This window comes from Urocitellus parryii, chromosome 9 (genome assembly GCF_045843805.1).
Source record: "Urocitellus parryii isolate mUroPar1 chromosome 9, mUroPar1.hap1, whole genome shotgun sequence".
Lineage (NCBI taxonomy): Eukaryota > Metazoa > Chordata > Mammalia > Rodentia > Sciuridae > Urocitellus > Urocitellus parryii.
Genome location: NC_135539.1, coordinates 6,586,654 through 6,652,267, shown reverse-complemented (window position 1 = coordinate 6,652,267; position 65,614 = coordinate 6,586,654). Strand labels below are relative to the sequence as shown.

At 54.7% G+C, this 65,614-nt stretch overlaps 8 protein-coding genes across 10 annotated transcripts in view; 4 read left to right on the top strand and 4 right to left on the bottom strand.

Annotated features, from left to right (window-relative positions):
* Nucleotides 1-2,099, bottom strand: part of Pkmyt1 (protein kinase, membrane associated tyrosine/threonine 1) — a 4,113-nt gene extending 2,014 nt beyond the window's left edge. The window contains exons 1-3 of one of the 2 annotated variants that reach the window (XM_077802750.1): nucleotides 1,734-1,880; nucleotides 674-766; nucleotides 273-566 (exon numbers count right to left, since the gene is read on the bottom strand). In XM_077802750.1, coding sequence (XP_077658876.1) covers nucleotides 273-566; nucleotides 674-766; nucleotides 1,734-1,855 — 509 coding nt within the window. In that variant the 5' untranslated portion in view covers nucleotides 1,856-1,880. Of the gene's footprint in view, nucleotides 1-272; nucleotides 767-1,733 lie in introns of both variants that reach the window. The other variant, XM_026385596.2, reaches the window with a different exon arrangement.
* A 35,289-nt stretch (nucleotides 2,100-37,388) lies between these two features.
* Cldn9 (claudin 9) lies at nucleotides 37,389-38,042 on the top strand. The gene has a single exon (XM_026385643.1). It carries the CDS (start codon nucleotides 37,389-37,391, stop codon nucleotides 38,040-38,042), a length of 654 nt encoding a protein of 217 aa, XP_026241428.1.
* Nucleotides 38,043-39,298: 1,256 nt separating this feature from the next.
* On the bottom strand, nucleotides 39,299-39,964 carry Cldn6 (claudin 6). The gene has a single exon (XM_026385636.1). The coding sequence runs from the start codon at nucleotides 39,962-39,964 to the stop codon at nucleotides 39,299-39,301; it is 666 nt and encodes a 221-aa protein (XP_026241421.1).
* A 2,268-nt stretch (nucleotides 39,965-42,232) lies between these two features.
* On the top strand, nucleotides 42,233-44,181 carry Tnfrsf12a (TNF receptor superfamily member 12A). The gene is made up of 4 exons (XM_026385516.2): nucleotides 42,233-42,380; nucleotides 43,075-43,179; nucleotides 43,377-43,511; nucleotides 43,591-44,181. The coding sequence occupies exons 1-4, from the start codon at nucleotides 42,287-42,289 to the stop codon at nucleotides 43,644-43,646; spliced, it is 390 nt and encodes a 129-aa protein (XP_026241301.1). The 5' UTR covers nucleotides 42,233-42,286; the 3' UTR covers nucleotides 43,647-44,181.
* Nucleotides 44,182-44,423: 242 nt separating this feature from the next.
* Nucleotides 44,424-46,017, bottom strand: Hcfc1r1 (host cell factor C1 regulator 1). Of its 2 annotated transcripts, XM_026385344.2 has the most exons (4): nucleotides 45,585-46,017; nucleotides 45,229-45,285; nucleotides 44,993-45,121; nucleotides 44,424-44,792 (listed from the first exon to the last, which is right to left on the bottom strand). In XM_026385344.2, the coding sequence occupies exons 1-4, from the start codon at nucleotides 45,677-45,679 to the stop codon at nucleotides 44,657-44,659; spliced, it is 417 nt and encodes a 138-aa protein (XP_026241129.2). In that variant the 5' UTR covers nucleotides 45,680-46,017; the 3' UTR covers nucleotides 44,424-44,656. The 2 variants fall into 2 exon arrangements, with proteins under 2 accessions (XP_026241129.2, XP_026241130.2); XM_026385345.2 differs by lacking the exon at nucleotides 45,229-45,285 and having other exon boundaries at nucleotides 45,585-46,013.
* Nucleotides 46,018-46,034: 17 nt separating this feature from the next.
* Thoc6 (THO complex subunit 6) lies at nucleotides 46,035-49,250 on the top strand. Its single transcript, XM_026385343.2, has 13 exons — nucleotides 46,035-46,118; nucleotides 47,222-47,337; nucleotides 47,424-47,488; nucleotides 47,573-47,676; nucleotides 47,763-47,800; nucleotides 47,884-47,932; nucleotides 48,023-48,094; nucleotides 48,186-48,288; nucleotides 48,378-48,427; nucleotides 48,507-48,569; nucleotides 48,673-48,783; nucleotides 48,863-48,997; nucleotides 49,079-49,250. Exons 1-13 carry the CDS (start codon nucleotides 46,080-46,082, stop codon nucleotides 49,157-49,159), a joined length of 1,026 nt encoding a protein of 341 aa, XP_026241128.1. The 5' UTR covers nucleotides 46,035-46,079; the 3' UTR covers nucleotides 49,160-49,250.
* A 376-nt stretch (nucleotides 49,251-49,626) lies between these two features.
* Nucleotides 49,627-55,270, bottom strand: Bicdl2 (BICD family like cargo adaptor 2). Its single transcript, XM_026385654.1, has 9 exons — nucleotides 54,989-55,270; nucleotides 52,508-52,723; nucleotides 52,296-52,412; nucleotides 52,029-52,175; nucleotides 51,083-51,280; nucleotides 50,836-50,985; nucleotides 50,247-50,377; nucleotides 49,885-50,005; nucleotides 49,627-49,788 (listed from the first exon to the last, which is right to left on the bottom strand). The coding sequence occupies exons 1-9, from the start codon at nucleotides 55,268-55,270 to the stop codon at nucleotides 49,627-49,629; spliced, it is 1,524 nt and encodes a 507-aa protein (XP_026241439.1).
* A 9,301-nt stretch (nucleotides 55,271-64,571) lies between these two features.
* The window catches only part of Mmp25 (matrix metallopeptidase 25), a 9,895-nt gene continuing 8,852 nt past the window's right edge, over nucleotides 64,572-65,614 (top strand). Inside the window, exons 1-2 of the mRNA XM_026385311.2 lie at nucleotides 64,572-64,676; nucleotides 65,055-65,187. Of these exons, the coding sequence (XP_026241096.2) occupies nucleotides 64,572-64,676; nucleotides 65,055-65,187 (238 nt within the window). The remainder of the gene's footprint in view (nucleotides 64,677-65,054; nucleotides 65,188-65,614) is intronic.

Sequence of the window (65,614 nt, the reverse complement as noted above, 5' to 3'; positions counted from 1 at the left end):
GTTCCCTCCTGTACCAGAGTAATAGTCATTCTTCACTTAGAAATGTAAGGATATGGCAAGGCTAAGTGAAGCTACTCCAAAGGGCTTGCTGGTTTTAAGAAGCATGCCAAGGAGATCTCTTGGCTATAAGGCAGACACAGCATCTCTGAGGCCTGAGGCTAAATGTCTTCCTGACCTAGGGCCAGGATGGAGGTCCTCTTCTAGGGAGTCCCTTTCTCTGCTGACCACCGCCATACAAGGGCCACACAACCCCTCCATGTCCTAGCCCTCACCTGAACACATCTGCCGCTGTCCCGTAGGAGCCCTGCAGCAGCTCAGGGGCCATGTAGCGGGGGTCTCCCTCCTGGGCCTCACTGGCTCCAGTGGCACCCAGCTCCACCAGCAGGCCAAAGTCACCCAGCTTACAGCGGCCCCGAGGCCCCAGGAAGATGTTGGCAGGCTTGACATCAAGGTGAACCAGGCCTTGGCCATGCAGGTGGGCCAGAGCAAGCAGAGTGTCTCGAAGGTAGCCCCAGACTTGGGTCTCGGGCAGGCTGGCACCCCAGGTTTCACAGTGTTGCTGAAGGCTGGGCCCGCACAACTCCGTCTGCAGGTACAGGATGCCGCCCTCCTCCCAGGCTCTCTCCAACCGCACGCAGCGCGGATGCTGCCCCACCTTCTCGTGGCCGCCTACCTCAGCCAGCTTGCGGGCCCGGTCCTTGGGACCCCGGAATGGGGACATAGAACGTTTGACCGCATAGAGACGGCCATCTTCCTTGGAGCGCACCTGCAAGAGAAATAGTGCCTGCAGGTGGGGTGGGGGCACAACTGATAGATGCTATTAAGATATCACACATGTGGAGGGGCAACACATCTGTCTTAGAGAGATGCCTGCACATGGTGATATGCTGGAGACCCAGCCATGGAGGAGGCAGGGCAGACCCATGGACTCTGGCCCAGGAGATTCTCTAGAGCACAGTGCTAAGTAGAAACCATGGCTCCAGAACAGGGGCAGCCTGCTCTGCTATGCACAGCTTTCCTCTGGGTAAGATATCTGGTCCAGGGGACTATTTTCCTTGCATTTAATAAAGATAACAAAATTATCTTCAAATAGTATTTGTGCAAGGGAAAGCTACCATTTTTTAATTTTGCAGGGGGTGGGGTACTAGGGATTGAACTCAGGGTTATCCAACCACTAAGCCACATCCGCAGCCCTATTTTGTATTTTATTTAGAGACAAGGTCTCACTGACTTGCTTAGTGTCTCGCTGTTGCTGAGGCTGGCTTTGAACTCATGATCTCCTGCCTCAGCCTCCCGAGCTGCTGGGATGACAGGCGTGTGCCCCTGTGCCCAGCTTCAGAAAGCTACCATTTTAGAGAAAATATAAATGATTAGAAAATGTATTTTAAGGGAAAAAAAAAAAAGTGGCAGGCAGGGGGTAGCCTTCAAGCCTGCCAGAGGGAAGGGTGGCACTGTACTTGGGCTAGCCCTGGGAGCTGTGTAGTGCTTGCCAAGGAACTCAGCACAGCTGAATCCAGCAGAGATGGCAACCAGGGGCACTGCAGATTGTGCCAGACTCTGGACAAGGAGCCAGTGTGCACAGGCAACCCTCAAAGGGCCCTGCATAGAGGTTATGAGAAAGCAGTCAAAACAAAAGCAGAGAAGAGGACAGTGGAGCAGGCTGCCCAGGAGAGGAGAGGGAAGCAAAGTGTCCCACAGATGGACTTAGGGAACTGTCCCGTCTCTTTCCTCACCTTGAAGACTTCTCCATAGGATCCATGGCCCAGGCGGCTGAGCCTCTGGAAGCTCTGCTGAAAAAAGGATTCTGGCCTGCTCGGGTCATACCCAGGGCTCTGCAGGGTTTCTGAAGCCTCATTCCGGAATGACACCCTCCTGGGGTGGGGCTGATGCCAACCCGGGGTCCGAGGAGGAAAGAGACGACTAATTGGGATGCTACCCTTGGCAGGGGGCCGGGGTGGGAGGCTTCGACTGAGCCCCCCAGGCCTCTTGAGGGAGAAGCCAGGCTCTGCATGGCGGAAGTAGGCTGGGACTGGGACAGGGGTGCCACTTAGAGGTGGTGGGGTACCCTCAGCAGGCACAGGCATGGCCAGCACAGGAGGCCCTGGGGGCAGAGAGACGGAGGTCAAGCAGTGTGTCCACTCAAAAAACACCTGGTGCTGTGGCCCCCAAGAGAGCCCAGTCTACACTGCACGCACGTTCTGCTTTCCACATGAAGGCTTCGGGGACTACAAGCACCTGTAGGAAAAGGCAGAGGACAGGCCGTCACACATCTGCATGACATGCTGTCTGCATCTCAGACATGACAGAAAGATGAAATGGAGACCAGAGGCCTATGTCCCTGAGAGTGTCAAGCCCAATGGGGATGTTAAAACCAACGTGTTCTGGAGTCAGAACCTATACAGCCACCACATTGGGGTGGGAGTGGGAGGTCCAGCCTTCCTTTCTTTTAAGACATGAGACAAAAATATCAACACTATCCCTCCCCTCCTCTCCAGTTCTAATACCATCCTTCCTCTCTATCTCCAGGGTAAAAGGCAGAGTTCTTTATTCCTTTCTTTCATTTTCATAGCTGTATTGCCTGAACTGCTCGGTGGAGCTCCACTTCCTGAACAGCAGCTTGAGGCGCTCTGGGGGCCTATCTCCAGAAACACAGGTGGAGCTGGCAAACATTATTCACAAGCAAGTATTGCAAACCTCTGGACATGGTTCTAAGTGCACATAGTAAATGAAGAAACATTTATATAAGACAATCCACCAAATCTTGGTAAGAACATCCAGAATGTATGGCACCTAGATGCCTATCAGCACTATGAGCAGGTATCTCCAAGAAGATGGAGCTCCTGCAACCCTATCAAAGTTAAGGTATCCACCCAGAGGAGGCAGGCTTTCATATTTATCAGATCCCAGCTCCACAGCATGACTCAAATATTTTGCCCAGGGATAGAAGCAGGTTGTGAAATAGAAGCCCTAAGGGGACTGAGGGGGAAGTTGAGGGGAAGAGAGGAGAGAAGGAGAAGGGGAGGGAATGTGGAATGAAATTGACCAAATTATGCTATGCACATGTTACCACAGTGAATACTATAAATACATTTTTTAAATTGGTGATATATACATATATATCCTAGCAGTTTGGGATTTAATTAAAGTAAACAAAAACGAACAAAAAAATAACCAGCCCTGAAGTTGCTCCCCTAAAAAAACTGAAACACTGTTGTGAAGTTGATGCTGTCAAAGTCCATGGAGGCTTTGGTGGTGAGTTATTAAGAGGAGGCTGGGGGAGGCAATGTAGCTCAATGGTGGAAGGTATACATGGTATGTGATGATGACGATGATGATGATGATGGTGGTGGTGATTCAAGAGCCAGAAGAGAGGTGGTGGGGGGTGGGATTAAGGTCTAAATAAATGGAAAGATGTCACATGTTCATAGATCCAAAGATTTGATAAAATGGCAATACTCTTCAAATTATGGGTTAGTGATATGACTCAGTGGTAGGGTGCTTGCCTAGCATAGGCAAGGCCCTGGGATTGGTCCCTAGCACAGAATCCCAAGTGATTTCCTTAGAGGAAATGACAAACCGATCCTAACATTCATATGAAAGTTCATCAAAATAATCAAAAAGAGAAAAATGTTGGAAGACTCACACCCCAATTCCAAAACCTACTACACAGCCATAGTAATCAAAACAGTGTGGTACTCACCTAAGGACAAATAGATAAAGAGAGAGATAATGAGAATAGAATTGAGGGTTCAAAAATAAACCCTCCCAGGTATAGTGGCACACACCTACAATCCAGAGGCTAAGGAGGCTGAGACTAGAGAATGGAAAGTTCAAAGCCAGCCTCAGCAACTTAGTGAGGCCCTAAACAACTCAGCAAGACTCTATCTCAAAATAAAAAAAACAAAAAGGACTGGGGATATACCTCAGTGGTAAAGTGCCCCTGAATTAAATCCCTGATATGGCAACAAATAAAGAAAACCAGCCTTAGCAACAGCAAGGTGCTAAGCAACTCAGTGAGACCCTGTCTCTAAATAAAAATATAAAATAGTGCTGGGGATGGGCTCAGCGGTTGAGTGCCCCTGAGTTCAATCCCAGGAAGGAAGGAAAGAGGAAAGGAAAGAAGGAAGGAAAAAAGGAAGGAAAGAAGGAAGGAAGGAAGGAAGGAAGGAAGGAAGGAAGGAAGGAAGGAAGGAAGGAAAGGGCTGAGGATATGGTACTTGCCTGGCACTTTCTAGGCCCTAGGTTCAATCTCCAGTACCACAAAAATCATCATCGTCAGGATCATCATCATCATTATCATCATCATCTCTCAGTGAAAATATTCATATATTTCTTGGCAGAAATATTAATGTTTGATCTTGGAATGATGTCCCATACCCATCAGTGGTGAATATGCACCCATATTAGCTTTCTAAATCTCAGTTTAATTACTGAAATGCATCTAGCCTCAGGGATTTGTGGACTCATACGGTACTGAATTTATGGAGGGCTTAGCCCTAAGTCCAGCATAAAGGCAAACTACTATCAAGCAAATGATGCCATAAATGCTATCATAAACTCTGGGTAGTAACTGAAACAACACACAAAGTACAGTCGTCCCACAAGTATCAGTGCCTTGTGTGTTGGGCAGAGGGCTGTTGTGTTCCTATAATGCTGTAATTGACACACAAAAAGAGAGAGAAAGAGAGAGAGAGAGAGAGAGAGAGAGGAAGAGTCAAATTTGAGAGAAAGCCACAATGGACCAATGGACCACAAGATGCCATACCTAGCAGAGAGTGTGCTGGTGATTGCTCAGGATCAGTCACCTAAAGAAGGGCCTCCCACTGTGTGGGGAGGGATCTAGGGGCTTGGCTGAAAGCCTCACCCTACATTCTGTGGGGACCCTTCCTCTGCCTCTGTTTACCCAAGAATCCCATCCCACCAATGGGCCTGGTGGTGCACACCTGTAATCCTAGCAGCTCAGGTGGCCGAGGCAGGAGGATCACAAGTTCGAGGCCGCTCAGAATTTGGCGAGGCCCTAAGCAACTTAGGGAGATCCTTTCTCAAAAAAAGTAAAACATAAAAAATAAAATCCCACCCCAGGAACCATGAAGAAGTACGTGAACAAACAGCCTTAGGGGCGCGAAGGATTGACAGGGAAGCCGGCTCGGGGATACAGCCAGGGTGGCCGGGAGCCTCAGCCCCAGCCAGAGTGACCGCCACAATTTCCAGGGGCCTCGGGCCTCACCCTCTCACTGAGCCGGACACGTCTGCTGACCACCGTCTACCGCTAGACTGTGAGTTCCTCCGGGGCAGGGCGGCGGCGGAATTCTCTCCGTGGGCGTGGGAATACCCTGGAGAACAACTGAGGAGATGGGCTGTCACCGGGAGGCCCGCGGAGAGACCCGCCTGAAGGCCCTGAGAGCGAAGGGCTTCTCCCAGGAAAGGTCAAATAAAGGAGGGCAGCCGCTGGGGAAGGGACCCCCACAGGAAAGGGGACCAGCCGGCGGGGTGGGGAACGGCGAGAGGAGGGAAGGGCGGCCACCCGGGCGGGCCTAGTGGCGTGGGCGGGGCCGTCGAGGACGGCGCTGGCCCGGAGCTGGTCACCTGAGGGCAGGGCCAGCCTCCGAGGGACTGGAGAGGTGTGGCTGTCGCAGAGGGCGGGCTGGCCATTGAGGGAGGGGGCTGCAGGGTACGCGAGTGGAAGCTGGCCGGGAAGAGGTAGTCCGTGGACCAGAAGCCGCCCGGGAGCGCGGGGAAGCGGGCGGAAAGGCTGCGCTCCCGGGAGCCCTGGGCCGGGGGCCGGGCTTACCTGGGCGGCTGGGCGGGGCGCAGCAACGAGGTCCCAAATTCCAGGTCGGCAGAGGCGGCGGGAGGCCTCGGGGCGGTCAAGTGGGCCAGGGTCTGGGGTCGACGGCTCCCGACGTCCGGGCGGAAGGCTCTCCCAGATGAGGAACGGCCCGTGAACGCGCGCGGAGCCGCCTCGCGCCAAAAATTCCAAACCGGCCACGAGGCCCCGCCCCGGCCCGCCAGGCCCGGCCCGTCAGAGGCGCCGGCCCGCTGGCCCCGCCCCGCGGCCTGCGTGCGCGCCCCGCCTGGCTGCGCGCTCCCGTGGCGCAGGCTCACAGTGTGCTTAGCGCCAGACACGGCGTGGCCGCGGTGAGGTTCTATCGGAGGCCGAGCTCAGAGTTGATCCCGCCCTCGGACCCTCCCTTCGGGTTTCCGGGACACCCACCAGCCCCTGACCCGGGTCCCGATACCGCTGCTCCGGGTGCGGCCTCAGTAACTTCGTTAAAAGTGCTGGCCGGCTGGCGCACACCTGTAATCCCAGCCACTAGGTTGTCTGAGAAGGATCACAAGTTTGGGGCCAGCCTGGGCAATTAACAAAAAATAAATAAGGGAAAAATAAGAAGAGGATATAGCTCAGTGGTGTTGAGAAGAGTTCAGTCCCCAGTGCCAAAAAAAAAAAAAAAAAACACGGGAGGGGTGGCCACGCAGCGCACCCTGGAGACAAATCTGCGGATCAGACGCCCTGGGCTGCTTTCCTCCGGCCCGGCGGTGCTGCTCTGGGGTTGCAGTGAGGAGGACGCACTCCCCACTCCACTAGTGAGTGACTTCAGAAGCCAGGAAATGCCACCTCTTTCAGGGAGCTCTTTAGACCTCGGCCTGTCTTGCCTGTTCTCAGCATTCCTGCCTGTTTCAGCCTCTTCTGAGGCATCTTTTTACTCATTCTTTGGGTTTGAACCTTGCGCTCAGCCGCTTCCCTGCTGAACGACCTTGGGAACATACTGGACTTTTCTGAGCCTCTGATTAGTCTCTCCTATAAATTGGAATCGATGATGCTGGGATGATCCCCTTAAAGCGCTTAGCAGAGGGCCTGTGCAGATTGCTTCTTCTTTCACTTAGGGGGACCTTTATCCTTTTAATGGGGTGGGGGGTAGTCATGCTTAAGGACAAGCCTCCTTCAAAGGCCTATTGTCTCACCTGTTTTCTCTATTTCATTTATCTCTATTTGAAACTTTATTTCTACTTGTTATAGCAAATAATAAGTAGAAATAAAGTTTGCTGGCCACCCATCTCTGCCACAGTCTGGCTGGGCACAAATAACTGAGCCGCCACAAAGCCTTGTAGGTTCAAACAGCAACTCTTTATTCCCCAACTCTCACGGGCACTGCACACATACTACACGGGAACACACACCTTCCACCGGGCTCTGCATGCCCAATCTCCCCAAAACCAAACTCCAAAGTAGTGGGGGCGCAAGGCAGATTCCCAGAGCCGCCCTATTCCCCTCGGAGCAGGGTCCATATTCAACTCAATCAATCCAGCATCACAGCAATTATATACAGCTTAACTCAAATCATCATCTCAATGGTTCACTGGCCTCACCTTTCAACCATTCCCTCTGGCAATATGCCAGGCGTCATTCTGACTCGGCTGTGGCTCTCAACACATCTCCTCTTAGTTCTTGTCACCAGAACCAGTCCTCCAACCTTCCCCTGCCCCAAGTCTGAAAAGTCATAAACTACAGGGCTGCCAGACCATTCAATGCCTGTGCTGTCAATGAACACTCCTGGGTATGAACAGCACTGGGAGAGGGCCTAGTACCTGGTGAGGCCCAACGCCCAGAGCTGGGGGTTGCAGCCCACTTCCATGCACCCAATCTTTGCCTTAGAATCTCTGGCAGCCATGGCTGTGATCAAACTGGAACTTTTGAGGTCCTTGGGTTTTCCCCAGGGGGCCTAGGAAGTAGGCCTTCAGCTGTGGAGGGCTACTTCTGCCAGCCCACTTTCAGGGTAGGCCCCCTTCTAACTGCCAGTTCCTCAAAGTTTGATTCACAATGATTTAAAAACAGAAAACAAACAGCCACGGTGATGCATGCCTGCAATCCCAATGACACTGGAAACTGCTGCCAGAGGATGGCTTGAGCCCAGACATTGGGGAGCCCAGGAACCTGGCAACATAGGGAGACTATCTTTAAAAATAAAATAAAATAATAAAAATAAGGCTGAGTGTCCGTGGTGCACGCCTGTCATCCTAGCCACTAGGGATACTGAAACAGGAGGATTGCAAGTTTCAGACCAGCCTGAGTAACTTAATGGGGACCCTGTCCCAAATTTTAAAAAATAAAAATAAAAAAGTCTGGATGTAGCTCAGTGGTATAGCACTTGCCTACAGCATGAGCCAGGCCCTGGATTTGATCACCGGCACTTTAAAAAATAAACAAGAAATATTTTGAATTCAACAGCATGTTTCTAATGGATATTTTACTGTGTGGAGAAGGGCAATAATATAAATGCAAAATAATATAAATAAGCACAGTTAGCAGAAAAACGGTCAGGCTGTGTTGTCAGGGAATTCAGGACTGCAATCCAATCCTACTCTGCCAGCCTCCGCCAATGTAAATTGGGATAATAATAACTGCTTCTGTCCTGGGGGAAATAAGCACTATCTGAGAAAATGCACGTGAAGTGATTAGCCCGCGGCCTACTCATTTTTTCATAGCTGCAAAACACACTCACACACACACACTCACACACACACACGGGGGGGGGGGGGGCACCTGCTCCTGTGTGGTGTTTGGCATTTTTCAAGGCTTCAAGGCAGCTCTCTAGGACAAAAGGAAGCCTCTGGAGGAAAAGGGCCAACACTCCCCACTCAGCCAGGGCTCACAGAGACGTAACAACCCACCGAGCTCTGAGCCAAAGCGCTGGGAGGGGCCTCTGTCGCGGAGGAAAAATTCATACTGGATTCCCGGGGTCGCGTTCGCACTTCCAGGAGAGTGCCGCGCTCGCCCCCGTGCGTCCGGCAGCCGCAACAACACCCAGAAGCGGGCCCCGCCCATACTCTCCCAGAAAGGCGAGCTCACTCTTACTGGGACGCTAGAAAGGTGAGGAAATGACGACCTCAAATGGAAACGTGGAGAACTTAACGAGGAAGAGATGGCTGTGATGGCGTTTCTGGGGAACTGCCACTTTGTGGTTGCATGGTGTTCGCCATATTGTGCATTTACATCTTCTGTGCTCTTCTCTATGAATGCCGTGTTTTACACTTGCATAAGGTTTTACCTCTGCGTAAGGCAGGTGGGTGGGGAGAAGGGGTTAATGAGGGTCAGCTTTGCACAGTGTGAGTGCCTGGGGACTGCTCCGAGGGCATCCTAGAAGCAACTGAAGCTGAAGCTCAGATTTGGGCTAAAGAGCTACCCAGAGCAGAGAAGCTGGTGATCCAAGGGGCCAACAACACAGCTGTGGGCGCAGAAGTGTCTGCCCACAGGCGCCTGGCTGCCCCCATCCCCAGCTGTCCTCCCAGATTCACATCCTCACAGGTGCTGCTGAGGTCAAGCAGCTGATTGGGAGTCCCTTAACACTGGCTGTGCCATTTTAGGGAATGCACTTCCAGAACCTTGATCCCGCACTTCCTGCAGCCCAGCTGTCTCTTTGCCCTTGGCTCCCACCCTAGCCCCTCAACATTGCTCCTCTGTTCAGAGGCTGGACTCTGTCCCCCTTAGGCCAGGATACTGGGTCACCCAGGCCAGGGCTAATTCAGGGATTCCCTGGCCCTCTAGTCCTTGTATTCTCAAGCTAGCTCTGCCAGGGTAGAGCTGGGAGTGAGCCAGGGCATTGACTGCAAGGGGGCGGGGGCAGGAATTGTAGTCATGCTGATCCTGGGCAGCCCTCAGGCTGGCCTATGGAGCCATGAGGCATTTTCCACAGGCCCATGCCAGCACCCAGGCAGCCTGGCAGTGGCCAAGAAGGAACTCAGTCTGCACCTCCTGCATGGCCCCTACCAGTTTTACTGCCTGCCTTCTCCTGGGCCAAGATTCCCTGCCACCCTGCGGGAGCCCTGGGTGTCTACATGTCTGGGTGTCTGGGTCTGCACAGGGGGTCCTTGGCTCTCCCAAGTTTGAAGCAGACTGGCACCCTGGACCTGTAGCCTGCCCAGAAGAGTGCGGAATGAGGGGCTGGGATTGTGGCTCAGCAAGTGTGGCAAGTTCGAGGCCCTGGGTTCGATCCTCAGCACCACATAAAAACAAATAAATAAAATAAAGGTATTATGTCCAACTACTTCTATAAAATAAATGTGTGTTTTTTTATTAAAAAAAGAGTGTGGAATGACAGAGAGCAGGGGAGCTGGACCTGGGGGCCCTTGGACTGCCCAGGTTCAGACTCCAGCCCCATCACTTAGGAGTTGTGCCATCTGAGCCCCTCTCTACCTGTTTCTCCATGTGTAAAACAAGGATTGATCCTAATAGCCCCCAATCCCTGGTGCATATCAGAGAGAGTGACAGCTTCAGAAAGGCCAGATTCCTACCCAAGGTCCCTGAATAGATCTTGTGGGTATTTGAACACCACCTGAACCCAGGGCCCAGCTTCCGCTAACCACCAGGCCATTCAGTTGCCTTTCATCGGGAGACTAGGGAACCAGTGCCTGTAGCCACAGCACAGTGGCCTAGCAGGAAAGTCTCCCCAGGGAGTTCTAGTACATCATTCCAACTGCCCTGGGCTCTTATGCAGTGATCCCTCCCCATAACTATGGAAGGTTCAGCCTCCTGGACAGCAAGCAGGACAGGAGGAGGGCATGTGGGGTACTGTGCTGAGGCTATGGCTGAGGTTGAGCCCACAGTGAGCAGGGGGCCTGGTACAAAGGTGGGTCTGTGGGCTGGGCCTATAGCTCAGTGGCAGAGCGCTTGCCTAGCAGGTGTGAGGCACTGGGATTCGCATGAGGCACTGGGTTCGATCCTCAGCACCACATAAAAATTAACAAATAAAATAAAGGCATTCTGTCCATCTTCAACTATAAAAAAAAATTTTTTTAAAGGTGGGTCTGTGAGGGGCACAAGCATGGCCACATGAACTCCCGTGGGTGTCAGCCCTAGGTGGGAGCCTCCTGGTCAGGGACAGAGCCACAGTCGGGTACAGCTCAGAGTGAGGGGCAGAGAGGAGGTGAAGGACCAGTTCAGTGCTGGGGCTAGTCTGTGGGTGAGGGGTGCCTGGCACTAGCTCTGCCATCTACCGGCAGCAGAATGAACCCTGTAGAGGAGGCAGGCTCAGGAGCCTCGTGCTTCAGGGCTCCCCCGAGGCCTTTCCTCACTGTAGCCATTCTCCAGACATCCTCCTGCCTGGCTGCCAGGTTGGGCACATGTATGTGCCTCCTCAGCCAATGTGCCAGGCGTGGCAGGCTGGCCCGGGGATGGGCTGAGCAGACAGGGTGTGGGGCCTCTGGACTTGGTCTACGGGCTGGGGGCTGAGCAATGCCATCCCCTGCCAGCTCAGTGGGGTCCACAGACTCCTTGGGGGCACCTCCACCCCAGCTCTTCCAGGGTTTGCCTCTGCTGTGTACTCCGTACTTCTCTCTCTGCCAGGCTTTCTATGTCAGCCTGGCTCTAGGCCCCTCTTTCCAACCTCCTCCAAGAATGAGGGCTGCAGCCAGTCCCCAGGCACTCTCTGCAGCCAGTGCTACGCATTCTAAGTAGTAGACTCTGAGTTTGTTCCCCAAGGTTAAAGTCAGGGCTGACAGCTGAGGTAAGACAGGAGGGAGGCCCACCTAGGGATGGACCTGGGCCTGAGGTCCAGAAACAGCAGGATTCGCCCAGCATGGTGGTACGCACCTGCAATCCTAGCCACTGAGAAGGCTGAAGCAGGAGGATTGGAAAATTTTAGTGGGGAAAAAAATTAAAAAGGACTGAGTCTGCAACTCAGTGGTAGAGTGCCCTGGGTTAAATCCCCAGAGTGAAAAAGAAAGAAAGAGAAGGAAGGCAGGGAAGGAAACAGCAGGACTCAGACAAGCTGAGCGTGGGGTAACCGGTGTCTGTGTGTCCTGGTCTCCGGAGGAGGTCCATGTAGTCTCAGGATCAGACCAGAGAGCAGCTGGACTCTTGTGGACACGGCTGCCCTTAGCTGGGCATCTGATACACTGTTGCCTCCCTGCAGAGTTTGAAATACTCTGTCACTGCCCCTTTCTCTGGGTAACACAGTAACTCTTTCAGCAGTTTCCCTGACAGATATGCCCACCCCACACTTCTGGTTCTGGCTCCCACCCTGTCCCCAGCTGTGTTTGGGCTGGGCCTAGGGTGTCACCCTGGCCCTCACCAGCTGCCAATGTGGGGCAGGTGGGGGAGACATCTGAGCCCTCCAGGCCTGGCGCCAGGACCCAAGTCACTGATAGGGTGGAGGAGCCTGGGGGGCCAGGTGGGAGGCCTCTCCTGTCAGCACCCATGATGGATGAGGGGTAGGGCCTGGAGGAGGGCCAGGGGGCTAGATGCTTGCTGAGGGGGAGAAGCAGGGGGACTGGCCTCCTGGAGTCTTCAGAGTCTCTGCCTCTCACAACAAGGGTGTTTAAAGCCCCAAAGGGTGCCAAGCCTTCTCACTCCCTGGCATCATGGGCACCTGGGCCTACCTCGCCGCCCTTTTCCTTCTCTGCCTGACTTCTGAGAGCCTACAAGGCGGTGAGGGCTAGGTGGCTGGGAGGGGAGGGGAGGGTATGGGCAGCTGCAATTGGGGCTGGGGGTCAGGTCAAGTAGGGCATGGGCTAGATGCTGGGGTTCCAGAGCCAGCAAGGGTCAGAGTGTGAGAAGCCTGGGTGACAGGGAGTTTGGATGGGAGATTCAAGGACTGAGGGACCGAAGCCTTGGTCTTGCTCCCCCTGGGCCAGGGGCCAGCCCTGAGCAGCAGCCCCCTCCTCCCCTAGGGCTGCTCCTACTCTCTCCTGGCCCACAGAAAGCTAAGAAGCCACTCTTAGTCGGGGGATAGGGCCCATCTCTCCCATTCCATGGGGTCTGGGAGGTCTCTGGGGATGGCCCCAGGTGCTAACCAGCTCTGGGACTCCAGATGTGGGGCCCAGGAAAGCATGGGGTCCCTCCCTGTCTTCCTGGCAGCAGTACTATCGACGGTCAGCTCAAGGGTAGAGAATACAGACACCGTGGGCTCTGAAGAGTTGGGATTTTTTTTTTTTTTCCTCTAAGAACATGGCAAAGTTATTTGAAGCTGATCTTGAGGGCAGGCTGTGACAGGAGAGGGGTGGAATGTCCCTGATAGCAAGAAGAGGCAAGTGGGACAGGAGGAAAGGGACTAGGTAAGCTTTAGAAGCTCAGGGGCTGGGGGAGTGGGGCTTAGTGTCATGGACAGGTCTTCACTTCTGGGGTGCTAAGGGTGGATGGGGGTGCTCCATGAGACATGGTGCATTCAAGGTGCCAAGGGAGAGGTGGAGGGGCTTGGGACAGGAGCGGGTGGTGAGAGTTCCAGGAATGGAGGAGAGTCCAAAGACCCTCCAAAGAACTGTAATGCACGGTGGCACATGCCTGTACTCCCAGCTACTCAGGAGGCTTATGCGGGAGGGTTTTAAATTCAAGGTCAGCCTCATCAACTTAGGACCTAAACAACTTAGTGAAATCCTGTCCCAAAATAAAAAATAAAAAGTGCTGGGGATGTGGCTCAATGGCAAAGTACTTCTGGATTCAATCCACAGTACCCCCCCCCGCCAAAAAAAAAAAAAAAAAGAAGGAAACTAAGATTGGAGGGGAGAAGTATACGAACTGATGAGGAAAAGGGCAAATGGGCTGTCCCCAGCCCCTCAGAGATACGGCTTAAACACCTTCCTCCATATCCAGGGACCCCAGCTTCAGCTCATCTGCCATCAGACTGCCTACCTGGCTCTCTGTCCTTACCCCTCCTGTGACCAGCAGGCAACTGAGCCCCAGAGAGGGAGGGTGGCGTGCACATTTGTCCCTCTTTGCCCCTTCCTAAGTTACCCACTTTCTCCCTGATCCCACAGGCTTTGGGAGCCCAAATGGCTACCGACAAGGTAACACAGACTGAGGGGTGGGCAGGGCAGGCTGCTCCCTGTCCTCCAGGAGGGTGCACTGCACCCCAGTTCCTGCCTCTCCTGCCAGGCTGGATTCAACCTCTCATTTCCCTCACAGGCTACAGCACCTCCAGTGGGCTGGGAGCAGGTGAGGACCAGGTCAAGAGATGGGGAGTCTGAGGAGCAGGGGCAGGATGCTTCCTCCCTCCCAGCTGGGAAAGAGGAGACAGGCAGGCAATCATCTTAGAAACCTAAGGGGACAGAACTGACCTCCTCTTGTCCCCAAGCTGAGAAGAAGGAAGGAAGGAAGGAGGGAGGGTTTGCTTAGAGGCCTCTGGCAAGTGACTCTCTACCTTTCTCTGATCTGAGCAGAGTCCCCAAGGCCTGTTGCTCAGAATGGCTATGGGCCCAGAGGTGGGGTTCTGGGGAGCCCCTGACTCAGGGGCTCCTGGGTTTCTCCCGCAGGCTTCGGAGGGGGCACTAGCTGATAATCCCAGCAGTATTCGAGACTAAGGATCACAAGTTCAAGGCCAGCCTCAGCAATTTATTTTTTTTTTTTATTTATTTTTTTTTTTTAAAGAGAGAGTGAGAGAGGAGAGAGAGAGAGAGAGAGAATTTCTTTAATATTTATTTTTTAGTTCTCGGCAGACACAACATCTTTGTTGGTATGTGGTGCTGAGGATCGAACCCGGGCCGCACGCATGCCAGGCGAGCGCGATACCGCTTGAGCCACATCCCCAGCCCAGCCTCAGCAATTTAGTGAGGCCCTAAGCAACTTAGTGAGACCTTATCTCAAAAAAGGGGGGGGGCTGGGTATGTGGCTCTATGGTAAAATGCCCCTGGATCCAATCCCTGGTATCAAAAATAAATAAAAGAGGGGGTGCTAAATGTGAGGATGCAGTTGAGCCCTGCCCTGGCTCAGCCCTCTTTCTCCCCATCTTTCTCTCATGCCCCACCTTAATCTGTCTCCTCAGGATTTGGGAAGGGGAACCAGCTAAGATCCCAGCCAGGTGAGAGTGGGGAGTCCAGGGGTCACCCCCAGGGTGTCCTCAGAAGAGAGGGACAGCACTGAATGGTTGTGGGGACAGGGAGCCTTTCAGGTGTGCTGGTTTCTGGCTTGGTCCAACCTCAGCTGGGGCCCCGCACATCTCCAGCTCATGTCCCCTTCTCACAGGCCCTCCAGCTCAGAATGGCTATGGAGCAGGTAGAGGTGGGACGGGGGCAGCCTGGAGCCAGAACTAAAGGGATGCTCCTGGGAGGGGGGCTTCTGAGACCATCAGCTGATCCTCATCCCTCTCAGGCACTGGAGGGAGTGTGAAACCTCAGAGGCCAGGTGAGTCTGCCTCAGACACTGCCTGTCCCTCCACACCTCTGTGAACCTCCCACATTCTTCCTGACTCCCCCTTGCCCTGTCTCCCTAGGGTATGGAAACAGATATAGGCTGGGAGCAGGACCCATTCCAGGTGCTGCAGCCCAGCCAGGTGAGGTGGTTCTGGGGGTGTGGCTGGTCCCAGGCCCCAAGGAAGGAAAAACTGGTGGTTCAGAGAAAGTGGGCAAGAGGGGACTCAGGGTTTCTGATGTCCAGTGGGGAGGGGAAAACAAGGTCCTCCGCAGGGACCCAGATACCCCCACTTCCTCCAGGCTCTTAGCTTAGAATGGCTATGGAACAGGGACTCTGGGAAGGAGGCTGGGTCTCTGGCCTCCCTTCATCTCTCATTTCTCTCCCCAGGCTTTGGAGCAGGTAGGAAGCCCCAGAAGCCAGGTAAGAGCCTGCTCCATGCCTGTCCTCTCTCAAGCTCTTGCCACCTTTGTCTCTCTCCCTTTGAAGCTCTAGACCCTTCCTTATTCTTCCCTCTGGCTCTGCCTCCCAGGATATGAAACTAGGATGGCAGCTGGAGCCTTCCCAGGGGTGGGCGCCCTGCCTGGTAAGGACATCTGGGACCCGGAGGGGAGAGAGTTGGGTGGTGGAGGGAGGGCAGGGGCTCAGCCTCTCCATTTATCCCAAGTCTGGGAGCAGTTGGGAAACCTGCAAATCCAGGTGCAGGGGAGCCCTGCCTTGCCCATGTCTTGCTCATTTCTGTCTGTGCCCCCCTCGTCAGCACACCCCAAGCCTTACAGCCCTCACTTTCTCTCCAAGCTTTGAGGGCACTCGTGCTTTTCCAGGAGTGGAAACCCTGCCAGTTGAGGGTAGCTGAGGCAGGGCTCAGGAAGGCACAGGGGAGGAGGGTGCAGGTCCCACCCTCACCTGGTGTGGTGGCACAGGCCTAATCCTAGTGACTCAGAAGGCTGAGGCAGGAGGATTGCAAATTACAAACAGCCTCAGCAATTGTGCAAGGTCCTGTCTCAAAATAAAAACTTTAAAAGGTCCAGAGATGTGGCTCAGTGGTAGAGCATCCTACCACTGAATACTGGGTATTCAGAATTTCTTCAAAAAAGAAAAGAAAAAGAAAAAAGAAAGAAATTCTCCATTTTTATTTTGGGGGGAGGGGCAGTTGGGGTCAATATCAATGTCAAACTCTTTCTGTCTCTCCCAGCCTGGGAGGTGAGAGGTTGGGCCTTGCCTGGCTTCTGGGGTATTAACCCTCCCACAGGTCTGGGGAAAAGGAGACTGTCATGCCTCTGCATGACAAGACCTCAGAAGGCAGGGGAGCAGAGGGCCCTGCCTTTGCTGTATTGTCTCTGTGCCCCCATCTCTGCCACTGTGTTACAGGTCCCTTCATTGGCCTGCTGATGCCCTTCCAGAGTTTGGGATGTGGTCTTGGGACTAGGGAGGGGTTTCCAAGCTGCCTGGTAGTCATGCTCCCAGAGGCAAGAGCTGCTGGGGACATGGCACACAAAGGCCTGAGACAGGGACACCACAAGAACTATCTAAACCACCATGGCCTGGCCCACACTGGCCTGGCTCCAGCCTCTGTCTCTCTCTCCTCACAGACCCTGCCTCAGAACAGCCATGCACTTGGTAGGGGAGGGTGGGGTGAAAGGGGGTCTGGGCTCAGGGCTCAGGGCTCCCTTACCTCAGGACTCCCTCTCTTAAGCATTGACGCAGGTGTGAAACCTCAAAAGTCAGGTGCTCCCTGCTCTGTTCCAATGTACCTGTCTGCTGTCCCTCATGTACTTGGCCAGGCCTCCCCTGCCTCTTTCCTGCTCCATCTCCCAGGGTTTGGCCACGGGGATGGGCTTGGAGTCCAGTCAGTAAGGGAGGAGGGAAGAGGCGGACCCAGGGGAAGTCAGGACCTGAGAGGTTAGAAACTTGATTTCTGGGGGAAGAATAGTGGGTTGGGTGGGATCTGCCAACCAACCAACATGGCTCAGCCCCTCTGCATCTTCCCCTAGGTTTGGGGGGAGGCATGAAGTCTCAGAAATCAGGTGAGCAGAGACCTGCTCTCCCTGCCTCCTCCTTGGCTCCATCCACCCATCTATGGCCTTGTCCCACCTCCACCAAGTCCTCCCTAATCCTCTCCTTACATACCACTTTCCTTCCAGGATTTGCCAATGGAAATGCCCTGGGGGCCCAGCCAGGTAAGAGCAGGAGGGAGAGGCCGGGGGCCTCCCAGCTAGGCTTCTAGAGATTCACCCAATCAATCTCCAGAGCACACCCCTGACCAAGTTGGCTGAGGCCTGTGGATGGCATGCACATTGGATTTGGCCACTTGGAGGCCACCAGGGATGTGTAAGAAAAGGGTTAGACTGGTAGCAAAAGCAAGAAGGGCCTGGGGAGCCTACAAGCCATGTGTCTCCCCCACCTTCTCACACCTGTCCATGTCTGGACCCACTGGGCCCAGCCCACAGGCCAAGAACCAAATATTCAATTGCAGACCATGGTCAGGATTGGGAGAAAATCCAGAGTGGGAGGCAGGTCCACGGGGCAGGGCAGAGGAAGCCAGAGGCTGGCCAGTCCTAGCCATATTCCCACCTTGGTGCCACTCTGATTTCCTGTGTCTACCCTTCTTTGTAGGTTCTGCAGTTCTGAGTGGCTTTGGAGCAGGTAAATAAGGGATGGGATGGAGGAGAGGAGCCCAAGCCTGGGTTTCTGGCAGGAGTACCAGACACAAAAACCCCTCACCTGCTCATCTCTTCCCCAGGCTTTGGATGGGGTGGAAAACTCCAGAAGCCAGGTAAGGCCATCACTGGGCCTGTCTCTGTCTTACTTTATCTACCTGCACTGCACTCCTCAAGGTCCCTCTATGCTCCTTTGCTCTGTGTCCCCAGAATTTGGGGTCAGGAATGGACTGGGAGCTATGGCCTCCCCAGGAGCTGGAGCCCAGCCAGGTGAGGCACTGTGGTTGTGGGAGCATGGGGTTTCCGCAGTAGGGTGCTGATGCAGAGGCATGACAGTCTCCTTTTCCCCAGACCTGTGGGAGGGTTAATACCCCAGAAGCCAGGCAAGGCCCAACCTCTCACCACCCAGCTTCTTCTCATGCAACAAACATTCCTGCAACAAACCAACCCATGGACCACACCTGTTCTGTGCCAGCCAGGGCTGGAGCTGGTTCTCTCAGAACCCGGAGCCCACTGGGGAGGCAGACAGAATGACAATGTGGAATACAGTATAGGCCAAGGCTGCCCATGAGGGCTGCCTGGGAACTCTGTGTCCCCAGAATTTGGGAAAGAGGGAACCGCAGCCAAGTTGGAGGGAGGTGGCCAAGGCACATTGAAAAATTGGTGAGGGCTTGACTGGGGCACTGAAGAGAGGCCCATAGAAAAAGGATTCAGGCTCTAGAAATAGCTCAGGTGCATGTGGCAGGAGCTAGTCATAATGAGGGGAGGCCACTTTTCTGGCTGGTCAATGGGTGGTAGTGACACTCAATGAACCAGGAAGTTGGATATGTCATCTAGGATTCCAGAGGGGCTGTCAAGGGCCTACCACAGAAGGCTGGGGACCATCACCTTCCAGGGAATGAGCAGAATAAGGGACCTAGAAAGGGCCTAAGAGGCAGGAGGGAAGACCAGAAAGTGAGGGGTGGCAGAGGTCCAGGAAGGATAATGGTGGGGAGCATCAAGGGCACATTGGATTTGGCCACTTGGAGGCCATCAGGGATGTGTGAGAAAAGGGTAGCAAAAGCAAGAAGGGTGTGGGGACCCTATAAGCCATGTGTCTCCCCAACCTTCTCACACTACCCTGGACCACAGCTGGCCTGATGAGTGTTGGGGAGGGTCAGGAGTGGCAGCTGGAGTAGAGCTGGAGGGGCCAGGCATTGGGTAGGACTTCAGAGACAGGCTGAGATCCTCAGAGCCCGTTTCTCTCCTTCCAGCAGGACCTGTAGCTCAAAATGGTTACGGACCAGGTAGGAGCAGTGCCAGGGTTCTAGGGAGGCCAGAGATGGGGACCGCCAGGGCCCTCACCTGCTGCCTGTCTCCCCTCCAGGATATGGAGGGGGCATGAAGGCCCAGAAGTCAGGTGAGCCCTGCACTAGCCAGTCTCTCTGCCTCCCCCATACCTCGACTTCCCTCCCCTCATTCACACAATCCTCCCTCTGTGGCCCAGGATTCAGGAACAGGCACAGGCTGGCAGCCCAGCCAGGTACTGGGCGGGGTCTGGGGGTGGGGCCTGCAGGTCCACAGCCTCTGCCCCCCAGGCCTCAGAGGTGCAGGGTTGGTGGTCTCCAGAATCCGTGGTTTCTGGTCTGACTCTGAAGAGGGCACCATAGGTCCTTTGCCCCCTGCTCATCCCTCCTATGTCCACAGGGCCCCTAGCTCAGATTGGCTACAGAGCAGGTACCAAGGGGCTGGGAGAAGCTGGAACCAGGATGCTCGGGTTCTGGGGTGGCTCTGAGATGGTCTCTCCTGGGTGCCTCACCTTCCCCCTTCCCTTGACTCTTTGGAGAGGGTGTGAAACCTCAGATGGCTGGTGAGCTCACTCCTGCTTATGTTTCTGCCAAAGTTCAGAGCTCTCTTCCCCCTGTCTTTCCACCCCCACCTGCCCCTCCCAGGGGTAATGGTGATGGGCTGGAGCCCAGCCAGGTGAGTGGTGAGGTCTGGCAGCCTACTGCTCCCATCCTGGACCTCAGGAGGGCAGTCAGTGAGAAATTTAGTCTAGGAGGAAGGCTCAAGAACTCCAAGGCTCTAGCTTTGGCCAAGAGGGGGACCTTCACCTCAACCTGACCCCAAGTTCCCCCTTCCTCTCTGCACAGGCCTGACAGCCCAGAACAGATTCGAAACAGGTAGGGACAGGGATGAGTAGGGAATGGGGAAACTGATACGGGACCCTAGGATGCTTACCTGCAACTATGTCTCCACCAGGCTTTGGAGGGGTCATGAAGCCCCAGAAGCCAGGTGAGTCTTGCTGGGTCATCTCTGTCCATGCACCCCCAACGCCATAAGTGCCCCACCACGGCTCCCTCCCTCTCTCTAGGGCATGGGAATGGGCTGGCAACCGGGGCCTTCCTTGCAAAAAGAGCCCAGTCAGGTGAAAAGACCTGGACAGAGCCCCTTAGAGGGTGAGGGCAGGGACCAGGAGGGCAGAGCCTGCTTGGGTTGTAGCAGTTGGGGGTCTGGCCCTGAGCTCAGCCTCCATGTCTCCACAGGAAGGGCAGAAAGTAAGGGATCACCAGGGCCATGGGTGTGAGGGGATGACAGAGGCCTGGGGGGCCTGAAGTCTCAGAGCCAGATGAAGGTGCCCTCATTTAGCCCCTACCTGTCTCTGTGACTGCCTCCTGAATCCCCCACACCAACCCCAAGCCTCTTCCTGTTTCTCCCCCAGGTTACGGCAATAGAAACGGAATGGGAGCTGGCCTAGGTAAGGGCTGCTGGGCCTTGGCCCTGAGGTGGTGTTGGGAGGTGGGGCAGGAAGAGAGAAGAGCTGGGGACAGAGACAGGGGCCAGTTAGGGGCTTGAGAAGAGCTGGCTAGACACCTGTTAGCATCTCTCTCCTTCCCTACTTCTCAGAGTGGGGGTGAAACCTTAGAAGCCAGGTGGGAGAGCAGCCTTGTCCCTTTTCTCTCTGTCCCCATTGCCCTTGGCAATAAACAAACTAAGCTGGGTCTGTACCCTCACTCCTGCTTCATGAGTGGAAGAAAATTTGTGGGGGAAGCAAGGGTCACTGGGAGGGGAATTAGGGAGACACCAAGTGACCCTAGTCCTGGCCTCATCACCCAGGCCCAGCTGTTGCATTTCCCTCTTCTCCACAGGCCCTGCAGCTCCAAATGGCCATGGACCAGGTAGGGGTGGAGCTGAGGCTGTGGGGAGGCCAGAGACGGGAACCTCATCTAGGGTCCTCACCTGGTACCTGTCTCTCCTCCAGGCTATGGAGGGGGTGCAAAGCCCCAGAAATCAGGTGAGCTCTGTTCTAGCCAGTCTCTCTGCCTCCCCCAAACCTTTTTTCCCTCTTTCACACCTACCTCCAACTCTGCCCTAGGATACAGGAATGGGAATGGGCTGGGGGCCCAACTGACCAGTGAGGGGGTTTCTGTCTGGGGTGCCCTGTTACTGTCCCCTTCCAGTCCTCCCAAGGGATGTCCAGGGGTTTCTCCAGGATTCTGGTTTGCGTACTGACCCTGAATGGGGGAACTATAAGCTATTCCTGCCCCAACTTAGCTGGGGTATCAATGCCCTGCTTATCCCTCCCTCTCACAGGTCCCCCAGCTCAGAGTGTCTATGGAGCAGGTACTGAGAGGCTGGGAGAGGCTGGGGGCGTGGCCAGGAGAAGGGAGGTGGGTCCCAGGCCCTGTCTGAGGGCATTTTGCACCTTAGTCTTTCTCCCTCTACCCAGGCTCTGCGGTTCCCATAACTCTGGGCCAGGTGGGCATGGTTGGGCACGAGAAGGTTCCAGGGATATGGAGGAGAGGCCCATAGCGGGGGCATCCTGGGTCCCTCACCTCCTCTCCATCTCTTCTCTAGGTATTGGGGAAGGCACGCAGCCCCAGAAGCCAGGTAAGCCCTTTTTCTCTACCTTCAGAAACTGCCCACTGCCCTTGAGGCCCTAGCCCTCCCCAGCCCACCTGACTCCACAGGGTACAGGAATGGGCTGGGCGCAGGAGGCTTCCTGGGGAAAGGGGTCCAGTCAGGTGAGAGGGTAAAGAGAAGGGAAGGAGGGACAAGGTAGTCCTGGGGAGGGACAAGAGCTGCCTATCTGCCATTCGAATCAGGTAAGTCCACTTCTGTTCCTCTTCCTGACTCTCCTATATCAGCCCCTCCCCTCATGGCCTGTTCTCCTCCCAGGGTACACACCAGGGAATGGCCAGGAGCTCCCACCAGGTGAGTGCAGGGAGCCTCAGCAGGGGAGAGAGAGGCAGAGGGTTCACTCCTAGGGAGGGGCTGTTGGTCTGAACAGGCCTCTGGCTTCCCAGCCCTGGGTGTGGGCATGAAAGCTTGGAAGCCAGGTGAGTGAGGAAACTACCCATCTCCGTCCTGTCCTGCGCCTCTCCTGCCCCTGCTCCAGACCCCACCCCCATCCTGACCCTCATTTCCTACTTTTCTTCTCCAGGATATGGCAATGGAAATGGGCTGTCGACCCAGCCAGGTGAGGCCACTGAATGGGCCCTTGGGGGATGACAGGTAGGGTGGGCAGACCGCAGGAGCTCTTGGCCTGTGTGACCCTTGGAACTAGGCTTTCCCCAGCCTGGCAGAGGTCTCCCCTTGGATGCTGTGTCCGCCTAGCGGCCACTGCAGGTTAATGGCTTGGTCTGGCCTGAGCTTCCTGGGCAGCCTATGGCACAGATGCCTCGAGCTCACTCCCCTCTCTCTTCCCTTCCCCCCACTAGGTCCTTGTAGGGGGGGAGTCATTCCACTGCTCCTCCCCAGGCCTCCCACTCCAGGAGTTCCTTCAGATAAAGGGGGTGGCTGGAGCCAGGAATCCCAGCCCACTCCCCTAGTGCAGAATGGCAAGTTCCCAGGTCAGTGTAGAATAGGATGAGGGGGGCCACAGGGAGGTACTTGTCCTGGGAGGGCCTGGGCTTGGCTCTGTGTCCTGCTCTATCATGTCAGCTGACACCAAGGCAGTGACTTCTCACACAGTGAATCAGCTGAGGAAAAACCTGGCTCTGGTCCTGGGAGTCTGCTTTTGTCCCCTGGCCCATGGCAGGCTGCAGCCTTCTCAAGCCCTGTGCTAGGCTCACTCCTGCTCCTGCCTCCCACCCCAACTTTCTTCCTAGCACCAACCCCAGCTATCCAGTGGGACTTAAAACCTCAGAAAGCAGGTAGAAGTCTCTCTGCCCTCAGGCCCCACTTCTCAAAGGGACAAACCCTCCACTGGGCCTACAGCCCCTGTCTCGAAGCCAAATCAGGGTCCTCCTCCATCACTTTTTTTTTTTTTTAATGAGACAGGCTCTAAGTTGATGATGCTGGCCTCAAACTCCCAATCCTTCTGTTTAGGCACCTAAGGCTAGGGAGTCCCTCCTAGAGTGGATCTTCCATCCCTCTTGCTATTTTCTAAGCTCTTTTCCCCTGGTTCTGTTGTCTCTGGATAGGGAGATTCCCTTCTTCCTTCTCAGAGTCCCTTAGGTTCATACTTGCTCCTCAAGGAGTTAGGGAAAGTCTCTGTCTTCCATCACGGACTTCCATTCCCCTCACAGGCTACCAGCCTCCCAGTGGCTCCGGACCAGGAGCAGAACAGGGTGAGGAGGCTCTTCAATGCACTCCTGCCTCGATTCCCCCCTCACACTTCCACCTTCTCCCCACCTCTCCTGCCTTCTGTTTGCCCAGGAAGAGGGGAAGCAGAGGCTGGGCCATCCCTGACCCTTTGCTTCCTCTCCCCCAGGCTTTGGTGGTGGTGACCTCCAGCTGCAGGAAGTTGGTGAGCCCTCCTGGCCCGACCCTCAGGTGGAGCTGGCTTCTCCCTTATGGCGAGCCCCCTTCTACTCCTCTCTCGTCTCTGCTGCTTTTCTTATTTTCCTTCACATATTTGCTACCTGCTGTGCCATAATGGTGGCTGGAACTGTGAGTGATCAGGTGAGGGTCAGGTGAGGGTCTGTCTGAAGCCAGGCGGAAGAAGGAGCAGCTTTAGAAGCTGCCCAGAGGGAAGTCAGAGGTTTCCAGAGGCAGCAGCCGGAATTTGAAGTTGCACTCTTGTTCCTGAACGAGGACGGTGGGAGAGACCAGGCAGTGGAGTTGCTGAGATGAGCCCTCTCCAAGTGGCCTCTGAGTTCTGAGTTAATCTGCCTACCTTTCCTATCACTAAAAGTTGGTCACCTGACTCCCCATGCCATCCCTGACTCCACCCTCCAATCTGTCTCCTGCAGGTTTTGGTTATGGGAATGATGCTCTGGGCACTGGGGTCTCCCTGGAGGCCCCGCGAAAGCAAGGTGTGGCAGGAGTCGGGGGAACTGGGGTGGGGAATGGGTGTGCTGGGCCCAGGGCTTTTCTCTCTCTGAAGTTCTCTCTCCTCCTCCAGGGTTCCCTGAGGCCAATGACTTTAAGAATAGTGAGTCAACCCAAGGGTCAAGATGCAGCCCAGCAAGGGGAAGGGACAAGCCCAGGGGCTGGGCTGGAACAACTAGAATCTCCTCCAGGACCTGCTGGGGAGGCTCTTGTGAACCCCAATGTGGGAGGCCATCCTGGCACGTGATTTGAGTTACCTCCCTGGCTGGGTGAGAGGGGCTTAAACACAGCTGTGTTAAAAGCATTCCCCACCTTTTCCCAGGTCCCAGGGCTTGTCCGTGCAGAGGCGTGCCTGGCCACTGACCTGAAGACTCAATTGTCATCCTTGACCTTGGGATGCTGCCCCCCTTAATCTTCATTGGATGGGATTTTCCCCTGGAATTTTTTGTTCCCCAATAAAAGCTCACTCCCTGGCGTGCTCTCCCTCTCTTGCTAGTCTCTTCTGTAAACCTTAGGTGGCTAGAGGTGAGAGCTAGGAGAAGCTGTCTAGGAGCTGGTGTTAAAGGTAATGAGAGTCTGTCTCTTTAAATTAAAACTCCCTAGTAATTTCTTATGAACCTACCTTCTTTCATGAAGCCCGTGCTGGTCGTGTGGCAGACCCCAAAGTGGAAGCTTCAGCCCCCTAAGCAGGCAGTAAGAAACAACTTGTGGGAGCCAAGGGTCTGGGAGTGGGTGCGCCTCTGAGGACATGGTGCGATGGGGTCTCCCAGGAGTCAAGCTCTGGGAGGCAGGGGTGCCTACACCATCTCTCCTCCTGCAGAGCTCCCACAGCACCCAAGATAGAGGGCACGCTCCCATCTAGGGGGAGCCCCCCTCTAACCTGGGTGTCGGGGGTGGGGGGAAGCTCGGATACCAAGGCACCCAGGGTAGTGGGCACTCAGCCAGCTAGGGGGGAGGCCCCTATAACTTGGGTGTGGGGGGGCGGGCTTGGATACCTGGGCACCCAGGGTAGAGGGCACTCCCCCCTCTAGGGGGAAGGCCCTTCTAACCTGGGGGGGCACCTCGGATACCACGGCACCCAGGGTAGCGGGACTCCCCCCTCTATTGGGGAGGCCCCTCTAACCTGGGCATTCTGGCGGTGGAGCTCAGATACCAAGGCACCCAGGGTAGCGGGCACTCCCCTTTCTAGCGGGGAGGCCCCTCTAACCTGGGTGTGTGTGTGGGGAGCTCAGATACCATGGCACCCAGGGTAGCTGGCACTTCCCCCTCTAGGGGGGAGGCCCCTCTAACCTGGGTGTCAATAGGGGGAGCTCGAATACCAAGGCACCCAGGGTAGGGGGCACTCCCCCCTCTAGGGGGAGGCCTCTCTAACCTGGGTGTGGGGGAGTGGAGCTTGGATACCAGGGCACCCAGGGTAGCAGGCACTCCCCCCTCTAGGGGGGAGGCCCCTCTAACCTGGATGTGGAGGGGAGCTCCCAAGGCACCCAGGGTAGAGGGTGCTCCCCCCTGTAGGGGGGAGGCCCCTCTAACCTGGGTGTGTGTGTGGGGGGGAGCTCCCAGGTCACCTAGGGTAGAGGGCACTCCCCCCTCTAGTGGAGAGGCCCCTCTAACCTGGGTGTTGGGTGGGGGGAACTTGGATATCATGGCACCCAGGATAGAGGGCACTCCCCCCTCTAGGGGGTAGGACCCTCTAACCTGGGTGTGTGTGGGGGAGCTCAGATACCATGGCACCCAGGGTAGCTGGCACTTTCCCCTCTAGGGGGGAGGCCCCTCTAACCTGGGTGTCAATAGGGGGAGCTGGGATATCATGGCACCCAGGGTAGAAGGCACTCCCCCCTCTAGGAGGGAGGCCCTTCCAACCTGGGTGTGTGTGGGGGGGAGCTGGGATACCAGGGCACCCAGGGTAGAGGTCACTCCTCCCTCTAGGGAGGATGCTAGGGGAATGCTCTACCACAAGCCACAACCCCAGCCCCTCTCAGCTCATTTTTAATTGCATAATTTATAATAATGGGATTGAGGCATACACCAAACCTCACTACACTATCCAGGTTTTGGATAAACCAGCAGTTAGGAGCTTCTGTAAACATTGTTGGAATTCCAGTCTGATTTCTCTAAATCCAGCGCATGTAATTTGTTCTAACTGAAATTCATAGGCTTTCAATTAGAAATTCATAGGCTGGAGCTCTGGCTCAGTGGTAGAGTGCTCATCTAGCATGTGAGAGGCCTTGGGTTCGATCCTCAGCACCACATAAAAATAAATAAATAAATAAAGGTATTGTGTCCAACTACAACTAAAAAATAAATATATAAAAAAAGAAATTCATAGGTTTTTGTTTTTACACTGAATTAATGATTGTTATGGTTTGGATATGCGGTATCTCCCAAAAGCTCCTGTGTTAATTTAGGAGGTGAAGTGATTAGAATATGAGATTCATATCTTATTCAGTGAATTATTCCATTTGATGGATTAATTATTTGAATGGGTTACTGGGTTCTAACTGTAGGCAGGTGGGGTCTGCCTTGCATTATATATTTTGTCCCTAACTGCTCCCACTCCCTCTTTGCTCTCTGGCTATCTTGAGCTGAACAGCTCTCAGCTGCCATGCCCTTCGGCCATTATGATCTACCTCAGATCAGGCCCAGAGCAATGGAGTTGGTGACCATGGACTGAGACCTTGGAAACTGTAAACCCAAAACATTTTTCTTCCTCTGAGTTGTTCTGGTTAGGTATTTTAGTCACTAACAGTGAATTTGTAAAAATATTCAAATAGTCTTGTCTTTTCCTGCCCCAAAACATAGAATGAACCACATTCCAAGGCTTGCAGTTCTGGGGAAGAGGTTGATACCACCTGCTCACAGTGCCACTAAGCAAACTGTTTCAGTGAGGGCAGTATGATAGCCACCCTCCCCTCAAGCCTTCTTTCTCAGGATCAAATCAAACCCAGGGTCTCATGCATATTAGGCAAGCACTACCACTGAGCTACATCTCCAGCTGGGTGATATAACCTTAATACCTATAAATGTTCTAAATATATATATATATATATATATATATATAAAATCAAGATATTGAACCCAGGGGCACTTAACCACTGATCCCCATCCCCAGATATTTTTTTTTTTTTTGTATTTTACTTAGAGACAGAGTCTCGCTGAGTTGCTTAAGACCTCACTAAGTTACTGACTTTGAACTCACTATTCTCCTCTCCCAGCCTCCAGAGCTATTGGGATTACAGGCGTGCACCACTGTGCCCGGTTATACATTCTAATTTTGAATAGATTGACCATGTTCTCCTTTATTCCTGGAGCTACCAGAGTCTCATCCATTTTAACATTAATTTTTAACTCAAATGCTAAGTCCTGTCACTGAACTCTGTCTGCATTTGAATCATGGTCTTTCTGTAAACTAACTGAATGAAAATCTACATAGACCTTGACCCACGCACCCACCCAGAAGTATCATTCTGGAGTCACTGTGGATAAACAACAGAACCACACACTACAAATTGGCCACAGCTGATGAGCAGGGAATGCAACCTGTGGGTTGCAGTGGCTCAGCGAATCCTCAGGCCAGGTGGGGGCGCCCAATGAGCATTTGCAGCGCCAGGTCTCAGGGATGGGGACGGAGACTGCGGCACCACGGGACACGATGATTGGATGGATTACGGGAAGGCGGGAAATAGAACTTGATGGAGTGCTCTGAGCCTCTGATTGGCTGCCAAGCACAGTTTGAGTTAGCTAGTGGAAGAGATGCTTGGCGCAGCTAGCGCACCGGCCTCTGATTGGATAGAGCGCGGCGGCCCCTGGGATTCCCTGGGCAGACCTCTGCGCGGCGCCGGGCCACGGTCCCGGGGTTCGAGGCTACAGAGGGAGGGCCAGATCCTGGGCGACTGCAGCAGTCAAGCTGGCGGCGCGGCTGCCCCGCTCCCGCTCGCACCCGCGGCTCGTCCGCGGCCGCGTTCACTCCCGGCTGGGCAGTACTCGCGCGTCGCTGCCGCCTACACCGCCGCCGGCGCTATCCCTGCCGCACCCACCGCTCCCCGGCCTGCCGCCCGGCTTCAGCTCCAGTGCCCCTCCGCCCTCGGCCCTCGCCAGGGCTGAGCTGCCACCGCTGCCCGCACTCCCGCTGCGACCCGAGCCTCTGGCGCCCTGGGGCCCCGGAGACCACTTGACGCTGCCGGAGCTGCCGCCGGAGGCCTGCTCGCCGGCGCTACCCGCCGCGGCGCTCGCCCTGCAAGACTTGCCCCGCCTGCCTGCGCCCGCGCCGCCGCCCGCGCACCTGCCCCTACCTCCGCTGCCCGAGGCCGCGATGGCCACCGCGCCGGGGCCGGTGGGCGCGCGCGGCCGTCCGCCCCTGCTAGACGAGCCGCAGCAGCAGCCGCTACCGCCGCTGCCTGCTCGACCCTCCCCTTTCAACCTGCTGGCGCCGCCCACGCCCCGCGACCCCTGGCCGCTGCCAGTCTTCCCTCCGCCCCCACCACCGCACTTTTTCCTGTCACCGCCTTTCTGACTGACCCTCCCGAGGCCGCGGGCCGCAGGGCCAGCGGACAGGTGAGTGGACAGCCTTGCCTAGACAAGGGCAGATTCCGAAGGCGTGAGTCAGAGCCCGGACTGGGGACCAAAGAAGGGTATCAGGGCAGTAGCCCAGGTTTGGGGAAGAAAAGCGTTTAAGTCTGACCATAAAGTCCTGTTAAGTAAATTGGGGGCTTTCTTCCATCTTTCTCTCCGGCCCTGAAGCCTCTTGCAAGGTTATTTGAGAATGTAACTCACCCCAGTGCTGATAACTGGCCGGTGTTGAGGCAGCAAGCAGGACTGCTGCTCACGGGGAAGGAAATGGGGATTAAGGGATGAAGACAAGTTTAGAGTGCTTCAACCCATGTCCAAAATGAATCATTTGGGGCTGGGAATGTGGCTCAGGAGGTAGAGCGCTCGCCTGGCATGCGTGCGGCCCAGGTTCGATCCTCAGCACCACATACCAACAAAGATGTTGTGTCTGTGAATAACTAAAAAATAAATATTAAAATTCTGTCTCTCTTTAAAAAAAAATGAATCATTTTTTCCTGATAAGGGGTCAGGATGCCATGGCTGAGGCCCTCCTCTGTTTACCCTTGGAAATTCTGATCCTCCCAGGTCTTAGTCATACTTTTTCTGAAATAGATCCAGGGGTCCTGCTGACCTCTAGCCTTGATGATGGACAATCGATACTGGGCAGGAGGATCACATACAAGGGCTGTGAAGTCATCCTCAGGGGACTGGAGAGCTCCAGGCTGAGTCCTGAGAGGAAACTCCTGTAGTCTCTCCAGCCTTACTGGCCTTCCACCCCCACCTGGCCAGTTTCTGTACAGGCAGTGCAATTCAATGAAGTTCTTTGTTCCACAGGTGGCAGAGGCTCAGGTAACCACCCAGGCGGCTCATCTCCATCACCTCCATCACCGGCTTCTTGACAGCAGCAGAGCAGTGGTAACAGGAAGTTGATCTTGACTTTGAGGGACTTGTTAAGAGCCCAGAATTCACCGGCAAGAAGGGTAGTGCATTAGGTTCCCGTGTCTGTGATAACACCACAAATTGAGTGGCCCAAGTCTGCAGAAATTTGCTTTCAGTTCTGGAGGCCAAAAATCCCAGATACAGGCCTTGGCAGAACCTCTCTCCCTCTGAAGGTACTAGGGAAGAATTCTTCTTGCCTTTCCCAGCTTCTGGTGGCTCCGGGCCCTCCTTGGCTTGAGCCTCTTCACTCCAGTCTCTGCTCCCTAACAAGCTTCTTTGTGCCTGTCTCACATCTCCCTGTTTTCCTCTTATAAGGACATCTTTCCTGGAAGCTTAGATGCTTGGGCCCACACCAATCCATTAATCTCATCTTGAGATCCTTCTTGTAATTGCATTTGCAAAGATCCTTTTATCAGAAAAGGTGGCTTTTTTTTTTTCTTTTATACTAGGGGTTGAACTCAGGGGCACTGGACCACTGAGCCACACCTCCAGACCTAGTTTGTATTTTATTTAGAGACAGGGTCTCATTAATGCCTCACTTTTGCTGAGGCTGGCTTTGAACTAGGCATCCTCCTGTCTCAGCCTTCCAAGCCGCTGGGATTACAGGTATGCACCATGGTGCCCAGCTCAGGTTCCACATTTTATTGTGGACCCACCATGCAGTCTATACTGGCAGTGTCCTCTCCCCTGTTGGGCTGGCCCATTTCCCTACCTGTCTTCCCAGAACTTCAAGGTCTTGTTCCTTACTGGCCAGGGCTCTGGGTGCCCCTGGAGCCCTTGGGCAGGAGCCTGTAATGCTCTGGATAAAGCTCTTACTGGCACCAGAAAAAAACAAAGTGACTGTCTTTCTCCTCTGAATTATGGCCAAGTTCTCATTCTGTTAACTTGCTGCGTCTCCACTTTATAGTGTGTAGCCCTCCCCTCAACTAAGAAATGGACAACAGAGACAGTAAATACCTTCCTTTAAAGACAGCACTGTGGGGACCCCACCCCCCAAAGCTTGGGAGTCATACCTACTGCTGGTTAAAGGAAAACAATCACCACTGATAATAAAGTTAATTGTTACCCATTCATCTCTGTCTGTTCAGGTTTACAAGTGAAACTGCCCTTATGTGCCTGACAAAAGTCTTGTCCAGGTCAGTCCCTATATCAAAGTGTAGGGGTGCTCACTCAGAAAATGCCTGAGGTGGCCCTGGAGGTAGGCAGGACTCTAATTTTTCATCTTGCCTCAGCCTCCCAAGTCTCTGGAATTATAGGTGTGGCCACCAGGTGTGGCTCACGTGATGTGTGTGTGTGTCCCTTTAAGCCTAGAGTTATCTGAGGTCGAGCAGTTGTGACTGCCCAGTGAGGTCCTGGGGCCGACTAGAGCAATGGTGGTTCCCACACTAGGGGCTAAGGCCAGGAGAGAGTGAACCAGAGGCTGGGGGTGGGGTGCTTTCCAGGTAATTGATAGTGGAGAAGGGAACTTTCCACAGTGCCAGTAAAAGCAGGTACTTGAGTCCAGTGAGCATGAATATACAAGGCAAAGCTTTTATCTTTGTTTTTGTTTGTTTGTTTTGTTTTGTTTTGGGTACTGGGGATTGAACCCAGAGATGCTTTACCTTGAGCCACATCCCCAGCCCCCCCCTTTTTTTTTTAACTTTTTAATATTTATTTTTTAGTTTTCGGCGGACACAACATCTTTGTATGTGGTGCTGAGGATCAAACCCGGGCCGCACGCATGCCAGGCGAGCGTGCTACCGCTTGAGCCACATCCCCAGCCCTCCCCAGCCCTTTTTATTTTTTATTTTGAGATACAGTCTCATTAAGTTGCTTAGGGCCTCACTAACTTGCTGAGGCTGGCCTGGAACTTGTGATCCTCCTAAATTGCTGGGATTACAGTCATGCACTATCCCTTGGTGCCAGGCTTGGTATTTTTTTGGGGGTGGTGGTGGGAGGGAAACCAGGGATTGAACTCAGGGGCACTCAACCGCTGAGCCACAAACCAATTTTGTATTTTATTAGAGACAGGGTCTCACCGAGTTGCTTAGCTCCTCCTTGTTGCTGAAGCTGGCTTTGAACTTGCGGTCTTCCTGTCTCAGCCTCCTGAGCTGCTGGGATTACAGTAATTTCTTTAAGGAGTTAAGTGGTGCTGGGATGGAACTGGGATCTCGCACATTCTAGGCAAGCACGCATCATTGAGTTACAGTTCCAGCACCCCCATCCCCTTTTGCTATATTGGGGATTGAACTCAGAGGGTTTTTTTTTTTTTAGAGAGAGAATTTTTAAAAAATATTTATTTTAGTTTTCGGCAGACACAACATTTTTGTATGTGGTGCTGAGGATCGAACCCAGGCCGCACGCATGCCAGGCGAGCGTGCTACCACTTGAGCCACATCCCCAGCCCCTCAGAGGGGTTCTACCACTGAGTTATATCCTATCCTTTTAATATTTTTTATTTTGAGGTAGGGTTTTACTAAATGGCTGAGGCTGGACTCTAAATTTTTCATCTTGCCTCAGCCTCCCAAGTCTCTGGAATTGTAGGTGTGGCCACCAGGTGTGGCTCACGTGATGTGTGTGTGTGTTTTGTGTGTATATTTTTTTTAAGTGCCCAGGACTGAACCCTGGAGCCTTTAACCACTGGGCCACACCTCCATCTCTTTTTATTTTGAGATAGGTGACACTAACTTCCTTAGGGCCTCACTAAGTTTCTGAGGCTGGCCTTGACCTTGTGATCCTTTTGCCCAGACTCCCTAATGGTTGGGACTGCAGGTGTGTTCCACTGTGCCTGGCTCTCGTAATATTTTCTGGCATCATCCTACAGATTATAGTTGATTTGATTAAAAATAGCCAACCTGGGCTGGGGTTGTGGCTCAGTGGTAGAGCACTTGCCTAGCATGGGTGAGGCCCTGAGTTGGATTCCCAGCACCGCATATAAATAAACAAAATAAAGGTCAATTGACAACTAAAAATAAAAAATGAAAAAAAAATAGCCAATCTCTCTGAGGATGAGGGGGGAAAGGCACTTATACATTGCTGGTGGGACTGCAAATTGGTGTAACCAATATGGAAAGCAGCATGGAGATTCCTTGGAAAACTTGGAATGGAAAAGTCATTTGACGCAGTTATCCCACTCCTCGGTTTATACCCAAAGGACTTAAAAACAGCATACAACGGTGATGCAGCCACACTGATGTTTATAGCAGCACAATTCACAATAGCTAAATTGTGGAACCAATCTAGATGTCCTTCAGTAGATGAATGAATAAAGAAAATATGATATATATATATAATGGAATTCAGCATTAAAAGAGAATAAAATCATGGCATTTGCAGGTAAATGGATGGAGTTGGAGAATATTATACTAAGTGAGGGAAGCCAACCCCCCCCCCAAAAAAAAAAAAAAAAACAAATGCTGAATGTTTTCTCTGATGAGGATGAGGATGCTGATCCATATTGGGGATGGGCTGGGGGGGGAGCATGAGAGGAATGGAAGAACTTTAGATAGGGCAAAGGGGAAGAAGGGGAAATGGGAGTAAGAAAGACAGTGGAATGAGATGGACATCTTACCTTAAGTATGTGCATGAAGACACGAATGGTGTGACTCTACTTTTGTGTACAACCAGAGATGAATAAAGATGTACTTTATATGTGTTCTATGAATTGAAATGCATTCTGCTGTCATGTATAACAAATTAGAATTTAAAAAAAAATAGCCAATTTCAGCAAAAGTGAGGCATCAAGCAACTCTGTGAGACCCTGCCTCTAAACAAAATACAAAATAGGGCTGGACATGTGGCTCAGTGGTGGAGTAACCCTGAGTTTGATCCCTGGTACACCCCCAGGGAGTAGGAGACCCGAGGGCTCATCTACCACTTGTCCCTGTTCTGATCCCATCTATGGCATAATCAGGTCCAGCTGCAGTTCTTTTCTGGAAGGAGGGAATGGCAGGCTCTAGAGGAATGGGTGTTGGGGAGGCTCACTGGGAAGAGCCCCTGCCCACTGTGGTCAGGAGGGGCACCCAGAGCCCTGCCCCTCCCCTGAGGGAGCTGGCTCCGAAGTGACCTGGGCTGCTTCAAGCTTGTCCTAGTTCCTGAGTGTAAGCTCGGCCAAGGTTCCCCAGCACTCTGGGCTGGTTCTTCCTCTGAGCTGCTGAGAATTACCAGGCCTTCAGGTTTCCTCTGCACTTACAGGTTAGGGACTGGCTTCTCCATCAAGAAATCAGTTCCTCAAACTGGCAGGGGGTGGAGCTGCCCTGGGGACTCTTGTTGTGCCGCCCAAGGCTACTTACTACTTACACAGTCCCCTTCCCCAGCTTTGGCCCCCTTTTGCCCTACCAAAGCTGAGCTTGAGCTTCTTCTGTCCACCTGATCCTCTCTGTCGCTCCCAGAGGGAACCAAGTCAAAGTGATTTTATCACCGCAGTACAGGGCTGGGCTGATGGAAGGACACTGAGGCCCCAGGCTTGGTTTCTTCCCAGAGCAGTACATTGTAAGTTTCCCTCCCCCATCTCTTTCCTGCTTGGGTGAGGCAGGGCAGGGATTCTTGTGGATATGTTAAAGTGCCTTTTTAGATGGTAACTTTGCTGAGCAGGCCCAAGCTTTCCATATCAATGACATTCCAGCCCCTGTCAGTCCCAGAGTCGACTCCCAATTTAACCCTTCAGTTCCCAGGATCCAACTCCACGTGGACGGGGGAACCTAAGAGAGGGCCTGGGATATTTCCCTTCTCTTCTATGCCCAGTGCTTCAGGGAGTAACACTTTGTTTTATCATAGAGACATGTTGAGACTTGGGTGGAAGGTGACTGAGCTAACTGGGCCACCAGTGGGCAAGCCTGGCAGGCACTGATCACTGGGGAGGTACCTAAGTCCTACAGTGTGTATTCCTCTGGGGCTGGCTGGTCCTGGCAGTGTAGCACTCTGCTTGGCTTCCTGTACAGACATTGAGCCAAAGAAGGCAGGGGGCCTTCCTGGGGGGTGTCCGGGCTCAGCTTACTGGGTATGTGCAGCCCCCCAGCCAGTTATGATGTTATAGGCTCAGAGTTACCCGGGAACTCCTGGGCCACTGAGTCAAGGCCAGGTTGTAGGGTAAACAACTATCCTAAATTTTTTGGAAAGCTGGGCTCAATATTCAAACTTCCCAGGGGATAAAAAGCCTGTTGGGGAGGGGGCACACAGCTGCCTAGGACAAGAAAGAAAGGGGGGCAACCCAAGGCAGGTGTACAGCCCAGGACCCAAGGCAGGTGTACAGCCCAGGACCCGGCTCTCCCAATCAAACTGGGGATACTCAAACTGGAATGTCCCAGGTCAACTGGGTGAGTTGGGCACCTGAGACCTAAGGCAAGAGGGTTTTTATTTCCTGGGCCTGGGGAAGAGGAAACCCCCTATTTGGAGCTGCCTAGGGTAGGGTCCTGTTCGTGGGCCCTCTGGATACCCAAGCTTGCTGCTGCCACCCGACAACTGCCCAAACCTGTGCGGCTGGATTCCTGGCAGCCCCTGAAGGCCACAGAGGGAGCTCACAGTCAGGCTTGTCTCTATTTGTCATTCTTTCCACCAGCCCCTCATCCTTGAGATACAAGCCCCAGGGGCTGGATGACCTGGATGAACCCAACACCATCACTGGAGGGCTAGGGACCAGCCATTGTCTAACCCACTGTGGTAGGTTCCCACCCCACCCCTGCCACTGTGAAAAAGGCGCCTCCTACCTCCTCTGGTCTAGAGCCCTAGGCCAGCCCCTCACCCTGGAGGTCCTGCCTCCTGTGGGGAAGCACAGGGCACTGGTCTCTGGCTCCTTTTTTTTTTTTTTTTTCCGTGTGAGGAGGTTCTCAAGCTTTTGGAGATCACAAACCCCTTTGTCAATCTGATGTAAACATAAACCTCTCTTCCAAAAAGTGTTAAAATTCATACCCAGAAGGAAGGTTCCTGCTCCTGGGTTCTAGTCCCAAACAACCTGGAAGCTAGAACCCTCTATAAATAAAGTCTCTTCAAATGCAAAGCACTGAAGGCCCAACCGCCCTGACACCAGGTGTGCAGAAGGGGCACCTCCCAGTCCTGCCCTTACCAGTTTCTGGTGTCTGTGGCTAGGTCAGTTCCAGCCTCACCCCCAGCCCTCTCTTTCTTGGGAGGAGACATGGAGGTGAGAGACTGTCCAGGATGAGGGCCCACTCTGCATCTTTCAGAATCCACACACTTCTTTGGAAATCCTATGAATGCTCCCTTTTCAGATAATTATAGACGGTGGCTGACACCTGTAATTCCAGTGATCCAGTAACTGATGGGAGGCTGGAGCAGGAGGATCACATGTTCAAGGCCAGTCTCAGCAACTTAGCAAGACTCTCAGCAATCTAGTGTGAGCCTATCTCAAAAAATATCCAGGTATGTATCTCAGAGGTAAAGTGCTCCTGGGTTCAATCTCCAATACCAATAAGTAAAAGTAATAATAGTCCTCAGGGATTCTTTGTCCCCAGAGAAGGGCTTGAGGGAGTTCCTGAACCTCCCACAATGACAGGCACATGTGTGCAGGAGTGTCTTCCTTGGAGGATGTAGGTCCCTCAAAGTTTCTCAAATGGGTCTTTGAGGCAAGGAGGTTAAGGAGTTGGCTCTCCATGATGCATTCCTGGTAGGGGTCAGAATTTGAGCAGAGGTCTGTGCGATTCTCAGGCTGCCCCCAATGAGGAGGCTCCCAGGGCTCTTTCCTGCCGACTGGAAGGTGTGGCTCAGGGATACCAGAATCTTCCAGGTGTCTCCCCCGGGGAGGCCAGGACTGCACCCTGTCCTGGGCTGCCTGCCCTTTCTTGCTCCAGGTCTGTTCGCCCCACCCACCCCTGCTCGCCTCCCCAGCAGGCTCCTCTTTGTCCCCTGGTCTCTGGAGGCTTTCAGCAGCTCAGTTCAGCCCCCCCAGATTCGGCAGCGGGGGTGGGGCAGGCACACCTGAGCTGAGATAGAAGGCGGGTAGTTTTCTAGGCCGTTGTCAGGGCAATGCCACCTGAGCTGGGCGCCAGGCACCTGTTGCCCAGGGAACGGCGCGGGCGGGGCCCCTCCCCCGGGAGCCGCCAGGGCCACTGAGCTGAGACGGAAGGCAGATCAGATTCCGGAGAATCTTGGGCGGGTAGGGGGACCGAGAGGGGGTTCGATACTCGGGGAGGAGGGGCACATTTGCATCATGAAATGAGGCAGGGGGATGACAAAGGTGGCATGGGAGCGGGCAGGCTCAGAGGGCAGGCTGAGACTCCCTTTGCCTATTCCTCCGTCCCTAGCCAGTTACCTCGGTACCCGATCTCCCCTATTCTTCAACTTGCCCCACCCAGTCTTCTCATCCTGGTCCCTGAGCTCCAAAGCAGAGTTGTTCTTCCTCCCTAGGCCGCCAGGTCTAGGTAGACCCCCTCCCACTGGCCCTGAGGCTCCCCTACCGCCCCTCCCACGCACCTCCAGCTCTCCTCCTCCTCAACCCTCAGGTCCGATGGCCAATCAAGGCCTCCCAGCCCTTGGCTCTGCTCCTCCCCTGCTGGGTCCTTAAAACCCCGCCTGCAGCCAAGACCGGCAGAGGCCCCAAGTGGCACCTTGGCTGGTGGTACTCTGAAGGAACCAGCGCAAGCTGGGAGAGGAAGCAGCCAGCTGGGTGAGCTTGGCCTGACCAGACTGCAGGAGTCTGAGGGGCGATAGGCCACCAAGGGGACATAAACCCCTCAACTAAGTGGGACAGAGACTGGCTTTTGTTCCGTGAGGATCTGACACCTGCAAGAGGTCTACAGATGTGAGGACTGTCCTGACCTAGAGGCTTCGACTCATTCTCCCCTCTCCCTGGGCACTGAGACCCACCCACCTGACTCGTCTGGTCCTCTCTGTGAGTCAACCAGACTGCTTGGGGCTGGGGAGACCTGACTGAGGGGCAGATGGCTTCAACTGGTCTTGAACTCCTGGGCATGACCCTGGCTGTGCTGGGATGGTTGGGGACCCTGGTTTCCTGTGCCCTGCCCCTGTGGAAAGTGACCGCTTTCATCGGCAACAGCATTGTGGTGGCCCAGGTGGTGTGGGAGGGGCTGTGGATGTCCTGTGTGGTGCAGAGCACTGGCCAGATGCAGTGCAAGGTGTATGACTCGCTGCTGGCACTGCCCCAGGACCTGCAGGCCGCGCGTGCCCTCTGTGTCGTAGCCCTCCTGCTGGCCCTGCTTGGCCTGCTGGTGGCCATCACTGGCGCCCAGTGTACTACGTGTGTGGAGGACGAAGGCGCCAAGGCCCGTATTGTACTCACTGCTGGAGTCCTCCTGCTCCTCGCAGGCATCCTGGTGCTCATCCCGGTCTGCTGGACAGCCCACGCCATCATCCAGGATTTCTACAACCCCCTGGTGGCTGAGGCCCTCAAGCGGGAGCTGGGGGCTTCTCTCTACCTGGGCTGGGCTGCAGCTGCACTGCTCATGCTGGGTGGCGGGCTCCTCTGCTGCACATGCCCCCCACCCCAGTTTGAGCGGCCCCGTGGACCTAGGCTGGGCTACTCCATCCCTTCCCGCTCAGGCGTGTCAGGGCTGGACAAGAGGGACTACGTGTGAGGAAAAGGCTTCCTTCAGGCATCTGCACCTTCAGACTCTGATTGCAGCCTTGCTTCTAACCACCCCTTGCCTTGTGGGAGCCTATTTCTGCACAGCTGGAGCCAGACCTGGCGCTACAGATGTTCTCTGCTGATCTGGCTGAAATGACCCTTACTGGGGTCAAAATGGGGCCAAAGCTGCTGGTGCGCCAGACCACCTTGTCTCCCTTGTTTTCTTCTGTTGTCCAGGACATAGACTGACCTTTCTTCCTCTGAGCCCTCCCCTGCCCCAGGAACAAAGGACAGCATCTCCTTGTCTCCAAAATAAAGGAGATTGTGCTCTCCCTGCTTGGTCCATTTTGGCCCAAACTTCACCTGCATAAATAGGCCCTTTGGGACCAGCCAGCCTGTCAGTCCCCCAACTCTGCCCTCAAGTCTGGAATCTGGAATAAAAAGAGATCTTGTAATCAGGTTTCCTTTGCTTTGTACACTTGACTCCCCTGAGGTGTCAGGCCAAGGTCTGCTTCAGGTCCTGCCCAGTGAAGAACCTTTTTTACACCATGGGGTCAAACCCAGGAAAGATCTGGGACAAGAGATCATCATTGACTTGCATCCTCCTCCTCTAGCCAGGCAGGGCACTCCATCCCCAGCAAAAGCAAAGGCACAGAAACAAAACATACTTTATTTAGTAAAATCTCGTGTGGGCCAGACATGGGCAGATGTGTGCAGGGTTAGAGGTGTGGGTGGTGGGGTCTACAGCACAGCTGGGACCAGACTTGGGGAGAGGACGTGGTAATAATGGAGGAGGTAGAGGTCAGAAGACAAAGTGGTGGGCAGTCCTTTGGTAAATCATCAGGAGTCCTTCCTGGCCTGATGAGGAGGGGTGTGGCTGTCCATCAAAGTCTAGAGAAGCCCAGTCCCCAGAAACAGTGGGAGCTCTCCTCTGGATAGGCCATCTTGTGGTCCCAAAAGCCACAGCAGCAAGCAGCCTTCACTTTTGGTCCCACAGTTCCAGCTTGGCTTCCAAGATGGTGTTGCTCAAAGTGAAGAAGAATCCAGACACAAATTTATCCAAAGGTGAAATATGCCAACAGCAGAGCCCAAGTGGGAGTCTGGGTCATCTTAAAGAGATACCTTCCCCTCCCCCATTAAAAAAAAAAAAAAGCAAAAAACAAAATAAGAACCAAACCCAAAGCTGTCAGGCATCACCACTTCTCAATGGCTCCAGCTCAAGGGCTAAGGCTCCCTGGTTAATGGAGCCTCATTCCCCTGCTAGCATCAAACGTAATTCTTGGTGGGGTACTCAGAGGGTCCCCGAGAGGGGGAATGCGGGGCAGATGCTGAATAGCGGGCCATGTAATGGCTGGAGCTCCGGGCCTCTCCAGAGGGGCAGGTGCAGCACAGCAGTCCCCCACCCAGCATCAGAAGGCCACAGGCTGCCCAGCCCAAATACAGGGAGGCCCCCAGCTCTCTCTTCTGGGCCTCAGCCACCAGAGGGTTGTAGAAGTCCTGGATGATGGTGTGGGCTGTCCAGCAGACTGGGATCAAGGTTAGAACCCCTGAGATGACAAAGATGATCCCAGAAGTGAGCACCAGGCGGGCCTTGGAATCCTGGTCCTCCACACAGGTGGTGCACTTAGCCCCAGCAAGGTAGACCAGCAGGCCAACCAGGGCCAAAAGGAGGGTGATGACACAGAGGGCACGTGCAGCCTGCAGGTCCTGGGGCAGTGCCAGCAGCGAGTCATACACCTTGCACTGCATCTGGCCAGTGCTCTGCACCACGCAGGACATCCACAGCCCCTCCCACACCACCTGGGCCACCACAATGCTGTTGCCGATGAAAGCGGTCACCTTCCACAGGGGCAGGGTGCAGGAAATCAGAGCCTTTACCCAGCCCAGCAAAGCTAGGACAATTCCCAGGATCTGCAGACCAGCAGAGGCCATGGCAAGGTTGAAGGGGCTACATTACATGGGAGAACAAAAGCAGAAGAATGTTAAAGGGTGGCTGGCCCAGACCTTATGTCACAGCTGTGACTCCACACAGGATGCCAACAGCAGGAACCCCGGGAGTTGTCCACAGGTCCTGATATTGGAGCAAGCTGTACTCTGTGAGCCTCATTTACTCACGGTCAAAATTAGCATTTAATGCCTCCCTAGTTAATCACCTCTTCCCCAATAATGAAGGTTGCCCAGGTTTCTCCCACCAGGTGCGGCTGTCCAGCCTGGCCCAGCCTTGGAGGGGCAGGCAAGGTGCGGGGGTGACAAGGAGTTCCTTCTGGAAGGCCACCCCAATGACTGCCTGGGTTCACCCTCACTCTCCTTTGAGGGGCCAAGGAGTGAGCCCTCAAAATTGGGGAACTTTTTGTGCGTATTTAAACCAAAAGGCCATGTTAGGGTCCCAAGAGGAGATAAAACCCGAGGGTCTGTTCAGCTGTTCCTCCACCACTAAGCTGGCTGCACCTGTGTTGGTCAGGCCCAAGATGTCGGGCTCACCAACCGAGGGGGATCTGCCGGATCTAGCTACCCGAGGTTTCGCCCCCTAATGCGTCCCTACCCTCCTCTCCTTCCCTTTCCACATACTATGGCTTGACTCTGTGCGAGGGCACCCGGGCGGGTTCCACCACAGACCCCCTGGGCCACAGCTACAAGGCACTGAGCGCCGGGAGGGCCTTAATGGCGCGCCGGCCGCAGGGTTCCCTCCCGCAGGTGAGGGGGAGGGGAGTCCCGCCCTGGAGAGGAAGGCAGGTGGGGGAGGGGCTCGCGGAGTTTCGGTGCCTTTGTCCCTGGGGAGGGGGAGGGGCGTTTAACCCTTCTGGAACTGCGGAAGGACTGGATCCCCTCAATACAGCCTCAGGCCCAGGGACTTGCCCACCAGGTGGCCCCGAACGCGTCCCACCCAAGACCCCTGCGCTAGGCTCCGCAAGGTGTGTCTCCCAAGCCCAATACACACACTAGCCCCGGGCTCACCTGCGTGAAAGACCTGAAAGATCCGTAGGCCGAGTGTGGGGACGGGGGGGCGGAGACGGGGGTCTTAAAGAGGCAATGACGTCACTGGGCCACCTCCCCCGGGGAGGGGCAGAGACCCCGACCCGATCCGCAGTGGGCGCGAACGCTTCCCAAGCTAGTCAGAGAGGGGCGCTAGAGACCCAGACTGCTGCACCTGCAACCGGTTGGGATTTGGGGACCCTGGTTGGCTGACACCTCAGCCACCACTTATTAGCACTGTGACCTCGGGAATTCATTCAACTTTCCCAAGCCTCAGTTTTCTACTCTGAAAAATGAAGACAGCAAGCATGCATTTTAGTATGTATGTCCTAAGGTATAAATTAAAGAGAACATTATTACACTACTGGAGTGACTCTGAATCATGTACAGCCAGAGGAATGAGAAGTTGTGCTCCATTTGTGTACCATATGTCAAAATACATTCTACTGTAAAATTAATTAATTTCAAAAAGGAACATAATTTTTGCTATTGTTGCAGCCCCGGAGGGGGGGGGGCCCTTAAGAAAGCAGCAGTTAGCCTCACGCAGTGGCGCACGCCTGTAATCCCAGCGGCTCCTGGAGGCTGAAGCAGGAAGATCGAGAGTTCAAAGCAGCCTCCGCAATTTAGCGAGGCCCTAAGCAACTCAGTGAGACCCTGTCTCTAAATAAAATATATAAAAAAGGGCTGGGGATGTGGCTTAGTGACTAAGCGCACCTGGGTTGAAACCCCAGCACCAAAAATTAAATTAAATTAAAATTTAAAAACCAGCAGTTACCCCCTGATTTAAAGAACCTTTGGTCATGTATAATTAATTGGAACAATTTTTTTTTTGTAAAGAATCTTTGAGAGGACTGGGATGTAACTCAGTGGTAGAGTGCTAGTGCAGGAGGTCCTGGGTTTGATCCTCAGCTTTGCAAAACAAAATAAAATTTTTTGAAAGATCTCACAGAGTTAAAAATTATATAAGAAATCAGTAATTATTTTTATGGGTTGTTTCATATCTGATTCACCCTATCCCACAAGTTCCGGATTTGAGCGCCGAATGGGCAGAGCCGGATCCGCATGCTTGCAGAGTACTGGAAGCCTTCAGCGCTGGGACTGTTTGTTGAAAGAATGACTGAAGGTAGCGGGCCGCACAGGGAGGAGCATCCCGGAGCGGATGGCCGGGCTGGAGGAGGCCAGGGCCCCGCCCCGGAAGGCGGGGGCGGGGGCGGGGCGGCGATACCCTGTCTCAGCCGCTCGGCGGCCGGTGCAGACGGCAGTGGCCTCCCGGCGCTTACTATGGCTCTTGACTCGGTGCGCCCGATGCTGCGGCTCCTCGTGCTGGGGCTCGGGCTGGGGCTGCTACGCGCCGCAACCGGGGAGCAGGCACCAGGTATGCGGGGCACAGGGGCTGGGAGCCAAGATTGGGTGCCTGGAGGACCATCCGGAACTGGGAAACGGGACGGACGTAGAGATCCGGGGTCAGGTGGTCCTCAGACTCCGTGTGTTCTAGTGGGGAAGGTCCAGCACACTCCCAAGTTTCATTCCTACTCTGGGCTCTCAGTTTCTCTGCATGTCCAATTGGGGTGTGGGGTCTTCTGCCCCAAAAGTCCGTGCCAGAAGTGGAGAGGAAGTTTAAGGGCGGGAGGTTTCTTCGGTAAGAGGGCACACCCCCAGCCTGGTCTTTAAGGGTCTACCCAGCCCCAGTGATTGAAGAGTCGGGGGGGGGAGGGTGTTGGGAATTCTGGGGGTCTGTACCTTCTATACCATGTGGGGTGCCCCCTTCCATCCGGTGACTTCAGTGCCCAGCTATGCGGGAGGAGGGACCGGGGTCGGGCCGGGTGCCCAGGAGTGAGTCACCCACTGGCGGCGGGGGGGTTGTGGGGACCTGACCCCTCTCCCCAAAGTTCCACGCTACTACCCCCACCCGCACTGCCATCTCCCGGTCATGCCGTTCGGTCACCTGTGAGGAATGCGGGGGGGGGGAGGGCGCCGGTGACTCACGTTATTCGAGCCGACCGACCCTGACCTCAGCCCCCAGAATAGCCGCGTCCCGCCCCCATCCTAACCCGCTGCCCCCTCCCCAGGCACCGCCCCCTGCTCTAGCGGCAGTTCCTGGAGCGCGGACCTGGACAAGTGCATGGACTGTGCGTCGTGTCCCGCGCGACCGCACAGTGACTTCTGCCTGGGCTGTAAGTGGGGTGCGGGTCCGGCGGCAAGTGGACCTCAGTGGAGCCGAGAGGGTAGCTGCGGGGGGGGGGCTAGAGGGCTTCGGATCTGGGAAATTAATCCCCAGAAGGCGCAAGTGGGGTGCAAGCTTGAGGCTCAGTTCTAGGGGGCGGGGCTGGTCCGGAGAGGGTCGAAGTCTGACTTGAATCTTGGTCCCCAGGCGCTGCGGCACCTCCCGCCCCCTTCCGGCTGCTTTGGCCCATCCTGGGGGGTGCCCTGAGCCTGGCCCTGGTGCTGGCACTGCTTTCTGCCTTCCTGGTCTGGAGACGGTGCCGCAGGAGAGAGAAGTTTACCAGTAAGTGTGCCCCGCCAAGCCGCCTACCCCATCGATCTTCCACATTTCAGCTGCTCATGACCCACGTCTTATCTTGCAGCCCCCATAGAGGAGACTGGTGGAGAGGGCTGTCCAGGTGTGGCGCTGATCCAGTGACTGAGCACCCCCACCGACTGTGCGGCACTCACTCAATCCGTTCATTCATTTGTTCATTCATTCTGGAGCCAGCTCCTGCCTCCCAGACACAGGCCTAGCCAGGTTCCTCCAACCACAGGCGGGGCAGGCAGTGAATCATCCCTGAGGCCTGGGCCCAGGGTTCAGGAGAGCCTTCCAAGGAGTCTGATTGCCCTATGTCTGTCTGGTTCCAGGACAGAAAGGGAGCCTCAAGCTGGCTCACACTAAGAAACTGCAGCATTTGCACAAGGGGGGGTCTCTCCCTTCCCCTGATGCCCTGAATGCCAGGCTGACTTCAGGGGCAGACACAACACTAGGCCCGACCCACACAGATGGACTGAAACTCCTCTAGGGGTCCTCATCTTGGGGGATTAGGGCCCTGTTCTTATAGGGGGCTGGCCCTCTAGGAGGGCTGGCCCTAAAATACAGACCCCTGCAACCCAAAGGGGGGAGGAGATATTTATTTTGGGGAGAACTTTAGAGTGGTGGGAGAATTTATTAATAAAAGAATCTTTAACTTTAAATGGTTTGGAGTGTGGCATGATCCTGGGCTTGACTCCCCAGAGCTAGAGGGAGGGAGTGAGTCAGGCTGCCGCGCGGGGGCGGAGGGGGGGGTGAGGCTCTGACTCACACATTCTCAATGCCTGGAGCCCAGCCTGCCAGGACCTGGCCAGCCGTTTTCCAGGGAAGATCTTGAGGAGAAACACCAGCATCCAGCACCCCACCCTTCCCAAAGGCCTCAGGTTTCAGACTGAAGACTTCAATTGTTCAGCAATTTTTAATTCCCTTTTTCAGGGCATACATCCCCTTCCCCTGCTGCTGCCCTCCCATCCCAAGGTCCCATTGAGTTCAGTGTCCTCCTCTCTTGAGGGAAGGTCCTGTTACCCAAACACCAATCTGGAGGAAGATAAACAAGCAAGCACCTTGTCCCTTCCTGAGGGTTGCAGTCTCCTCTAGGGAAAGACATGGGGAATGATGTTGCCCACTATTGCTCAGAGGTCCATTATGTCCCCAGCTGGGGTTGCAGGATAGTGGGGACTAGGAGTATCCCCCAGCCTGAGCAGCCGAAGAGTCTCAGGGATTAAATTCCCAGGATAGCGCCAGAGAAGTAGTTCTGAGCAAGGACTCCTGGAAGAAGAAGAAATGACAGTCAAGACACTGGGCTGAAAACTGCCTGGACCTGGTGGGTCCAGGTTTCTCGGAGTCAAGATGTGAATCAGCACAGAAATTGACTACAAGTTAAAAATAGCATGATGAGGCAGGATATGATGAGTGGCAGCTCTGAGGACCCATTATGATCCTCTGGAAGACTTAGTGGAGATGCCTACCTCAGTGAGGGCAGGGCAGGTGGAAAAGCCATGGGGGGGCTGCAGTAAGGGTGGTCATTATGTAGGCTCAGTCGAGAGAAGTGGGTGGCCATGTTCTCCTCAGACAGAAACTGCTTTCGTAAGGGCTCCCTGGGAAGAGATGGGGAGGAAGGCAGGCAGGGATATTAAGAGGGGAGGTAGATTGGTGGGCATCAGAGGAGACTGATATTGGAAGTCCTCCCTGCCCTCAAACTCACTGCTCCTCCTCCAGGCGCCGCTTGGTGCTCATGGGCATAGCTCCTCGGAGAGGGGAGCTGGGAAAAAGAGAGAGCCAGGAGCACCCCACCTTTGGCCCCTTCCCAAAAATCTATCCACCTGAGCTTGCAGCATCAGCACCTGAGCACCCAGCCCATTCCTGTGATGATGGCACCTAAGCCACCCCTTCTGGTCATCAGAATACCTGGAAGGTCTAAACCCCAAGCTCCCAGCCTCAGCCATACCTCAGCTTAAGTCCCACAGTTTGCTCCACCCGGTATCAACCCTTAGGCCAGCCATGAGTCCCCAGCCAAAGCTGCGCTCCTCAGTCGTACCAACCCAGGGATCCCATACGTACCTGGCGTCCTGGCCTCGAGTCGCCCCTGAGGCGGTCCGTGGATCGTGAAGGGCCCGACCTGGGGGGCCCCGCTCCAGGGGCTGCTGAAGGATCATTGGGGTTCAGGGTATTAAGGCAGGAGGGGTAGGATCCGGGTGATAGGGGCGGAGCCTCCGAGGGCGTGACCCACTGCGAGGGGCGTGGCTTCTGGCGCGCGCAGTGGCGAGGCCTGCGCAGGCGCGGAAGACGAGCGGCGCGTGGCTGGAAGGCGCGTAGGTTCGGCGGGGTGGGGGAGGGGTCCCGACGTAACAGGGCAGCGGCGCCACTTAGTGTCGAGGGGCTTCGCGGCGCTCTCCTCTGTTTTTGGGGTGCGTGAAGCACGTGGTAGCCACTTTTCGCGCTCGGCCGGCCGGTAGTGTCGAGACACTGTGCCGCGGAGGGTAGCCGCCTGCGCGTACGTCCGGAGTCAGAAGGCTACGTTCCGCGCGGAGCACTCTGGGAATAGTAGTTCCTGCGATGGAGCGCGCTGCCCCGCTAGCGGTGCCTCTGGGTCAGGTGAGTGGGTTTTGTGCGCGGTGCCTTCTGGGGATTGTAGTCCATGCTTTGCTTGAATGGGATGGACAAGGAAAGATGAGGCAGCCCTGGTTTGCGTGGGCGGTTTGTGGGATTTGGACTCTAATGGGGGGAGGGACAGGAGAGTAACCCAGAAGGGCCTAACTTGGATAGGAATTAGATGTTGGTACCGGTTTTTTTGTGCAGGAAAAATAGAGCCATTTAAAAAACAAAATAGTTGAGGCCTGAAACGGAGACACGCCTGGGGACTCGAGGCTCAGGCAGGAACATCACAAGTTCGAGGCCAGCCCTAGCTACATGGCAAGACCCTGGCTCAAATTAAAAAGAACTGGGAACCTCTCGAGGTGGCACACGCGTGTATTCCCAGCTCCTTGGGAGACTGAGGCAGGAGGATTGCAAGTTCAAGGCCAGCCTAACCAACTGATCGAGGTCATATGCAACTTAGTGAGACCCCATCTAGAAATTTAAAAAATAAAAAGGGACAGGAATTTAGCTCAGTGGTAAAGCACCCCGCTTCAATCCCCAGTGCCAATAAATAATAACAACAACAACAATAATAATAATAATAATAAAAAGACCTGGGGATGTAGCTCAATTGTAAAGGGCCCCTGGGTTCAATACCTAGTACCCACCACCCCCAAATTAACAGAATAACTGTAGAAGAGACACTGTTTTGTGATGCTGGAGATCAGTCCCAAGACCTTATCCACGCCAAGTATGCGCTGCACTGCCAGCCCCAAAGTACCAGTTTTTAAGCACTTTCTATGTGACAGCCCCATGTGAAGCTCTTTATATACATTAGCTCACCTAATTGTGATAGACTCTCCTGTGACCTCCATCTGACCACGGGAGAAACTGATAAGAGAGGTTTTGGTGCTTGCTTAGTGGTCCACTAGACATCATTTCTGCTCCTCTTTCCTCACCCTCTTCTTGGAGCCACTCTTGGTTATGCATGGGCAAAGTGCCTTTGTGGTGGGTCACCTCAAAAGAGGGCTGAGAAGTCTTGGCAGTGGGAAGCCAGGCCTGTGGCAGGGAAGGCATGAAGAAGTCTGTAATTGGGGGCCTCATCCAGCTTCTCCCCACAGACAGAGGTGTTTCAGGCCCTGCAGCGGCTGCACATGACCATCTTCTCCCAGAGTGTCTCACCCTGTGGGAAGTTCCTGGCGGCAGGCAACAATTATGGGCAGATTGCTATCTTCAGGTACTCTTGTCCCTTGCTCCCTACCATGTGTGAATCCTGGTATTTGGCCCTCCTGCTTCTGACCTGGCCTTGCCTCCCCCCTGCAGCCTGTCTGCTGCTTTGAGTTCAGAGGCCAAAGAGGAAAGCAAGAAACCCGTGGTGACTTTCCAAGGTGGGTATAGCCATCAAGTCTGGCTTAGAGGACCCTGAGTGGAAGAGGGGACAGGGTGGGCTAAGGTTCTTCATTTCTTTTCAGCCCATGATGGGCCCGTCTACAGCATGGTCTCCACTGATCGACACCTGCTCAGTGCTGGCGATGGGGAGGTGAAGGCCTGGCTTTGGGCAGAGATCCTCAAGAAGGTAAAGAGTCTAGTGGCTGGGGAAGGGTTGGCCTGCCCGATGCCAGGGAGAGCCTTTGAGGTCACCTGGTGTTTTCCCTTACAAAGGGCTGTAAGGAACTGTGGCGTCGTCAGCCCCCATACAGGTGAGCCAGGGCCACTTGGGTGGAAGGCAGGTAGGGTGAGGGCACTAGCCTCACTGATGCTGACCCTGCTTTTTATCCCCCAGGACCAGCCTGGAAGTGCCTGAGATCAATGCCTTGCTGCTTGTCCCCAAGGTCTGATCCCTTTATGACAGTCTGATCCTTCATCCTCTCCCTGTCTTGATTTGACACTGACTTCTAGCTCTGCCCTGCTTTCCTTTGCAGGAGAATTCCCTCATCCTGGCTGGGGGAGACTGTCAGTTGCACACTATGGACCTTGAAACTGGGACTTTCACGGTGGGTGAGCAGGGCCCTGGAACTGGGGCAGATCAGAGCCAGGGGGAGGCACTCTTCCTGGGTCCCCCTTTACCCTGACTCTCTCCTGCAGCGGGCCCTCCGGGGCCACACAGACTACATCCACTGCCTGGCACTGCGGGAACGAAGCCCTGAGGTGCTGTCAGGTGGCGAGGATGGGGCTGTGCGACTCTGGGGTAAGTGGGTACAATTGGATGGTAAAATAGGTAAGGGAGGCTGGGAATGGTAGGGCTCATAGGGAGCTCTCATGATTCTTTCCCCACAGATCTCCGAACGGTCAGAGAGGTCCAGACAATTGAGGTCTATAAGCACGAGGTGAGGACAGGACTCATACCTCTGTTCTCTATGCCCCCAACTCCCCAAAGTTGTCTTCACCTTTTCCCTCCCCCGTCAGGAGTGTTCAAGGCCACACAACGGGCGCTGGATTGGATGCTTGGCCACTGACTCAGACTGGATGGTGAGCCTGCAAATTGTGTGGTCAGATGGGGTGGCAGCTCTGGGCCCTGTCAGCTGAGGGCCCATGGCTCTCAGTGGCTAGGGACTCCTACCTTTCTTCCCAGGTCTGTGGAGGGGGCCCAGCCCTCACCCTCTGGCACCTCCGGTCCTCCACACCCACCACCATCTTTCCAATGCGGGCACCACAGAAGCATGTCACCTTCTACCAGGACCTGGTAAGTCCCTCTGTTTCACTTCTGCCACCCCTGCCTGGCTCCCCTCTCTAGTCCTGACCCCACTCCCTGTCCTCCACAGATTCTGTCAGCTGGCCAGGGTCGCTGCGTAAACCACTGGCAGCTGAGCGGAGAGCTTAAGGCCCAGGTGCCTGGATCTTCCCCAGGACTGCTCAGCCTTAGCCTCAACCAGCAGCCAGCAGCCCCTGAGTGCAAGGTGGGTGAAGCAAGGGGCTCTGGAGAGTCACTGGAGCCTTGGGGAGTGTTGGCAGGTCAGTCATACCCTTCTTGTCCCTAGGTCCTGACAGTCGCTGGCAGCAGCTGCCGGGTGGATGTTTTCACCAACCTGGGGTACCGAGCCTTCTCCCTGTCCTTCTAACATCCGACAACATACCCCCACCTTAGGGATTTGGAGTGTTTATCTTTTTTCTTTCTTTCTTTCTTTTTCTACAATAAAGTTTCAGGCTTTTCTTCCATGTGCTTCCTTCCCAAGAATGGAGGCCAAGTCCATCTAGTGGTTTATATATTACTCTGTCTGTTCTTGATACATAAATACCCACACCCACCCCTGCCCTGGAGCAGCCAGAGACTCAGGGAGCCTAGCACTTAGAAATGATAGACCTATACAGATTGCGAAAATAGAAGCTCTGTTGCACCTGCCCCCGCCACCCACCTGGGGTCTCTAGCCCCGAAGCTGCCCCTACTCCCATAGAGCCCCTGTCTAGCCTCCTGGGGTGAAGAGGGCGCCAACCCCACTTGGAAGACATCCAGGCCCTGCTGCTCCATTGGCCCTTAGAGGAAAGTATGCCCCAGAATGAGTCAAGGCTGGTCGCCTTGGCCCAGCCCTCAGGTCCTTCGGAAAAGGTTGCTGAGGAAGCCGCCGGCAGGCCCGGGGCCCAGGCGCAGTGAGAAGCGTGCTGTGGAGCGGCGTGGGGTCGATGCTGCCGCGCTCAACTCGTTCTGGCGCTGTGAGCGCAGCTGCTGCCCGATCACCACCTGCATGTCGTCCTGCGGGAGGAGGGGCGAGAGGAGGTCAGCGCTCAGGTCCCACTTGCCCCAGGCCCCGGCCCCGGCCCCGGCCCCGCCCCCGCCCCCGCCGCTCACCTGCCAGGCCTCCAGCTCCTGCGTCAGCGCCACCTTCTGGCGGATGGTGCGCAGCAGCTCCCGGGACAGGGAGTCCCTCTCCAGCGAAACGCGGCTGAGCTCCAGGGACAGTTCCACGGCCCTGCCGGCGGAAAACAAGTCCGAGGGCGCCGGGGACTCCAGGAGCCAGGATGGTAGTGGGCTCCTGGGCCACGACGGGAGGGGGCTCGCTAACAGCAAGACCACGGAGGGCAGAGGGCCCCTGGGCCGGGGTGGGGATAATAACCCATATGGTGGAGAGCAATTAAGAGCACAGAAGGACCAGAGTACCGAGGGGGCTTGTCTCCCCGCTGGGGCGGTGGTGAAGGGTGGCAATGGCTCACTTGTTCACAGCCTCGTCACGGTCCAAGAGGGCGCAGTTTAGGGCCTCCGCGGGATTGTCCTCTGCCCGCAGCTCCTTCTGCCTTTGCAACTCCTCCCTCAAGGTCTGCAGCTCTTCCCGCTGCAGTGTGATCTGCACAGGGGAGCAGCAGAAAGGTGGGTCCCGGGCAGCCTAGGCTCCAGTTCTCCCTGGCTCCCCCTCCTGCTCCACTGTGCAGAAGGCTCATGGATTCAGAGGCCCTCAGGCTGGTGCACGGTGGGGTGGGGCAAGCCTGGTAAGGTGGTATTTGCAGAAAGGTAGCTGGAAGAGGCAGTGCGTGTATGGGAGGGACAATGCGCCTGTGGGGGCCGTATACATTAGTTCTTTTTGAGACAGGGTCTTCCTAAGTTGCCGAAGGTCTCCTTAAGTTGATGAGGCTGGTCTCAAACTAGCCATCCACCTGCCTCAGCCTCCCAGTTGCTGGAATTACAGGCATGTGCCATTACAAATTCATGTATAGAAGGCTGAGTGAGCACAGGATGGGAAGTGGAGGTGGGAATGAACTGGGGAGCTTATGGGACTCTACATCCAGCACTAAGCCCTTCCCCCACCTCATCTTGCAGCCTAGCCACTTCCTCTTCCTTCTCTTCTAGTATCTCCACTGGGCTTAGAGGTGCTCGCTTCTTAGGGGGCTCCAAGCTCTCCTCCTGGGGTGAAGATGGGGGTCTGGATGCCTCTTGGGTCTCCAGGGATGGGGTGATCTGTGGGCCAAAGGAATCAGTCAGTACCCTAGCTGAATCAGGAATCAGCGCCCCTAGCTGATGATACTGGTTGGGGGCTCATGGACTGCGAGCTTACCTGGGTGTCTCCACATACACTGGTGCCCTTGTCCTCGTACTGGTGGCCTTCGAGGCTGTGGGCCAACTCCGATTGCAGTGAGGCACTAGAGACGTTGGCGTCCTGAAGGCGTGACTCCTCTTCCAGCTCCAAGACGCGCCGCTGCAGCCTCCGCAGGGCGCTCAGCACTTCCCCAGCCTCAAGGCGAGCACGTTCCAGCTGCAGAGGGCCAGAGGGCAGTCAGCCTGAATGCCAGCGCCTGCATCTGGTGGTGGCCCACAGAGGGCGCCCGAGCGCCGGCAGCCTTGAGCCTCAGCAGCCCAGTGCTGCAGTTTCTGGAGCGCAGAACTACTTCCCCTGGACGGATGTCAATTTCCTCCGCTATAAAATAGGGCGCGCCGGGCATCATCCTTGCCTGTTCCACCTATCAGGTCACTTCACAGCGCAGTCCCCTCCCCTGTCCAGTCTAACTTCTAATTCTCACTAATTGCTTAGATCCAACTCCTAAGCCTCATGCCTCACCACAGCCCAGAGGTGGGTGCCATTACCATTCCGTATCACAAATGGGAAAACAGGCTGGGCGCTCCACAATAGTAACAAGAGACAGTGGGATAAAAAGCCAGGCAATCCAGAGCACATATCTCTGAGGTCTCAAATATCAGAGGTCCTTCCCTTTTTTGTTCCTTTTCTCCATCACTACGACTCCAGATGTGGATAGTCTAGACCAGGCATTTCTGGCCTGAACCCGGGTCTTAGCCCTCTCCCAAGTCTCCCAGCCACCAGGCTCTGATGCATTGAGAGCACACCTCCCCTGCTCAACAGCCCACTGTGGCTCCCACTTGCCTCAGGCTCATGCCCACGTTTTTGTGACCCAGGTGCTGGGTTTCCAGTGATCAAGGGCTACATGACCCAGAAAGCCCTGAGGCTGTTGCTAAGGACCCAGCTGTCCCCCTCCCCCATAGTTCACCTCGAGGCTGTGCTCCTTCTTCTCCCTCCGTAGCAGCAGCAACTCCTCATGAGTAGTCTGCAGTCTGCCCTGGCCCTTGTCCACCTCCTCACGCAGGCTTCGGATCTGTGCCTCCAGGTCCTGCCGGCGGCTCTGCAGCATCTGGTTCTGGGGGAAGGTCTCAGGGTGGGGTGGGAAGAGTGGGCCAGCCCCATGGAGCCCCCAGCCCAGTCTTTCTGGTTCAAGCTGACCCCCAACCCTTAACCCCCAGCCCCAGCAGGCACTCACCTCCCCCTGCAGACTCTCTAGCCGCGTTCTTAGCTCTGCCCCAGCCAGGGCCTGAGCCTGGCACTGACCCCGAAGGGCGTCTAGTTCTCTCTGGAGCTCCTGCTCAGTCTGGGAGGCCTGGGTGGGGGAGGGGGCAGGGGAGCCCTCAGCTGGCTCAAGCTGATTCCCACTGGCCCCACCCCACCCAGGCCCAGGGATCAAGGCAGTCCCACCTGGGCCAGCTGCTGGCTGAGCCGGAGGTTCTGCTCACTGAGCTCACTGAGCGCCTGTGCGCGCTGGCGGCCACTGTCCTGTTGCTCTGAGCGCTGCTCTCCCAGCTGGGCCCTCAGCGCCTCCACGTCCCCCTCCAGCTCCACAGCCCTGGCCTCCCACTCAGCGCCCCGGGCTGCCAGGCCCCTGCGGAGCTCATGGTTCTCTTGCTGCAGTCGCTGTGGGACCAGGCAGAGGGTCAGACACAGAAGGAGACATAGGATTGGAGCAGACCCAGAGATGGGGATGGAGGGACAGACAACCAGAGACCAGTTGGCCAGGAAGGGGACGCTCTTGGCACACTGAGTGAGACCTGAAAGCTAGAGAGGAGAGTCAGGGAGAAAGCACGACACAGCACAGCCCAGAGAATCAGAAGGCAGCAGAGGAAAGCAAGAGAGAGAAGGGGCCAGGCCAGGCAGGACGGTGATGCTGGCTGCGGGGCGTGGAACTCCCCAATGGCCACTCACCTCTGGCTGCTGCCTGAGCTTCCGGACCCGAGGTCGCAAGCGCCGTTTTTGGCGCCTGATTCTGGCTGAATTTAAGCCCCGGCCCATTATGGCTTCACACAGCTGCAGTGTCCTGGGGGCTTTGCAGGCCCAGTCTCTGCCCAGCCCCTCTCCCCCAGTTCCCTCTAATTAACTCTGGTCAGCCCCGCCCTGGCCCCACGCCTCTGCCTGCCATCCCCAAAACCTGTTGGACCAGCGGGGGGACGCGCTTGGCACACCCAGGTGCCCAGCATGAGGAGACAGACAAGTTGGGGGGCTACTCTCTCTAGGTCCTCAAGGCACAAAGGCCTGGGCCAGGTGACAGTAACCATGATTGTTACAACTATTAGCAAGTATTCCTGCCAGCTGCCTGTCAGAGCTTACCTGGGCCATTTTATTCAATCCACTAGAGAATGCTTAACAGACTCAGGGGGGCTGAATGCCTTGCCCAAGGACACAGTTAGTGGAGCAGGGGTGCCAACAGGCAGCAATGTCTTAACCAAATACTGTGGGGGCAGCCCTGCTGAAGGATGAAGCTGGCAGGTTAGGATCCCATTGTCCTGGCCCTGCTGCTGCTGCCATGTGGTCGGGACAAGTCTCTTTAATGTGTCCATGTTTCATCCCTCCCTCCCTCCATCATCCACCATCCATTCTCCATCTCTCCATCCAATATTTCCTGAGTTCCTGTTCTGGGGTCTCTAAGTCGATAGACCACCAAGTCCACTGCCTCAAGCAGCTTAGTGTCCAGAGGGCCACAGGCAAATGGATACAGACTTGAGCCAGGTAATCTGAGAGACAGTAAGGGCCGTGAAGAAACCTGCAAAGTGGTGAAGAACAACCGGGGTGGGGGGTGGGGGGGAGCTGTCAAGGAGGCATTGATTGGGTTGACTCCTGTAGTCAACCAGGAGGAGGGCTGTGAAACAGCAAGATAAGGGCCCTGCAGGAGCAAGCTGCAGTCACTCTGAGAATTGAAAAAGAGAAGTGGGTGGGAAGGATGGCAAAGCCAACAGGTCAGGGAGGCCAGTGGACTTGAGGGACTCTTAGGCTGTGGCAAGAGTTTCAGTTTCATCTTAAGTGTGATGGGGAGCCATGGGAAGATTCTGAGCCAGGAGAGAAATGATCTGATTTGCAGTGTTTGAAGTTCACTGGCTGCTCCTTGGGAATGGGTTCCAGGAGGCAAGAGGAGTCAGTGATAGGGCACTGAAATGCCTTGAGCAGAAGCAATGCCCAGGGCTGCCATCAATGTAGAGGCTGCAGAAGTGAAAAGTGGGACAGATTTGGAAGCTAGTGTATAGGATTCAATGGGGTTTGCAGATGCGGGGGATAGTGCATGCCTATGGGGAACCAAGTGTCACATTGAGATGTTATTAGGTTAGCTTGGTGGGAGAGGTGCAGGGCAAATGATTGCCCAGGTCAGCTCAGAGTGGGGATTGGGCCAACAATGCAAGTACACAAGGAAGCTTAGGAGTCCAGATGTGAGCCCCAGCCTGGGCAGAGGGAAGAACTGTTCCCACTTCATGAGGCTAGGCAAAAATGAACTGAGATGATGCTTGGAGGGGACTTGGCCAGGTGAAGGCAGGGAGTGGCTCTCAGCACCTGTTAGGTGAGAAGCCAGAGAGCCACAAGGGTCTGTGGCCTAGATCTTGACTTGTCCTCAAAAGTCTTTTATTTATTTATTTAGTTTTTTTGATGCTTGGGATCCAAACCAGGGTCTCACGCGTACGAGGCAAATGCTCTACTCCAACTTAGAATTTTTGTTCTTAACCACTGGGCAACATTGCCAGGACAACAGGCCATCCCTGAACTGTTCAGAGGCATCCTCCTGCGCACCTGTTCTCCCCCTGCCACCCACCTGCCCCATGCTCTTGTCTCCTCTCCTTGTGTGGTCCCCTTCTCTGGTCCACCCCAGGCATGCCTGTTTTCCACCTGCCCTCCGCCCAGGCCCTACAGCCAGCTCACTTCCTCGTGCTCAGCGTGTTGGGCACTCAGTGTCTCCAGCTGCCTCCGCAGCTCCTCGTTGCGCTCCAGAAGCATCTTGCCCAGTTCTGCCGCCAGCAACAGGTCTTTCTCCTTCTGCTGCAGCTGCAAGGCCAGGTCCTCAGGCTCCTCAGGCCCTGGGCCCCCTCCCAGGAATGAGTCTCTTCGCTCCAGCACAAAGGGGAAGAAGCCATCCTCGCCACTGGGGGAGGCAGCCCCGGAGAGCAGCCCTGACCGGAATCGTGGCCCATCTGGGGAGCTCATGACATCTGCAGCATCTGTGGGGACAGATGGCTGTATGACATACCACCTCACAGCCCTTCAGGCTTGCCCCCTGCTGGCCAATACCTGGCCATCCCAGTCCTGCAACCTCAACCTCCCTGGGCCACCAAGGGTTAATGATCTGTGTTTTGGCCACCCAGTTCCGTTAATGTCCCCAGGGTAGAGTGGGTAGACTGAGGCAGAAAGCAGAAATGAACTTCTTTGCCTTCGGCTTTTGTCCCAGGAAGCCTCTTCTCAGTACTCTGGAACCACAGACCACCCCCGACAGTCCCTGCTTCCTTCTCACAACCTGCTGTGGCTCCCAGCCCCTCACTAGGGGGCAAAATTTCCCAAACCCAGCTTCCTAAGGACTCTGAGGGTTGAATCCAACTTCTCTCAAGGATGCAGGACCCTCCCCTCACCTTTGAGGACTTTGGTGTCCTGACACCTTTGCCCTAGGAACCCAGTACCCTCCCCTGGCAGAAGCCCAGCTCCCCCCTCACTGCCCTCCCTAGGCCTTCTTCTATTATCTCAGGACCCAGGGGTCTGTTCTCGACCCCTGCAGACCTGGAGTCCTCACCCTCAGCGTCCACCCTCCTGGATTCCCAACAAAGTCCCCCGATTTTTGCAAGACCAAGCAGGTCCCGCCCCCACCCCTCTGGATTCAAGAACGCTCACGTCCAGACCCCCGGGTTCCCAGGGCCCTGGCGTCTGGCCCAGGGCAGGGCGAGGTAACAGGTTGTGCCGGCCAGCGCGCAGCCGCCGCCACTCCGGGTTTCTGTTTACTTCCCGGCCCGCCCCTGGGGACCCGAGCCCTGTGATCCCCGATGGCCTCCCGGGGCCCAGGGTCCAGGGGCTCAGGTCACACGGGTTACCTGCTCAAGCTCTCTCGAGGGTCCCGCCCCCTAGACACACCTGAGAGCGCGTACACGCGCACCTGTCCTCCCTTCCCTTGCCGGTGTCCCAGCTCAGCCCTGCCCGCGGAGCCCAGGTGTCGCGGTAGTTCCAGTCCAGCTGCACCAGGATCGCATAGAGGATCTCCCTGACCCCAGTCCCAGGCGTTCGAAACCCGGCCACCACCTTCCCTCCTGCCAGTGTCCCCACTTCCCGGAGGAGCCAGGCGACCGCCCGGCTGCCCCGGTACCCCTCCCAGCGACCTGGTCCTGCCTGGTCCTGCCTACTCCTGCCCGAAGCCCGGAGGGCCCTGCCCTCGGCGCCCCCTAGGCTCTCACCAGTCGCGCCAGGGCTACCTCCGAGGTCTCTGCGTCCCCTCTTCCGGAGGCGGCGCCAGGTGCACAACCTGCACAGGTGAGGGGGCGGTGCCGCGGGAGGGGCAGGGGCGCCCCTGGTGGCCGGAATGGACAGGCAGAGTCAAAGGAAAGTCGCCTCCACTCAGAGACACTGGCCCATCTTACTGTTGTGGGAAATGACCACTGGAAACATTAAATGAGCATCTACTGTTATGCAGATCCTATGCTGAGCATAGAGGTCCCTGTGGGACAGGAAATGATTAACAAAGAACATGGTAAGTCCTCTGCAAAGGAAGCCTTTTATGGGCATAACTTGTTTACCCTCATGACACCTTAATGAGGTGAGACCCACTATTACCTCCACCTCAAGCAATCTGAGGCACAGGGAGGTCGACTACCTTGCTTGGGTCCCATGCACAGAACTTAACTCTGGTGTTGCTCTCTACTAATTGTCATGCTGCAGATCAGGACACTGAAGCCAGCACAGTAAGGTGACTTGCCCATGGCCACCCCTGAGCTCACATGGCTCCAAACTTGGGACTCTCAGTTCCTGTAATGTGCAGGGACTCCTGTTCCAGACAAGGACAGAGGCCTTGGTATGAGGGAGAATCCAAGGCAGGAAACGGGGCCAGCCGTGGTGCAGCTTGGGCATGCACTAGTGTCCAGCCATGGTCTTGTGCCTTGTCATGATTTTCTTCAGACCCCAGGTCTCCCTGAGCTGGATGGGGCCCCTGGCCTGGAGAGCAGCCATCTGAAGGGCTGGGTGGAGCCTCATAAATGTTAACAACAAGTTCTCTGGGGAAAACAATAGCCCTGACTTGCATTTGCCAATTTCCATAGTGTAAATGCTCCTTTCTGGACAATTTCAAGTTTGCCACGACTTAGAACTGAGTAGGAAGAACAGTTGATGTGTATAATTGGCCTTATTTTATTTTATTTTTTATAGAACTGGGGATTAATCTAGGGCCTTACACATGCTGTGTAGGTGCTGTACACTGATCTACTCGCCAGCCCCATAATTAGTTTTTGCCAGCCAGTATCAGCGGGGTCCACACACCTCTAGCTGGGAGTCAGGACCCCTGAATCTTGGGACCTAGGAGCCTAGTTATTTGGGATCTAGTAGAAAAATAGGAGGGCAATAGGAGCTGGGACCCTTGGAGAGATGGTTGGGGAACTAGAATTCTGGATCCTAGGGCTGGGACAAGGCTTCCTGTCAGTCAGCAGAGAAGAGAGGGCACCAATTCTTTCTTTCAAGGAGAGCCAAAGACTGTCATACAGCTTCATTGCCTGGCTGGCCGTAGTGGCCATACCTATCATCCCAGCAACCCCAGAGGCCGAAGCAGGAGGAGTGCAAGTTAGAGGCCAGCCCCGGCAAACTAGCATGGTCCTAAGCAGTTTAGTGAGACCCTGTTAAAAAAAAAAAAAAAAAAAAAAAAAAAGCAGGGCTAGGGTATAGCTCAGCAGAGCTGAAAAATTCCCAGTCTCCCCTTGGTATTGCTGCCTGATTCCTTGGAAAATATAAGCTCAGTGTCTCCTCCAGGTGTCAGAGTCATGGCGCTGGCCCCACCACACCACACCACACTCAGCACACCTTTGTTGAGCCCTCTTGCCAGGCAGGGGCTGAGCTCCTCTGGAACTGAAATGGCCAAGGACCTCCTCCCAGGAGCTCACAGTCCACCCACGATGTGGGAGTGGGTGTAGACCTATAAACCAGAAATGAATCAATAAAACAACAGAGCAAAGAGATTTGGCTCATGGGCACTGGCGTCACATGGCTTCAGAGCAAATCCCAGTTTGGTCACCTACCCGATGTGTGTGCCTGTGCCATTCAACCAAGGAACCTCTGAAGCCCTCAGTTTCCTCATCTGGCAAATGGGGGTGATGATAACTCCCAGCTTATAGAAGCGAAGGCTGAAACACAGGCGAGGTGCCACACTTGGCTGGTGATCCTCTGCAGGGTCACAGAGGTGATTCACCCACATGCTACATTGTTTTCCTCCTCAGGGGAACCTATGAAGTCATACCATTCACAGGTGGAAGCCAGCTCACAGGTAGGGAAGCCAGCTCCAAGGGTTTTGTGTGTGGGCACATGAAGACCCCTCATCCTGGCTTGCCTGGCTCCCAGCCCTACTTATCCTTTGGACATTTGAATCCTATCCTCAGCCACTTCTGGACCCAGGAGTCCTGGCCCCACCTCCCTGCTGGACCTTAGTTCTGACCACCAATGTGATCAGAGCCTCCCAGCACTATCCCCCTTCCTCTACCTCAGGCTCCCTGCTGATAAGCAGGCAGAGGAATGGGAGGGCCTGGGAAGCCCCAGGGAAGCCCTGGAGAGGCTGGGAGTAGTTCAGGGAAGAAGCCAGGGCAGGAGCCCCACCCTCATCTGTTCTCCAGCTTAGCTCAGCGAGCAAGATAGCTTCCTGGAAACTCCAGGCCCAAGTCCAGTCTAAACACCTTTCCCCACCTTCCTTGCCACCTGGTGAGCCCCTAGCAATCCACAGGGGTGGAGAAAATTGTCTACCCTGGGGAAGCCTTCCCAGATCTCACAATGCCTTGGCCAGTCTACACGGGACATCCAGAGGCTAGCAGAACCCCACAGCCCTGCCTGAACTTCCACACAGGCAACCCAGCAAGAATGGCTTGGTTCCAGGCCGTGGCGCCTCCAGGCTTTTATGATGCATACAATCTATGAACAATAAGTAGTATTGTTTGGATTTGTTTGAAAAAAAATATAAAACATTTCACACTGAATGCATTGTTTAGTTACTTGCTTTTTAAAAATTTTAACATTATTTTTCCAAGTATTTTTCACAACTTAGAAAAAAATCAACTCTATTGAGGTAGGTATTCGTTTCCTAAGGCCAATATAACAAAATGTCACTTGAGTGGCTTGAACAACAGTATTTATTTCTGCCAATTCTGGAGGCCAGAAGCCTGCGGCCAGGCTGGTTCCTGCTGGAGGCTCTGAGGGTGGATCTGGTCCTTGCCTCGGCTGGAGGAGGGTCCCTGGTGCTCCTGGGCTTGGCAGCAACACTCCACTATTGGGTTCCACCTGACCCTGGCCCTCTGGGTCTCTGTGGCTCAAATGTCCCTCTACCTTCATTGATAAAGACACCAATCATCTGATTTGGGACCCACCCTGAATCCAGGATGATCCATCTTGAGATCCTTAATTTATTTGTGCAAAGACCCTATTTCCAAATAAGGTCATATTCTTAGGTACTGGATGTGTCTTTGGAGGCACAATTTTAACAGTACAAGAAATAATTTACATATAATTAAACTCACTAATTTTGAAGGTTTCTGTTTCTTTTTTTGGGGGGGAGAGGGTGTTGCTGTGGATAGAACCCAGAACCTTGCATATGTTATACAAGTACTGTGCACTGAGTGACATCCCTAGTCCCTAAAATGTTTTTCAGATTTACTCAGAATGATGCATTTGACTATATTTTGTGCTTATTACCAGTTGTGTAATATTTCATTTAATGTTTAAGTCACAGTCCTCTCTGTCTTTGAACCTAGTACAATATAACTCAGCTATATCCCTAATCCTTTATATTTTATTTTTATTTTATTTATTTATTTTTGGTACAGGGGATTGAACCCAAGGGTGCCTAACCACTGAGCTACATCCCCAGCCTTTTAAAAAAATATTTATTTTTCAGTTGTAGGTGGACACAATACCTTTATTTTATTTTTATGTGGTACTGAGGATCAAACCCAGTGCCCCATGAATACTCGGCCAGTGCTCTTCCTCTGAGCCACAACCCCAGCTCCCCAGCCCTTTTATTTTTATTTGAGATAGGGTCTCACTAATTTGCTCAGCACCTTGCTAAGTTGCTGAGGCTGGCTCAAACTTGCAATCCTCCTGCCTCAGCCTCCTGAGTTGCTGGGGTTTCAGGTGTCAGGTAACACCCAGCTCTCCATTTTCCTATCAATGAACACTTCGGCTTTCTTTTTTTTTAATATTTATTTTTCAGTTTTCGGTGGACACAACATCTTTATTTTATTTTATGTGGTGCTGAGGATCGAACCCAGTGCCCCGTGCATGCCAGGCGAGCACATTACCGCTTGAGGCACATCTCCAGCCCAACACTTCGGCTTTCAGCACTTTTTTTCCAATGATATAGACAATAACTTACTGAGCACCTCTAAGGACATGTGGGGGGTGTTCCGCTCTGTCGTACACCTTTGGATGGAACTAGTAGGTGGAGGGGTTCTGGTGATCTCTCATTGTGAATTAACTACCATACAAGTTCAAGGCTTAAAACAACAGTTTTTGTTTGTTTGAGGTACTGGGGCTGGAACCCAGGGCCTCCTGCATTCTAGGTAGGCACTATACAACTAAGCTACTTCCCAGCCCACAGTGTTTTTCTCCCTCACAGTTCTGAGGTTTGGCTGGGGTCTGCTGGGTGGTTCTTGCTGCTGGGCTTTCGGGAACCTGCAGGTGGATGGTGGCTGGGGCTGATGTCAACAGAAGGTGTCTTCACCTAGGTATCTGGTGGCTGGGTTGCCTGCCAGAAGCCTTGGGATGCAGACAGGATTAGATGCCACATCTCACTGAGAGGAAGGGCAAAGAGCTTGAAGCCAACTTTGTCCCCCACAGAGGCTAGGCTCCTTGGCCTTGTTTAATATCATCAAACTGGTTTCCCAAGAGCTCAGGTTTTCTTTCTTTCTTTCTTTCTTTCTTTCTTTCTTTCTTTCTTTCTTTCTTTCTTTCTTTCCTTCCTTCCTTCCTTCCTTCCTTCCTTCCTTCCTTCCTTCCTTCCTTCCTTCCTTCTTTCTTTCTTCCTTCCTTCCTTTCTTTCTTTCTCTGAGGCTGGAACCCAGTGCCTCACATGTGCTGGTTGAGCATTGAACTACTGAACCACAACCCCAGCCCCAAGCTCAGTGTTTTTTTGTTTTTTTTTTTTTTTTAGTTACAGAAGGATACAATATCTTTATTTTTTTTAAATATGTTTATTTATTTTTTAAAACAATTTTTGTATCAATTTTATTTAAGTACAATTAACATACAGTAAGATTTTCCAGTTTTCTTTTTTTTGTGTGTGTGCATGGGTGCTGGGGATTGAACCCAGAGGCCTTGTGCATTCGTGGCAAGCACTCAACTAAGCTATATCCCCAGCTCTATATTTATTTTTTAATTGTAGTTGGACATAATATCTTTATTTTTATTTATTTTTTTTTTAGTTGTAGATAGTCACAATATCTTTATTTATATATTTTTCTATGGTGGCTTAGGATTGAACCCAGTGCCTCACACATGCAAGGCAGGTGCTGTACCACTGAGCTACAGCCCCAGCCCCAGCCCCATGAAACCTTTATTTATTTATTTTTATGAGGTGCTGAGAATCAAACTCAGGGCCTCACAAGAGTGAGGCAAGCACTCGACCACTGAGCTACAACCCTAGCCCTCCTCGCTCAGGTTTTCATTTGACACTGTAATAAAGAGTTCGACTCCATTTTTTTTTTTTCTTCCTGGTACCATGTATTGAACTCAGGGGCATTCAACCACTGAGCCACATCCCCAGCCCTATTTTGTATTTTATTTAGAGATAGGGTCTCACAGAGTTGCTTAGTGCCTCGCTGTTGCTGAGGCTGGCTTTCAACTTGCAATCCTCCAGTCTCAGCCTCCCCAGCCGCTGGAATTACAGGCTTGTGCCACCCCCGCCCGGCGGACTCCATTTTTTTATGTGGGACTGCTAATTACTTCAAAGCCTCTTCCTCCCTCTTCCCCTTTGCTCACATCCTGGCAAATCAAGGAGGCCTTAAGCCTTCTCTTCCAAAATCTGGAGGGAATTTTAAACCTGGAAAGTCCTGGCCAATTCCAGGGAACCTTTGCCCCAGCCTCAGCCACTCATCCCAATGAAAGCCCCTCTCAGACCATTTCCAGACCTGTGGAAGAGCTTGCCTGTGGCCTGGAAAGCCTCAGCACAGGTAAGCAAACTCTGCATGTGCCTCACCAGTCTCCAATCTGAACCAAATTCGGGGTGAAGGGTTGGTCCCATCCTAAAACAACCACAAAACATTCCCATCACTGAGCGCTGATTTCACCTTTGCCACACCTAGCTAACACCTGTCACCAGCAGGTTTTTTAATTTTTGCCAGTCATCTGATGGCCAACACAGGATCTTTATGAACTATATCCTGTTCCCTCAGAATTCTTGCACTGAAGCTCTAACCCCAGTGACTGACAACAGGACTGTATTGGGAGCCAGGGCCTATAAAGGGTGATCAAGTTAAAACAAGGCCTTTCCTGTGGCTCAGTGACTGGTGGCCTTGCAAGAGGAAGAGCCATCAGGGAGTGTGCTGGCACAGAGAGATGACCATATAAAGAGACAGCAGGGTGGCCCTCTGCAAGCCCAGGAGGGAGGTCTCAGAGAAAACCAACCCTGCTGGCCCCTTGGTCTTGGACTTCCAGCTTCCAGAACCATGAGAAAATAAATTTCTGTGGAAGCCACACAGTCTGTAATATTTTGTCATGGCAGCCCTGCTGGCTATTTTGTCTAAAATGCAGGTGGGAGCAAGGTGTGGTGGCACACACCTATAATCCCAGGGACTCCGGAAGCTGAGGCAGGAGGATCGAAAGTTTGAGGCTAGCCTCAGCAATTTAGCAAGGCCCTCAGCAATTCCGGGAGACCCTGTCTAAAAATAAAACAAAAAGGGTTGAGGATGTGGCTCAGTGGTCAACCACCCCCTGGGTTCAATCTCTGGTGCCAAAATAAATAAATAAAGGTAGGTGGGGCTGAGGATGTAACTCAGTGGAAGGGCCCTTGCCCAGCAAGTGTGAGGCCCTGGGTTCAGATGGATCCAGTACTGCAAACACAAAGAAATAAGATGCGGATGGAGCCCCTTGGGGCTCCCCCCTCCTGGCCACTCCTGGGATTGAGCGGTCAAACTCACTCGGGACTCCGCCCCTGGCCTGGAAGCCCTCTGGCTCCTGAAGTCTCTGGGTTCTGCAACAGCCGGCCCGAGCCCTGGGCGTTCGGGGCGCTTGGGGAGGCTCTGCTGGTGCCCAGGTCTTACCATCAGTTGCCTCCCATCCAGCTCCTCCTTCGTCCGCTGCTGCGGGCACCCGGCAGGGACCCGAGCTTCTGCGTGGAGGTTTTGGATTTAAATGCCTAGTGCCTAGTGCCGGGGAAAGGGACTGTGGTCCCAGAGCACCGCCGGCGTCTTGGGTGCCAACACCACGGTGCATCAAGGCAGAGATGCGCACAGCCACCAGGGCGGGTCGAAGGATTCGGGACCGGCAGCCGCTTGGCGCACAGCGGGGAAGGACACCTGTCTTCCCAGCCTCCTGCTGCCCGGAAACCCCCCCCCCCCGGCACTCCATTGCGCGCCGCGGGTCCGGGGAATGCTGCGGGCGGAGGAGGGTGGCCGGGTCGCCCCTCCCGGGCCTCGCGGTCCTGAGAAAGCAGAAGCTAGCTCCTCCAGGGAATCCCACTGGCGTTGGCTTTTGGGAAGAGAAACTTGCAGCCCGGGCGGAGGGAGGAGAAGCCTGGGGGCGCAGAGTGCCCCACCCGCGCATCCTGCCTTCCTTTGGCGCTTTGAAGAGCTCGGAGGAGGGTCCCTGGGTCCCGGCGAGGGGCGGGGGGCCACCGCCTGGTCCGCCCCTTCTCGCTGGACGCCCGAAGATTGGGCAGTTTCCGGCACCGCTCCTGGGGGTGATCCCGCCCCGCCCGGGCACACCCCGCCCTCGGACCGCGAGGGTAGAAGAGGGCCGCCACTCAGAACCCGGGCCGGATGCGACGCCGAGCGGCAGCCCGGCTGACCTAGTCACTGGACATTCACCCCCTCCGGGCCCTCTCAATCCTCTCGAGATCCTCCGCCCAACCCGGACCCCCCCCTCACCCCGCGTGCAACCCTGTTCCCCTGCTCCTCTGCTGTCGCCGCCCTGCATCCTCTCCCATCCTTCCCAGGATCTTTAACCCCTCCTGTCCATCTTATCCACCCCGCGAAATCCTCTCTGGGCCCCTGACCTCCTTCCCCAGGTCCCCGAGTGACCTGGGTCAGGCCTCCTTCGGGCCCCCTGGTTGCCCTGGCTGAAGCGCGCCATGCGGCCGCTGGCGCTGGGACTCCGGTTCCTGACGCCGCTGTTTCTGCTCGCGCGGTCAGCACCTGCCTCTGAGCCCTCGGCGCAGGACGTGAGCCTGGGCGTGGTGAGCCGGGGTCCCCGGTCCTCTGGGATCCTCAGGGAGGCTGGGAGAGGAAAGCCGAGGTCCTGGACTTTTGGGTTTGGAGGATGGAGGGGCCAGATTAAAATGTCCGAAGAGTGACTGGGGATGGAGTCTGGGGACCCGGATTATTGAATCTGTCAGTTTTGGAGCCCGGAATTGGAGGTCAGGAAAGGAGCTGGAATGGGATTTGGGCCTCAATTCCTGGGTCCAAATGAAGACTGGCAAACCTGGAGCTGGAAGGTGGGAACCTTGGGGAGGTGGAACAGGCCTGCATCCCAGAACTGAGGGCTCTGGCTCTGGAAGGGAGGGGCTTCCAGGATGGTGGTGAGCTTCTGACTTCATCCGTCCTATTGATTTTAGGACTGGCTGAGACTCTATGGCTACTTACCACCACCAGATCCTGCCCAGGCCCAGCTGCAGAGCCCTGAGAAGCTGCGTGATGCCATCAAAGTCATGCAGAGGTTCGCTGGGCTGCCTGAGACAGGACGCTTGGGTAAGTGCTGCAGCCCTGCCTCTGCCCCTAACCTGACCATCATCATCCTGCAGTCCTTAAACTTCAGCGCTCTTGAATCACAGGAGCTTATGAGGATGCTGAGCTCAAATTCCAGCCACAAGCCTCTGTGGTTCTCAGGCATTTATCTCCCCCATCCCCCAAACACCCTGAGGGATTGAACCCGGGGCATTTTACCACTGGACTACATCCCCAGACCTTCCTATTTTTTATTTTAAGACAGGGTCTTGATAAGTTGCCCAGTCTGGACTGGAACTTGAAATCCTCCTGCCTCAGCCTCCTGAGTAGCCAGGATTACTGATGAGTGGCACTGTGCGGGGCATTCACCTTTCAATACACCTTTACTGAGAATCTCTTTATGTTTTCCTCTATTTTAGGCTCCATTGTTAAAGTACTGTTGGAAATAGGC

Excerpts from the sequence above, each read along its gene's own strand:
- Cldn6 (XM_026385636.1), bottom strand. The coding sequence starts at position 39,964 with ATGGCCTCTGCTGGTCTGCAGATCCTGGGAATTGTCCTAGCTTTGCTG.
- Tnfrsf12a (XM_026385516.2), top strand. The coding sequence starts at position 42,287 with ATGGCTCTTGACTCGGTGCGCCCGATGCTGCGGCTCCTCGTGCTGGGG. Across the intron at positions 43,180-43,376 it reads CAGTGACTTCTGCCTGGGCT|GCGCTGCGGCACCTCCCGCC; the intron begins GTAAGTGGGGTG and ends CTTGGTCCCCAG. Across the intron at positions 43,512-43,590 it reads CAGGAGAGAGAAGTTTACCA|CCCCCATAGAGGAGACTGGT; the intron begins GTAAGTGTGCCC and ends CTTATCTTGCAG.
- Bicdl2 (XM_026385654.1), bottom strand. The coding sequence starts at position 55,270 with ATGAGCTCCCCAGATGGGCCACGATTCCGGTCAGGGCTGCTCTCCGGG. Across the intron at positions 52,724-54,988 it reads AACACGCTGAGCACGAGGAA|CGACTGCAGCAAGAGAACCA; the intron begins GTGAGCTGGCTG and ends CTGGTCCCACAG. Across the intron at positions 49,789-49,884 it reads AGGAGCTGGAGGCCTGGCAG|GACGACATGCAGGTGGTGAT; the intron begins GTGAGCGGCGGG and ends CTCCTCCCGCAG.
- Hcfc1r1 (XM_026385344.2), bottom strand. The coding sequence starts at position 45,679 with ATGATCCTTCAGCAGCCCCTGGAGCGGGGCCCCCCAGGTCGGGCCCTT. Across the intron at positions 45,286-45,584 it reads ACTCGAGGCCAGGACGCCAG|CTCCCCTCTCCGAGGAGCTA; the intron begins GTACGTATGGGA and ends TCTTTTTCCCAG. Across the intron at positions 45,122-45,228 it reads CGGCGCCTGGAGGAGGAGCA|GGAGCCCTTACGAAAGCAGT; the intron begins GTGAGTTTGAGG and ends ATCTCTTCCCAG.
- Cldn9 (XM_026385643.1), top strand. The coding sequence starts at position 37,389 with ATGGCTTCAACTGGTCTTGAACTCCTGGGCATGACCCTGGCTGTGCTG.
- Thoc6 (XM_026385343.2), top strand. The coding sequence starts at position 46,080 with ATGGAGCGCGCTGCCCCGCTAGCGGTGCCTCTGGGTCAG. Across the intron at positions 46,119-47,221 it reads TAGCGGTGCCTCTGGGTCAG|ACAGAGGTGTTTCAGGCCCT; the intron begins GTGAGTGGGTTT and ends TTCTCCCCACAG. Across the intron at positions 48,570-48,672 it reads CCACTGACTCAGACTGGATG|GTCTGTGGAGGGGGCCCAGC; the intron begins GTGAGCCTGCAA and ends CTTTCTTCCCAG.